This window comes from Rhinopithecus roxellana, chromosome 2, assembly GCF_007565055.1.
Source record: "Rhinopithecus roxellana isolate Shanxi Qingling chromosome 2, ASM756505v1, whole genome shotgun sequence".
Taxonomy (NCBI): domain Eukaryota; kingdom Metazoa; phylum Chordata; class Mammalia; order Primates; family Cercopithecidae; genus Rhinopithecus; species Rhinopithecus roxellana.
In genome coordinates this window covers 37,211,756-37,283,623 of record NC_044550.1, presented here as the reverse complement: position 1 = coordinate 37,283,623, position 71,868 = coordinate 37,211,756, and the positions used below count along the sequence as shown (strand labels likewise).

Here is a 71,868-nt window from a genome sequence, read left to right as displayed (position 1 = left end):
AGTTCAGTTTACTTTGCTTTTTAACTCTGCCTATTCATGCTGATCACATACAGGTTATCTCTATCTTGTTACTGGAACTGGATCATTTCTCATTGGCTTAATTAAATTTATTGCACAGGAGTCGTCTTCCTGAAACATTTAAGCTATACCTGATTTATTAACTACAGCTCTGTCATTTTCTTATAAATTAATTAAGAGTTTGATCTACCATTCCTCTTCTGAAAAGAAAACAGTGTTTCTCTACCTTTTCGGTAGAAGAGTTATTTAAAAAAACAGCTATTATTTGTCTCTTTTTTCAACCTGGCAAAGCACAGTATATAAGTACTGTTTGTTTTATCTCTAACCAAATTTAATTGCCTGGGAATGTTACTTTTTACATTTAGTTAAGAAGCGGGGTCATGGGACAGCAGCAATGAAAATCACAAGAATTCCTTTCTGGGATGAAACGGGAGTGAAAGGCGTCTCAAAGGTCTGACAGTGTAACTCCGAGACCCAAGCCTCCCTGGAAAACAGAAAATGCAAAAGAAGATTAGAGCAAAAGACTAAATGTGGAACAATTTGGGATGAATAAAATCTGACGGTCCTGGTGAGAAAGCAATTAAGAAAGCTAGAGAAGGTGTCTAGAGCCCCATTTAATTTACAGTTCATTGAATAACAGGAGAATGCTCATTGTGAGACTTGTTAAAACTTGTATTTTGTTGGTAAAGTTTATCCTCTATTTCCCCATCATGATTTGTAGTGGTAACCCTAGAAAATTACAGAACAGGCTGGGCGCAGTGGCTCATGCCTGTAATCCCAGCACTTTGGGAGGCCAAGGCAGGCGGATCACAAGGTCAGGAGTTCAAGACCAGCCTGGCCAATATGGTGGAACCCTGTCTCTACTAAAAATACAAAAATTAGCCTGGGCGTGGTGGCGGGCGCCTGTAGTCCCAGCTACTTGGGAGGCTGAGGCAGGAGAATTGCCTGAACCCGGGAGGCAGAGGTTGCAGTGAGCCAAGATCGTGCCACTACACTGCAGTCTGGGCGACAGAGTGAGACTGTGTCTCAAAAAAAAAAAGAAAAAAGAAAAAATTTCAGAACAGCCAATATTTATTCCAGGGACTGGATAAAAAGGGAGAAACCTGTGTTCTTTTCTGCATTTAGCTGTGATGAACAGAATCTCTGATCTGAGGCAGTAACTGATGTCAGTGCAATAGGTAGCCAGCAGGTCAACTCTTGTCCCTAAGGATTTATACTAGATGAAGGTCTTGTGACCTTCCAGAGGAAACAGGAAAGGACAGAGAAGGAGGCAGTGAAACTACTTTAAGACTTCGGTGACAGTGCTGCTCCCTCAAGTGCCATCCCTCTACCCCACTGCCTTTCTCCTTCTTTAGTTTTTGTTCTAAATAATTTCCTAGAGTCCCAGTAACCCTAAGTGTTATCTCTCTGCTCATTCTAGGTCCCTTTCCTTCCAGAACCCTTAAAGTTTGAGTTTACATTTTTGGAAGGATGCCAGGGATTAGCCCAGTTAGTAGGTCAAGCTTCTAAGTGTTAAACGAGTGGAGGGAGACTTTTTACCTCTATCTGTGGGGTCTTCCCAAAATCTGATGAATATGCAGAGCCCAAAGCTGAGTCTGGAAAGTCAAAGAGGCCTGTGAACATATTCTAAAACTAAAGACTCCAAAAATAGGTCTTAAAAGCCAGGAATCAAGGGTTAGGGGAAGAGAAAAAGAGTTGCAGATTTAGAATAAGGGGGCAGCAGACCTGGAAATTGCCAAGAAGCAGCATTATAGCTTAGTAGCATCAGAGTAATGGGAGGATGGGGTGGGGGTGGACGATGTGTGCGACGAGACCAGGAAAGGTGCAAAGTTCCTGTTGCCTATCAGGCTGAGGAGGAGAAATAAATGTATTCCTGACATCTCACGCTGAGATTTAGAATACTTTTCTCTCTAGAAAAAAAATACATACTAGATTAGATTTCTAGCCTAGCCTGCTAAAATAGTTTCCTCATAATGAACTTGAAATACAGATTCTAAGTATCATGAGAAAAATTTTGGTAGAAAACAGTGGGTTATCAAATGAACTTTTGAATTAGGTTGCACTAATAAGAGGGGAATCACCTGTCAATTAGAATTAAAGACGAGTTAGCCATACCTTAGTATTTTATCATGGCTTACACATATTTATTAAGATCATTTACTATTATTTAAACAGTTTAAAAAATAATAGTGACACTTTTGAGGAGTATTGATTAGTTATTTTATCAAATATCCCTCAATTTTTCTTATCTGATATTTTCTCATAATTGGAATAAGGTTTTGTATTTTTGGCATGAAAACTACAAAATTATGTTTTCTTTTCAGTATGTTGTATCAGGGTTCATAATATTGATATGTGTTATTATTAGTGATGTTTACCTTGATTATTTTATTACATTTGCCATCTACTAGGAAATACCTTACAGGTCGGAGGAGACTTAGGAGAAATAACTAAATGCAATGTGGGTTCTTATAGGAACCTAGAAAAAGGACATTAGTGGCAAAATTGGTGAAATTAAAATAAGGTCTGAAGTTTAGTTAACAATATTCCAATGTTCCAATTGGTTCCAAGTACCAACGTTTATTTCTTGTTCTAGATAATTGTACTGTGGTCATAAAAGATGTTAACACTAGGGGAAGAGGAGTGAAGGAAATAAGGGTACTATCTGTACTATTTTCTGTAAATCTAATATTAACTCAAAATAAAAAGTTAAAAACTAACGCTATGTAACACTTACATAGTGCTTCCTATTTACCACATGTACTCTGCATCTATTAACTCTGGTTCCTTTCAACAACCCTGTGAGGGGAACTGCTATTATCCCCATTTGTCATATGAGAAGACCTAGATACAGAGAGGTAAGAAGCATGTCCAATGTCACATGGCTGTGAATTGGTCACATAGCTAGAAAGTGGCTGAGTTGGGATTTGAACTGAAGCACTTTGGATCCAGAAATCAATTACAGCATACTGGCTTTCAATGTGCTATATATGCACATAGTTTAAAAAGATTCAATTATACTCTTCTCTGAAGCAATCTCTGTTACAAGTTTTTGGCTTTTCTTTTAATCCTTCAAGAAAGAACTTACTTTCGAATATTGATAGGAAAGCAACTCACTTTGGTTTTTATTTGCAATATTCAAAGCTATGCTATGGCCGTGTTTTAGTCTCTCTTCAGAATCTTCTCATGGCATGCTAACAATTGTAGATAGCAACTATGTTGGAAACTAGGGAATCCCATCTGAGTTAGTCAAAGTCTGCGAGTAAAGTGCTAATTGCTCATAACTACTATGTTATGATTAAGTACAGTATGATTAAGTAGACTCAAACTTCATTCGGAATTTAACCAAATTCTGCAGTTGCTCTCCTGAGTACTTTGATTAGTATGAATGCTTTTTTCATTTTACTATTGAAATTACATTTTTTAACTCAAAAACTGCCAGCTATTGTAACAATGGCTTTGTTTGTAGTCTTTAAAATTGAAGAAAGAGTACGACGTGAATTACTATACATTAGACCTTTGAGAGTCTGAATGAATTGCTTGAGTTTGATCTGATTAGTGTACCTAATGTAGAGACTGAGCTTCCTTAAATTGCCAGAGGTGTAAAGTTTCACAAGGTACTGGTTGCTGTAAAGGAAGACTGACTTTGAGTTAAATAGAAAGTTGATAAAAATGCATATATTGACAGTTACTGACTCAGTAAGCTTTATAATTCTAGCAATCAATCACTGCTGATTCATATGTTTAGATATACTCATTTCTATCTTTCTGTTTCCTAGGCCAAAAAGAAAAAAGAAAACCGATATTTAAGAGGTGAGAAAAGTAACAGGAATTTCCTATCTATTTATACACATACACACAAACACAAGCCTGTAGTCTTTGCTGCAGAAGCAGCTTGTCTTTCATTCCATAGTTAGGGCATTTTTTTTTCTGTGCATTGAATTAGAATTTGTAAACAGCAGGAATTGTGGCTTGTTAAAAGAAAAACCTTAGACAAATTAAATTTAGTATGGCTTAATTAGCAAAGAATGATTTGTGAATCGGGCAGCCCCTGAAACAGAATAGAGAGGCTCCAGAGCTGCTGTGTGGTGAAAGAAGAGTATGGATAGAAAAAGGAAAGTGATGAAGAGAAAATGGAAGTGAGGTATAGAAACAGCTGGATTGATTACAGCTTGAAGTTTGCCTTATCTGAGCATAGTCTGAACAGTTGGCTGCCCTTGATTGGCCGAAACTTAGTGATTGGCACAAGAGTAGATTACAGTCTGTTTACACATCCAGTTAGGTTACAGTTCACTGTGTATGAAGAAACCTTTAGGTTATCGTTCACAATGTATGGAGAAACCTTTAGACTGAACTTAAGCTGTGTAAAGAGACAGCTTTAGGCTAAACTTAATTTAACAGACTTTTCAGTTGCCTTTGGATTAGTGAGGCAGGGGAAGAATCTAATAGCAGATATTTGCTTTGGAGGGTCCAAAGATCAATTTTGTTTTCTTGCTGTCTTCTCGTTTTTTCTCTTTTTTTTTTTTTTTTGCCTAAGCTTTACTTGCCCCTCCAGTCCTTTTCTCTATCTTTACTTTTTGATTGACTATAATATGGAATTGAATTTTTAAAAAAATCTGTAAAATTTATTTTTAAAAGTTTATTTATTGGTCTTGCAGTTAAAAGGCTGTGAATTGAACCTTTCTTCTTTCTTTCTTTTTTGAGTCGGAGTCTCGCTCTGTTGCCCAGGCTGGAGTGCAGTGGCATGATCTCGGCTCACTGCAAGCTCCACCTCCTGGGTTCACGCTGTTCTCCTGCCTCAGCCTCCCGAGTAGCTGGGACTACAGGTGCCCGCCACCACACCCGGCTAATTTTTTTTGTATTTTAATAGAGACGGAGTTTCGCCGTGTTAGCCAGGATGGTCTCAATCTCCTGACCTCGTGATCCACCCATCTCAGCCTCCCAAAGTGCTGGGATTACAGGCGTGAGCCACCACACCTGGCTTCTTCTTTCTTTAACTAAAAAAAAACTGTAATTAAGTGGCTTTTTGCTTAAATATGTTCTCAACTGATTTTTCTCCTTGTAGGTACCTTAAAGGAAAAAGAAATGTACTTTCAGTACTCTCATTACATATTCAGGCAATCCCAATTTGTATGGACAACTCAATTGAAGTAACAAGTGACTCTGACAATTTAGAGAAATGAATTAGTAAAGTTTAGTAGCATTAAGCACAGGAGAATTTACTTAAGAGAAAAAGCAGGCAAACTTTATAAACACAAGTTGGAGAACTATCAAGTTCGTACATGTCTGACAGAGAAGAAGAATACAGAATAAACCACTGGCCAAATATAAGTTAGATATTTAACACTAACACATAAAATTATCAAAGAGGATGTTGTGGGTTTATATGGAAGAAATCTGTTTGTGAGTCACTGGTTAGGAAATCAGAACCTACTTTCCTATAGATGTTAAATGGTGGGAGTCATTGTTCAGCCTGAGAGGTCGCTCCGGGGCAAGGAACCTTGTCTAATTTATCTTCCATCTCACCCTGTTGCCTTGCATGGAGTCAGGTCTTAATAGACTCATTTCCGTAGTTCTTGGCTTATAAATTCTAATTAACATATAAGATACCCCAAATTCAAGCCTTTGTCCTGTTTTCTTCTTAACCTACTGATGTCAGATATTTTTCTATTTTGGAACATAATACTGTTGTGGAATATTGTGGAATCATAAGTTACTGATTAAGTTACTGATATCATAAGTACATTGGTAATATATAACCAAACCCAAAGGACCCTTTTTATTTCGTATCAGTTTGATTTCTTCTGGCCTGTGACAATCAACTGTTTTCTCTCTCATGAAAATCTCTTTTCTTTTTTTTTTTTGAGACGGAGTCTCGCTCTGTCACCCAGGCTGGAGTGCAGTGGCCGGATCTCAGCTCACTGCAAGCTCCGCCTCCCGGGTTCATGCCATTCTCCTGCCTCAGCCTCCCGGGTAGCTGGGACTACAGGCGCCGCCACCTCGCCCGGCTAGTTTTTTGTAGTTTTTAATAGAGACGGGGTTTCACCGTGTTAGCCAGGATGGTCTTGATCTCCTGACCTCGTGATCCGCCCGTCTCGGCCTCCCAAAGTGCTGGGATTACAGGCTTAAGCCACCGCGCCCGGCCTGGAAAATCTCTTTTCTTGAGGCTTCTTATTCTCTTTCTCAATCTCCTTCTTGGAATCTTACCTCTCTCTGCATCTAAACGCTAGTGTTCTTTAGGGTATTATGCTCTCTATCTGCAAGCTTACACACCTATTGGCTAACATGGTAGGCAGAATAATTATTCCCCAAAGATTTCCATGCCCTAATTCCTGGAATCTGTGACTATGTTATATTACATAGCAAAAGGAACACTGGACTTATACTTATGGACCTCAAAGTATATATATATATATTGGGTGGACCCAGTGTATAACATGGGCACTTAAAAGTGGAAGAGGAAGACAGAGCAGTCAGTCAGAGAGACGCAGGGGAAGAGGCAGGAGGTATTTGAGTATGAGAGAGATTCCGCTTGCTGTTATTGGCTTTGAAGATGGAGAAAGAGGACCACAAACCAGGGAATGTGGGTGGCCTCTGGAGTATGTGAATAACCCTCAGCTGACAGCCAACAAGGAAACACAAGTCTCAATCTTAAGTCTTCAAGGAACTGCATTCTGCTAACAACCTGAATGAGCAAAGAAATTGATTCTGTTTTAGACCCTCAGAAAGTAACTTAGGCCTGCCAACACCTTGATTTCAGCCTACAGAGATCTATGTTAGGCTTCTGATTTGGGAACTTTAAGATAAGAAATGTGTATTATTTTAAGCCACTAAGTCATGATAATTTGCCACAGCAACAATAACAAACTATTGCAGCTAATGACTCTCAAATTTAAATTACTATCTCAGATCTTTCTATGAACTATAGTCAGTTGCCTATTGGATAGCTTCTCTACAGTATCTGGCTGGGACCTCAAACCCATTACATTGAGATGAAACTCTTTTCCCTAAAACCTGCTCATATTTTTTTCTTGATGTTGCTCCTAACCATTCAGACTCCTTAGCCAGAAATCTGGGGGTCAGTGTAAACTCCTTTTCTCATACGCTGTTTCTCTGCACATCCCTACCTTATATAATTGATACCGAATAGTTTTGATTTGGGGTTTATCACTGATTTAGGTCAAGCTCCCACCACTTCTCACTTGGATTTATCAGGTAATCTCCCAACACATCTTCCTGCCTCTGGTTAAAATGTCTTGGTAATTCATTCTTGTGTTCTATGAGAGTGACCTTTTCAGTCAGATTATGTTTCTCCTCTACTTCATGGTTTCCCATTGCCATTTCAGTAAAGTTCCAATTTCTAAGCATTGCGCTCAAGGCTCTTTATGATCTGATTCCGCTTTCCTTCCCAACTCTGTGTTCCGTAAAACATACCATGCTGTCCAGCTGTATTAAATGGCTTGCATTTTCTTAACATGTGCTATGTATGCCATCAGTACCTTGTACATACTTTTTTATCTGACTGGAAGGCCCTCCTTTCTTTGTTTCCCTAACTCCTACTTCTGCAGTCTTCAACTGAATTGTCACTTTAGTTAGGGGCTCAGTAAGTGTTGGTTTAAAGAGTAAATGAGAAGAATGCCAAGGAATAAGGATTGTGAACCACTGAAGTGGATTTCTACACGAATTTCTGGAGTCTCTTTCCCTAAAGGACAATTTTAGATGGCAATGTTTCTGGAATAGTTTGAGGGTAGCCTTTTGTCGGTTTTATGTAAATGCTAAGAAGAGAGCATTTGAGTTTGGTATTTGGAGTAGGAGTAGACAGGAACTCACTAGAGAGTTACTTCAGAAGAGAAAGTCGTTATGGATGATGGTCTCATGTGAGAAAGCTACCAGACCTACTCATGAAATCATCCACTGTTCTTATCTGCAAGAGGGATTACCCCTTTTAGTTTTGCTTCCTATTTTTTAAAAGCTAAGATTTCCTGTTCCAGAAAGAGTGAGCTTACATTAAAAAGCATTAAGTATCTTTTGTTTTCTTCTAAATTTGACTTATGTTCTAATGATAGTTACTTCCTGGGGGTTTCCAACCTTGGGAAAAAAGTTAATAACTTTTTTTAGATTTATTATGAGAACTATACAGTTTAATCAATATAAAATGTACAGTGCCTTGTGTGTAATTAGTTAATAAAGGCTAGCTCTAAATTGTTATAAATTATCATTATTGCTAAGCATTTAAAAATGATCCACCATTTTGCAGAGACTTAAACATCACCTATATCCAGAGTCCCTGCTATGGCATGTTAGGTCACATGTTTGAAAATGAATGGAAATGGCAATTAAGGAGAAGCAAGGAACAAGTTTTTGTTTCCATTTAGTTGAAGGAAGCTTATCAAGGAAGAATCTTTGCAGCTCTTAAGGACAGAAGATAAATAAATTGGTAGCCTTAGTGGAGACAAAGTAGAAAGAGAGACAAATTCACAAAGATGAGGAGGTAGATAATGAAGGAAATGAAAGGTAAGAGGTTTACTTTTGAGGAAAATAAGGATGGATAGTGGAGACAGAAAAAAGTAAGATAGGCTGGCATGGTGGCTCATGCCTGTAATCCTAGCACTTTGAGAGGCTGAGGCAGGCGGGTCACTTGTCAGGAGCTCAAGATCAACTGGCCAATATGGCAAAACTCCGTCTCTACTAAAAGTACAAAAATTAGCTGGGCTACTTGGGAGGCTGAGGCACCAGAATTGCTTGAACCTAGGAGGCAGAGGTTGCAGTGAGCTGAGATCATGCCACTGCACTCCAGCCTGGATAACAGAGCAAGATTCTGTCGAAAAAAAAAAAAAAAAAAAGAAAAAAAGAGAAAGAAAAGAAAGAAAAATAAAAATAATAAGATACATAATTGTGAGCTATCACAAGAATGCCATTAAAACTGTGTTAGTTGGGGGAACCGCGAGCTCCTCGCGGCTGGGTGGGGACCGTCCTCGCAGTGGTGGCCTCCACCCTGGCCTCCCGCTTAGCCGAGGCTTCTGGAAGGGTCGCAGAGTGTCTGTTGATGCAAGAAGCCGGGCCCTGACTGGCAGGATGGATTCGCCCAGCCGCTCTGCAGAGCATCTGTAGGTCGGAAGTGGGGGTTGTATTGGACTATGATTTTTGTCTAATGATGTTAGACACATTTGGCCCAGGAATTGCTAACAAACATACAGTGCAGTGGTGGCTTAAGAAGTTTTGCAAAGAAGAAGAGAGCCTTGAAGATGAGGAACGTGATGGCGGGCTGTGGGAAGTTGACAATAACCAATTGAGAGTAATCATCGAACTACATGCAAAATTACAGACGAACTCGGCATTTACTGTTCTACAGTCATTAGGGTCATTCCGCATTTGAAGCAAATTGGAAAGGTAAAAAAGTTTGATAAGTGGGTGCCTCATGAGCTGAGTAAAAATTAAAACTATCGTTTTGAAGTGCAGTCTTGTATCCTATGCAACAACAGCAAACCATTTCTCAATCGGATTTTGACAAGCAATGAAAAGTGGATTTCATATGACAACCAGCTCGGTGGTTGGACCAAGAAGCAGCTCCAAAGCACTTCCCAAAGCCAGACTTGCATCAGAAAAGGTCATGTTCACTGTTTGGTGGTCTGCTGCCGGTCTGATCCACTACAGTTTTCTGAATCCTGGCGAAACCACTACATCTGAGAAGTATGCTCAGCAGGTTGATAAGATGCACCGAAAACTGCAAGGCCTGTGACTGGCATTGGTCAACAGAAAGGGCCCAATTCTCCATGACAACCCCCGACTGCATGTCGCACAACCAACGCTTCAAAAGTTAAAGGAATTGGGCTGTGAAGTTTTGCCTCATCCACCATATTCACCTGACCTCTTGGCAACTGACTACCACTTCTAGCATCTTGACAACTCTTTGCAGGGAAAACGCTTCAGCAGGATACAGAAAATGCTTTCCAAGAGTTCGTTGAATCCTGAAGCACGATTTTTATGCTACAGGAATACATAAACTTATTTCTCATTGACAAAAATGTGTTGATTGTAGTAGTTCCTGTTTTGATTAATAAAATATATTTGAGGCCGTGTGCGGTGGCTCACACCTGTAATCCCAGCACTTTGGGAGGCCGAGGCGGGTGGATGACGAGGTCAGGAGATCGAGACCATCCTGGCTAACATGGTGAAACCCCGTCTCTACTAAAAATACAAAAAATTAGCTGGGCGTGGTGGTGGGCGCCTGTAGACCCAGCTACTCGGGAGGCTGAGGCAGGAGAATGGTGTGAACCTGGGAAGCGGAGCTTGCAGTGAGCTGAGATTGTGCCACTGCACTCCAGCCTGGGCAACAGAGCCAGACTCCATCTAAAAAAAAAAAAAAAATTAAGTTTGAGCCTCATTACAATGATTTAAAATGCAGTCCGGAAATTGACTTTTGCACCAACCTAATATTTCTATGGTAAATCTTTGCAAATATGGAAACAATGCATTTGGCCCAGTGCTTTGTGGTTGTGTACTCTTTTTCTTTTTTTTTTAAATAGATGACATTGGCCAGGCATGCTGGCTCACGCCTGTGATCCCAGCACTTCGGGAGGATGAGGTGGGTGGATCACCTGAGGTCAGGAGTTCGAGACCAGCCTGGCCAACATGGCAAAACCTTGTCTCTACTGAAAATACAAAAAAATTAGCTAGGCATGGTGGCAGGGCATCTGTAATGCCAGCTACTTCAGGAGGCTGCGACACGATAATCATTTGAACCCGGGAGGCGGAGGTTGCAGTGAGTCAAGATCGTGCCATTGCATTCCAGTCTGTGCGACGAGTGAAACTCTGTCTCAAAAAAAAAAAAAAAAAAAAATCAGTTGAGGTCTCGCTGTGTTGACCAGGCTGGTCTCGAACTCCTGGCCTCTGGTGATCCTCCCATCTTGGCCTCCCAAAGTGTTAAGATTGCAGGCATTAACTACTCCACCCTGCCTGGTTGTGTACTTTTTCAAAAATTAAGTTTTTAATATTAAATGCTGCTTCTAGATATATTGTAAAAATTCACCTATCAATGAGTTTTTTTATTAAAAACATTGCAATTGTACTAGACTTTAAAACAAATACTAAGTAGTAATTTAGGCTTCGATGTTGGTTTATAGTTTTCTCATTTCTTTCATTTAATAGCTCTGTAAATGAAGCAGTTACTTCCATTTTCCTGAGGTGCAGGAACTGTGGCCCAGATAAGTTAAGCGACCTGCACAATGTTATAGGTCCAATAAGTGATCTGATCTAGTCCCTTTGACATTAAAGTTTGTGCAGTAAACCAGCTATGTCAATTTGCCACATTTGTAATAGCGTTCAATAAATTTTCACTTAAAGGTTTAATATTAAAATAGTAGCAAGAATTCATAAACTTAATTGGCTTTAACCGCTTTTCTTCCCCTGAAAACAGATGCATATGTACACATGCACACAGATTGCTTACAGATTGCTTACAATATCAGCACATAGTAGGCCTTTGCATGTCGAAGTCCACGCTGTGGTGCCTTTTTTTTTTTTTTTTTTTGGCTCGGTGTTTTGACTGCAAGTATTTTTGGATAGAACTTTATAGTTAGAAAGTAGCTTTCTAATAGTTGGATGGGTTTTATAGGCACAAAAAACAAGTCTTATACTCGCTGTAGTTTATTTTTTGAGTTCTTATTAATGAGGAGCATCCACTTTTGCATTGACAGTGGTTTCAAGATTGCCTTATCAGCCTTTAAAGGATTCTTGACTAGGTGTGCACATTAGAACTGCCAGGTCCCCAGTGGTTCTGAAGCAGTAAGCTTTGAATGGGCTCTGGCATCAGCACTTTTACTGAGCTTCACAGATAATTCTGATGCATACTCCAGGCCTGAACCAGTGATCGATTTGAAACATGCGTAACAAAGCAAAAAAAGTTTTGTTTCACCTTTTGAAATACAGTTAGCTCTTTTACCATGTTGGAGATTATTCATTCAGAGAGACAGGTCCTTGCTCTGGAGTGGCCCTCGTGTGTGTGCATTAGCTCAGCACCTGCCCGCACTGCAAGCCCCAGTAGGATGTGCCTTGTCCTTCCCTGTTTCAGCCCTTAACACAATTAACACAATACCTGGTACAGAGTATGTAGTGGGCATCTGTTGAATGAATGCTTTTCCCAGTAGCAGTGTATTCATACAATATTAATGTAATCGTCCCCTGGTTTACAGATAAAACTGAAAGCACTAAGGGCCCAGTGAGTGAGACCCAGGTGTTCTTCCTCCACCCCTAGTGGTCCCCTGGGCAGGTCTTTTTTTGTAACACCCACCAGTCTGTTCTGTAGTCAATCATTGATTGACTTGTCTGTGAACTTGAGAGGAGGAACTGTTTCACAGTTTCATTAGCACAGAGTAAACATGTTTGCCATGCAAGGTTATTTTACATCTGCAGTTTAAGTGATAAATGTTGAGTCAGTGAAAAGTTTTGATTAAACAATAGTTGTAGATGTGCTAGGTTTTTCAAATTACTAATATCAAGTGGAGATTATTTTTACTTGTAAGGGTATTGCTTTTGCGATAGCATAAATAATGGTTTTCCTTTTTTGTAATGTAAATTAATTCCTGGCAACTTTTGTATTCCTACAGACAGGGGAAGCTTAATTGCCTTTATAAGTACTTATGTACAACTTTGTATCAAATTTTCTGTAATAGTTTATGCTTTATTACTATATATGTACGAAAATTTTATCTGACTTCCATTTATATCGTTTGTACAATTACATGGTTGTAAAATAAACTTTTAAACCTCAAAAAAACTGTTAGTTATGACAGTGCTAGCTGCTATAACACAAAAATGCTGAAATATCAGTGGCTTAACACAAAAGTATTTTCTGCTCATGTTACAGCCTGGTAGAAAAGTTCCTGGTTAGGCAGCTCTCTTCCTTATGAATAACTGAACTCTTAATTACAACATTAGTCATACCCAGGGACAATTTTGCTTTATTCTTCATGTTATGTAAAATGCTCACCTACTTAATAGTGCCCCTTCCTGCATTTAAAAAGGAAATGTACAGGGCTAAAAGTAAAACATTTTATTTCTTTTTTTCCCCTCCTACTGAGGAAGGAATAACTTCCACAAGTCCTTTCCAATCAGTAAATTAGGTCCTGTGTACCTGTGTTTTGTGTCCTCAATTCAGAAGGTCCTGTTTTGGTCATCTGGACATCTTACAGCTGATAAATGGATAGCAGTGGATCATTTTTCATCCCATTTAAACTCTTCTTCTTAAATCTATGTTAATCAACATAGATTTTTATATGGAGAAAAATGCAGATTAAAATATTTGAGGAGAAGCAGTCTTGAATGGAAGGAGACAATGGGCGAGAAGGAATATGGAGAATAAATGAAAGAAGGAATACTGGGCTGGATCTGGCTTGACACTGCTAGAGTCTCTCTAGGCCTGGCATCATGGGAATTTGGTAGATTTACTCTTTGAAGACTGTTCAGTCCTGCTCACTGCCAGGACTTTAATGAGGCTTAACTATAATCCCTTTCTAACCACCATCCTACCTATGCCATGTTACAGTACGGATAGAGGCACAGTTAATAGAGCCAAATGGTTTCCTAGAAATTTCCCACAGCAAAGATAGTGGTTGCAGATGTCAATTCTGCCTTTAACCTTGTAATTTCAGTAATTTCTATTATCATAGATAATTTATGCTATCATAATAATTTATGCTATTACTATAGATAAAAAGTAAAGGTATATGAAGACATATATGGCATGGACCCTTTACCTCTCTGACCTTATTTTCTATACTTAACCCACTCAGCCCCAGTCACCTCTGAGCCATCCTGGTTTTCCTCAGGCATAATAGGCAGGCTCTGTATTCTAGCTCAGTGTTGTCCAAAATAAATAAAATGTGAGCCACATATGTAGTTTTAAGTTTTCTAGTAGCTCCATATCAAAAACAAAAAGAAGGAAGTGAAAATAATTTTAATAACTTATTTAACCAAATGTATATTAATGGCATGTTTCACCATTTTTTAAATACTATATGTTTGAAATCCTGTGAATATTTCACACAGGCGGTAGCATTTCTCATTTGGATATGAAATTTCCATTAGAAATACTTGATCTGTATATACACTTTATAAAATTTATAGTTGAAATATAGATTTACATGCCTGAGTTGCTTCAAATATACTTAAAATTTTTCCTATAAATCAATTATCAGTTTTTAAATTTAAATTAAATGCAATTAAAAATTCATTTTTATAAACCAAATCACATTTCAAATGCACAGTAACTACATGTGGTGGCTAGTGGCCATTGAACAATACACTTCCAGCTATTCTCTCTGTAAGGAATACTTTCCTACAGCTAATCACTTATTTAAGTCCCTTCTTCAGGTTTTTGCTAAAATTCACTGTCTCAGTGAGGCCTACCTTGATCACTCTATTTAATACTATAGTGTGCCCCAACTCCCCACACTTCACACTTCTTCATTCTTACTTTATCTCTTTCACTGCATAATTACTAATTTATTATTTTCATTGTTTATTGCTTTCCTCCTTTTTCTCTACTACTTGATGGACGTAAGCTTCCTGGAGGCAGGGATTTTTATTTTGTTCACTGATAACATCCCAACACCTAGAATAGTGCTTGGCCTATAGTAGGTGCTCAATAAACATTTGTAGATAAAACGTAATGAATGAATGAGTCATTGTAAAAACTTGTTGCAATTAGAAATAAGTATATACTAGATTCAAGATATAATTCAGAAAGAGTTAAAAGCATTGCTGAGCAAATCTCTCTTAACTAGATCTTGAATATATTCTCTGTACCTTATACCATTTTAAGCTGGAAGTAATGGGGAGAGAAATGAGGAGTTTAAAATGAGATTAAAAGAAGCTTAAATCTCTAGTAGGAAGACAAGATTCACAAAAAGAAAATATGAAAAAATCCTGAATTTTGTTGAAAAAATTAGAAAATGGACTTACAATAAGGTCTCTCTGGTTGTGCCATATATATTCCTTTGATGAGAATTTCCCAATAGATATTTAAGTAGTAATATATATATATGTGTGTGTGTGTATATATATATAAAGTAGTTATATATTTATATGTATTTGACAGAGACGGAGAACATAAAAACAAGAAAGTTAAAAGTATTATAAAGCCTGCACTTGAGAATTAGTTTAAAACAATGATAGTGAAAAATAGAATAATTTTGGCATTAAACATTGAATTTATACAAATCTTTTAGAGATTCATGTATTATACAAAGTTCTGAGGAAAAAATGTTTTGAACCTAGAATTATATACTATCCCAACTGTTCATCAGATTCACATTTCAAAAATGAAAGCACTCAAAATGTTTATCTTCCATGCATCCTTTTTAAGGAAATACTTTCAGAATATTTTCCTACAAAACAAAGATAAATCAAAAAGCTATAGATACAGTAGCATGAGACAAAAATTAAATTAAAACAAAAAAAGCTATAGAATACAAGAAATGGAAAAAGTACCCAGGGATTCAGTTGAAAGATTTTTTTAATCTCCTAGTTGTTGGCCTGGAGAGCAGTTTGTCCAGGTTAGAACTGGTCTTCAAGAATAAGAACAAAATGGATTCCAAGCAATAGAATTGGAAATAGAAGCACATTAGGTGTATGATGGAGACAAATATTACTTTTCCCAACAACCACCACAATCACTACTACCATCACCACCAAAAAAGGCATTCAGAAACTAAAGGAAAAATAAAAAAATTTAGTGATCTAAATATGAAAGAGACAAAAGTGGGGCATGATTTTAAGGGATTAGTGGAGTATGGGAAAGGAGTATTCATTTGATCTTGACATAAAAATGTTTTGTTTTGAGTGTGAATAGTGATCATGACATTGAAACAGCGGAGATGGAAATAAAATCCTAACTTATGTCTTGTCTTTATACTAAAGAGTATACACCTGATTGCAATAAACTTGCAGTAAACCATATTTTTTTATTTTTAATTTTAGAATAGACCTGTACTGAAAGCATGGCTACAGAACAAAAAGCAAATGTTATTACATTTTGACAACATAAAGATAAAAGAACTACTGATGGAAATTGGGAGGTGAAAGGCAGAAAGGAGATGAAGGGAAGGGTAACAGTGCTAACGTTCTCTTATTACAAAATGAGTACCAAAAAGAGAATATTGAAAGTGGATGCTATAAAATATACTAACAATATTGTTTCAATTATCAGTGTTGGTAGAAAGATGAGAGTTGGAATATTGAGTAAATTGTTTTCATTTGAGACAGGGTCTCGCTTTGTTGCCCAGGCTGGAGTGCAGTGGCGAGATCATGGCTCACGGCAACCTCCACCTCCCAGGTTCAAGCGATTCTCCTGCCTCAGCCTCCCGAGTAGCGGGGATTACAGGCACCTGCCACCATGCCTGGCTAACTTTTGTATTTTTAGTAGAAACGGGGTTTTACCATGTTGGCCAGGCTGGTCTCGAACTCCTGAGCTCAAGTGATCGCCCACCTCAGCCTCCCAAAGTGCTGGGATTACAGGCGTGAGTAATGGTAGCCATAGTGGTGGTGAGTGAGTTCAATCAAAGAGGGAGTGTTTGCAAAGCAAAAATTGTGAGGCGCACCTCTTACCACCACAAAGTTCAAAAACAAACAACTACAAATATGGCGGGCTCACTGAGTGCTTTTGTACTGAATCATTTAATCTTGTGCATTTGTATTATTATTGTATGCTTTAGGAATTTTTATTTTACAATAATTTGTATTCATCCATTCATTTCCAAACCTCTCTCCTAACATGCCCATCTGTGGGATGTGGGAGGAAACCAGAGTCCCTAGTGAAAACCCACACAGACATGGGGAGAATGTGCAAGCTCCACACAGACAGTGGCCCTGGCTGAGAATCAGGTTTTTTTCTCATTAATGTTATAATGAAATGGCCTTATTCAAGGACCTCCTGAACCTCCCACACTCTGATATAACCCTCCAACACACACACACACACACACACACACACACACACTCTTGTTGAAATCATTGTCATAGAGACTCCTGTACTTGATGAGAATGTGTCTCTCTCACTGCAATAGGGGGAAAGAAAGTTGAGAATTAAAGCTTAGAGACTTAAAATCTACCAGTAGGATGTGTCCACAAATATAATAGTATATTACATTATAATATATACATATACTAGTATGTTGTATTATATAACATCAATATATTAAATATAATAAAGCAATATAATCATTATATATTGAATGTTGTGGGGATAATATGCATTGTTTTGAAACTAATGTAGTATGTGTTTCATTCCCTTTATGAAGTAAGTCTATACTCCAGTAACCTTTAAGATTATCCTTAGTGGTCTAAAGGAAGGAAAAGGTTGATAATGCCAGAACAAGACAGGATTATCAATATAGGATAAAGGCAAAAGAAATAGCACATAGGAAGTGTGCCTAGCAGGAACTGGGAGTAGAAGACCTGATTCTAGAATGGAGAAAAGGAGAAAAGAGAATTCAGACTCCTGTGGCTCCTCTGGACTGAAACCCTAGAAGGGGTTGATGTAGGGGTTTAGAAACACAGTAGTAATTTTCAGGGAATCCTTTAGCAGCAGAGATTTTTTTCGTTTCATACTTCTTGTGTTACAGGATCTTTGGGGTGTTGATTTTCTTCCCCTGTAAACCTCTGTTGCCAGTGGGTCCTTTGCCTGAGTTCTTGTCCTGCGTCCAGGAAGAATGAGGTATGCAGACAAATGAAGGGTGAGGAAGAAGAAGAGGGTATTGATTTAGTGCTAGAACTGCTCAGAAGGACACCCACAATGGGTAGCTCCCCTCTGTGGGCAGGCAGGTTGTCCATCAAGTGTTCAGCTCTCAGCAGAGAGGAGGCCCTAGAGAGGGCAGCTCCTCTCTGCTCTCTGGTCATCCTGAGGTCTGCTCCTCTCTGCAGGCAGGTCGCTCAGCAGTCTCTGCAGATCTCTGAAGCTATCAGCAGAGAGGGTAGCTCCTCTCTGCTGCTGGTCATCCTGTTGTGTGCTCAGCTCTGGCTGAGCCTAGCCATTTATGGGCCTCAGAGGGGAGGAAGTGCATGCTGGTTGGTCCATATGTGGTCATGGGCAGGCCTGGAAAAGGCAGCAGTATCCACTCCAGTCAGTGGAGCTGGCAGCCTGGCCCCCAGCCTTCAGGCCCTCCCTGAGCTGACAGAGAGACCTCACCGGAGACCCACCCCCTTCCACCTGTGACTCTGCCTCCCACTGTTCATGATGCCTGGGCTCAGCCTGACTTCACTCCAAGATTGGAGTGGGAGCCAACAGCAGGGAGAAGCCAAGCAGTGGGAGCAGGCACTTCTGAGCTTGTGAGGACAGGGGGACCTTCCCAGGCCCCCAAGAGTGCAGGGATACCTGAGTCTGCTGCCATAGTTTGAGCAATTGCACCGCTGCCCAAAAGGGCAGGGCTCCTGCCTGCTCTGTGGAAGAGGCAGCCCTGGCCACACCTTCCTGCCACAGCTGGGATGATGGTAGGCCAACTGGAGTGGCTGCCACCATCACTTGGGCATACTGGAGAATTTTTAAGGTCTCTTAGAAAAAGCATTATATTTAACAAGTTGAACATAACAAAGTAGAATGAGTTGAGAAACGACAAAAGATTCTCTCCAGTTTTCTAAAATCAAAGTTGTCATGATAGAATTCCTAGATTTCCCTTGGGCTTAGGGAAGGTAACTGGGGTACAAACCAGTTTATGATCTTCTGTAAGAAGATGCCCACCAAGGGCAAGGGAGTGCATCTTGAGTTTGTGGGAGGGCCACCGAACAGGGTGAGAGGGCATGGAAATTTTTGTCTGTAGAATGCCCAGTGCCAGGAGGCTATGATGAGGGAATTTAGCAACCAGGTTCCCAAAATCTAAAAAAAATACTAAATTACTGAGCTAGCAATTAAACGTCACCATTGCTGGAGACCATACTAACAGCTAGAACTAACAGAACAAAGAACAAACTACAATTTTTCCCAATGTCAGAATGTCATAGTATGAAGAATCATGTGCAAAAAGGAATATGTATTTCTCTTTATTGGAAATCAACTTAGTTCACAAACCCCCATGTTAACAGTTAAAACTAATGGTAAAAACACCTAATCTTGTTAACTAAAATTTAGTCACTTCTAAGTTGAAACAGTTTTCTTTGAATAAATATTTAAATTCAGAGTTATTTTTCTTCCTAAGAGCAGTGGCCTGCCATTGGATAAATACCTTGTTCTGGTGCTGACCTCTAGCGGTCATTGGCCTTCCCTGAGGTATCTGATCCTGGTTGGTCTTTGGATGATAGAAATTTGCATTCACTACTGTAATGTCCTGCCTTGGCATCCAGTCCCTAAGATACAAGTACCTTATATTTATCTTACCACAACTCTAGGCTTCTTTGGCTCACCTAGTTCTCTTTCTTCATCTTTCATGGAAGATCTTTCCTTATCTTCATTTTGTGTATTTCATTTTCTCCCTGAAATACACAAAATTCAGGGAGTATGTAGGCAAGATAGTTTTTGTTGCTGTTTGTTAAAATTTGCTTTATTTAGGTATGATTAATATGAATAAAATTCACAAATTTGAAGTGTACAGTTTTGTGACTTTTGACGAATGTATATCATCATGTAACATCTACTACAATCATGATATAAAACATTTCATCACCCAAATAATGTTCCCTCATGCCCATATTGTGGCATGCATTAACAGATTATTCTTTTTCAAAGCATGTTTACTGAGATATAATTCACATAATTCACATACAATACAATTCATTTAGGAAGATTGGATAAAGAAAATGTGGTACATATACACCACGAAATACTATGCAGCCATAAAAAAGAATGAGATTATGTCCTATACAGGAACATGGATGAAGCTAGAGGCCATTATCCTTAGCAAACTGATGTAGGAACAGAAGACCAAATACCACATGCTCTCACTTGTAAGCAGAAGCCAGATCATGAGAACACCTGGACACAAAGGGGACCAACAGGCACTGGGGGCCTACTTGAGGGTGGGAAGGGGAAGAGGATAGAGGATCAGAAAAAAGTAACTGTTGTGTACTAGGCTTAGTACCTGGGTGATGAAATAATCGGTACAACAAACCCCTCTGGGACGAGTTTACCTATATAACAAACCTACGCATGTACCCTTGAGCCTCAAATGAAAGTTTAAAAGAAAAAAAATTCATTTAAAGTATTCGCTTGTATGAGTTTGTTTTTGTTTTTGTTTTTAAGAAATGAGGTCTCACTATGTTGCCCCAGTGGCCTTGAACTCCTGGGCTCAAGTGATCTTCCTTCAGCTACCCCAACCACTGTGTATGGCTTAAATAGTTTTTATTGTGTGTAAAGATTTGTGCAACCATCACTGCAGTCATTTTTAGAACTACTGATACATGCAACAACATGGATAGATTTCATAGTGTTATGCTAAGAAGTTAGTCATAAAAAATTACATACTGACTGTATGATAATAGTTACATGTCTTGCTAGGAAAAGCAAAACTGGTGACAGGAAGAAGATCAGTGACTTCCAGAGCCTTGGGTGAAGGGAGGAGATTGACTACAAAGGACATGTGGTGACTTTTTTGGGGAGAAGAAATGCTTTCAGTACTCTAAAAAGAAGCCTAGTACGCATTAACAGTCTTCCTTACTTCCCCATTATATGTCCAGCCCTAAAAAAAAAAAAACATTAATCTACTTTCTGTCTGCATAGATCTGTCTATTCTGGACATTTCGTGTAAATGTATCAGTACTTAATTCCTTTTTTTTTTTTTTTTTTTGAGACAGTCTGTCTCTGTCACCCAGGCTGGAGTGCGGTGGCGCCATCTCAGCTCACTGCAACCTCCACCTCCTGGGTGCAAGCGATTTTCCTGCCTCAGACTCCTGAATGACTGGAATTACAGGCCCACGCCACCATGTCCGGCTAATTTTTGTATTTTTAGTAGAGACAGGGTTTCACCATGTTAGCCAAGCCAGTCGCAAACTCCTGACCTCAAGTGATCCGCCTGCCTCGACCTCCCAAAGTCCTGGGATTACAGGCATGAGCCACTGCATTCGGCCTTAATTCCTTTTTATGGTGGAATCATATTCCACTGCATGGGTGTATCACAGTTTGTATATCCATTTACTAGTTGGTGGACATTTGGATTGAAATCTAGACCACTTTTTGGCTATCATATTTATAGATAAGACTGCTGTGAACATTTGTGCACAAGTTATTGTGTGAACATACCCAAGATGTAGGCCTCAGAGTGGAATTTCTGAATCTTGGGCATATACCCAAGATATATTCCTAGGAGTGGAATTTCTGGATCATGTAGTAACCCTATGTTTAACATTTTGAGGATGTTTGCTCTTTTTTATTGCTGAGTGCTATTTCATTTGTTTGTCCATTTACCAGTTGATGAACATTTGGGTTGTTTCTACCTTTTGACTACTATGAATCAACCTGCTATGAACATTTGACAGGTGTGAGCACACACTTTAATAATTTATTTTAAGTATAATAAATTCCTGTAAGTAGAATTACTGGGTCATATGGTAAATATATAAGTTTATGAAAATTGCCAAATTGTTTTTTAAAAAATAGCTGTATCATCTTGCATTCCCATCAGCAATGTATGAAAGTTTTGGTAGCTCCGTACTCTCATCAACATTTTATGTTGTTAGTCTTTAATTTTAGCCATTCTAGTGGATGTATAGTGGTTTTAATTTGCATTTACCTGATGCTGATAATGTTGAACATCGTTTTCTACTTGTCATTTATATATCTTCCTTTGTGAAGTGTCAATTCAGATCTTTTGCCCATAATCATTCAATAAAATTAAGTAATCATTTTATCCTTGCTTGGAAAAGCTACAGTTTTTATTCAATCCAGTGTAGCTTAGTCTGCATCTACCATGGAACTGAATGTAGATGGAGAAAAGCACAAGCATCTTAAATGGTTTCATTTTAAATTCAAGTAGGCCCTTAATGCAGCCCAGCAATCATAATGCATTCACTCTTCTCCTTTTCTAGATGACTGTTTCATTCTTTCTCCAATTTCTTCAAATCTCTGTCGCTTAAACCATCATCTTTTGTTACTACTTTTTTGAGAAAATTGAAGCAAGTAGAAAAGAATTTTTATTGCAACCACTTCTTTCTGGTATCTGCCAATATACTGTGCCTTTCCTCCTGTTCATGTTATATGAACTGCTCCTGCCCTTATCTAAGCCCACCTCATCTGCTTGTATGCTATGTCTCATCCCCTTTTGCCTACTCTAGAAGATTAACCCAATCATTCTACCCTCTCTCTCCTATATTATTAGTTTTTCCTCTATCTACTAGATCATATCCAACATGCTGGTTTTTTCTGTCTTTAAAAATCTTTCTGGCTGGGCACAGTGGCTCATGCCCATAATCCCAACACTTTGGGAGGCCAAGGTGGGCGGATCACTTGAGGCCAGCAGTTCAAGACCAGCCTGGCCAACATGGTGAAACCCCATCTCTACTAAAAATACAAAAATTAGCCAGGCTTGGTGGCAGGCAGCTACTCAGGAGTCTGAGGCAGAGAGAATCGCTTGAACTGGGGAGGCAGAAGCTGCAGTGAGCCGAGATAGGGAGGTGGGAGGCTACAGTGAGCTAAGACCATGCCACTGCACTCCAGCCTGGGTGACAGAGCGAGACTCCATCTCAAAAAAAAAAAAAAATTTCTTGGACTCTCTTCTTTACCTTTTCCCCAATCCCGCCATCAAGCTACTGCCTCATTCCTTTTATGTCCTTTATAGAAAAACTCCTTGAAAGAGTTGAAGATATCAACCATCTCCAATGTCTCCAATTCCTCTTTTCATTCTCTCTTAGGCCATTCTAATCAGGCTTTCATTCCCAGTGTTCTATCAGACCTGTTCTTCTCAAAACTTTCAATGTCCTCCACATTGCTAAATCCAATGGTCAGTTCTCAGTCCTCATCTTATTTGACCTATCAGAAGCTTTTAACACCTTTGATCTTTCCTTTCTTTTGAAAATATTTTCTTCACTTGAGTTCCAGGATGCTTTTTCCACACACAGTCTTCTCCATATCAGTCAGTGACAACTCCATCCTTCCAGTTAGTCAAGCTAAAAATCTTGGAACTATTCTTTACTCCCCTCTTTTCCTTGCAGCCCACATCTAGTTTGTCAGTGCATCCTGTTGCCTCAATCTTCAAATTGTATCCTGCATTTAAGTCTAAACATTTTTTTTTTGTTTTTGAGACAAGGTCTTGCTCTGTTGCAGGCTGGGGTGCAGTGGCACCATCATAGCTCACTGTAATCTGGAACTCCTGGGCTCAAGAGATCTTCCTGCCTCAGCCTCCCAAGTAGCTAGGACTACAGGCATGTGCCACCATGCCTGGCTAATTTTTAAAACTTTTTGTAGAGACAAAGTCTCCCTGTGTTGCCCTGGCCAGGACTCCTGGCTTCAAGCGATCCCCCTGCCCTGGCTTCCCAAATCTCTGAGATTACAAGCACTTTAACTGTATAATAAATTGGTATCTTTATAGATCATTTCCATTTATTTTTTGTGAGTTATTACATTTTTGAAAATATAGTAGACTTTTAGAACCCACAAATGCTTTTCCTTATCATATCAGGAAATGCTGTGTCTAATCTACAACAGTCAGATTTTTAACAGGCTCAAATAAAAATGGCCTGTTTCTAACAACCAAACAACAACACAGCAACAACATAAACATACACTCAGACATCCACTTCATACCATCATACACTCAGACATCCACTTCATACCACCTCAGCAACAGCAACAACACACATACATACACATCTACTTCTCATTACGTTTAATGCTGCCTTCCTGATTCAAGCCACCATAATCTCTGCTTGCATTATTATAATAACCTGTCAATTAGTCTTCTTACATTCACCCTGCAGACCATTCTCAGCATAACAGCCAGAGTGATCCTCTTAAAAAATAAATCAGATCATGTTATACCTCTTTTCAAAACCTGTGATTTGCTCCTTTTCTCTTACAGTGAAAGAAAGCCAGTGTTTTTACAGTGGCCTACAAAGATTGACATGGTCTTTCCACCACCCCCTTACCTTTTTGACCCTTATCTTGTACTACTCTGATATTCCAACCATATTGGCCTGCTTACTGTTCCTCAAACAAAAGTAGGCATTCTCTTGTCTCAGGTCTTTAGTGCGTGCTATTCACTGTGTTTGATTACCACAGTCTTCATGACTGATTTCTTTCAAGTCTTTGCTCAAATATCACCTTTCAGTGAGTCTTCCCTAACAATCCAATTTAAATTGCAAACACTCCATGCACTCCTAGTCTCGTTTGTGCTACTTATAAACAAAAGCCAAAACCATAGCACTCACTACATTCTAACATACTTGTATAATTTACATACTTATTTTAGTTATTTGACTACCTCCTCCCACAAGAATATAAACTTCACAAAGGCAAGATATTTATCCATTTTGTTCACTGGTATACCTCTAGTACCTAAAACAGTTCCTAGCACATTTTAAGAACTCAAATATTTGTTCAATGAATGAATGAAAGAAATTTAGTTAAAAACGGGAACAAAACAGGAATGGAACAAAATCACATTGGGGATAAACAAGGCCAAACTTGCCGTGAATGTCATCTCGCATTTGTTCTATTCTTTTTGATGAACGTTGTCTTTTGTGTGATATATAGATGAGTCTGGCAGGTTTTGGGAGGCCAGCAACAGGAGAACTTTTCTACCTAATTTCCTGTAGGCCTACATGCCTGGGACTTAAAAGCGGGTTATTGTGAGCCTAAGGCCTGAAAACATGCACACTCTCTTTTTTCTTTCTAACCAAACTCCTGCTTTTTAAAAAATGATATTTCTAGGAGTGAGGCTGTGCTGTGTGTTTAATCTTGGATTGCCAAGCCAGTGAGGTGGGGAAAGGTTGGAACTTGTCTCAATTCTAAAGAGTAGAGTTGGATTTTGTAAACATGGGTGTATTTCATAATTGAAAATGTTTTCTTGAAGTAATATATGTGTATACAAAAAAATACACATATCATAAGTATATAGCTTGCTGAATTTTCACAAACTGGATGTGTCAATGTAATTGGCACCCATAGCAAAAAGCAGAACCCAGCTAACATCTCAGATGCTCCTCTGTGCCCTTTCCAGTTACTAGCTACTACCCAGGGTGACCTCTATTCTGACTTCTCATGCCTTGGAAGTGTTTTGCCTAATTTTGTTCTCAATATAAATTAAATCATATAGTATAAACATGCTTGTATCTCTTTTTTTACTCAAAATTTTGTGAGATTTATCCACATTGTTATATATGGTCAGAGTTTGTTCATTTTCAATGCTATATAAAATTTCACTGTATGAATATACTACAGTTTAACCATTCTACTATTGATGGACATTTAGATGGTTTCCAGTTTGGGAGTTATTATGAATAGTGCGACTATAAACATTCTGTTAATGCATTGTGGTGTACGTATGCGTGAATTTCTTAGGACATTTTTGTGTTTTTTTAATCCACAGTCAGTGAACCCTAAGTGTTCCTCAGCATTGCAGTCAGTAGGTTTACCATGTATACGTTACACAGATGAGAGCTTTAGTTGCAGGCATTACCAAATCCTTCCCTCCTTAGTGTTATCACTGGACTTTGTCTATACTTGGGATTCTTAATATGTTGTATTTTGGTTAAGTATGACTATTCATGTTTTTTATTAGATTGTGAGTGCTTTTTAGTACTTTGTTTCACTTGCTTGTGTATCCCGACTCCTGACAAGGTACCTGAAATACAGTAAGCTAGTTGAGTGAATGGTGATAGCTGTCACCATTGCCAGTGATTAACAAAGCAAGTTCCCTTAGTTATGTGAATCACTTAGCCTAGAGTAAAATCCATGCTTTAGTTTGATATCTCAGTGTCAAACGATTAGGAATGGGAAGTCATTTCTCTCTGAGAGAAGCCTAGAACTGTGGGCTCAGAACTGAACATGCTGTGTGGCTAAAGGGAATGGCTATGGCTTTACAAGCCTCTTGGAGATTTAAAGTGTTAACAGCAGTGATTCCAAGGAATAGTGTGGGGGCCAGATATAAATAGCAGAACACAAGTAGCGTAATGTACCACTGCCAAGCTACTGCTGGGGGTGTTTATAAAAAGAAAAGCATTCCCGTCTCAGCTCTCACTGTCAACAACATCCCATCCTGAAGACTCGCTTACCACAACTGAGAGTGGGGAGTCAGTTTGAGGCCTAGCATCATTTAAACTTCCTCCAAAGGCACAAAAGCCAGGTAAACCTTTTGACTTATTTACACTCAGACTAAAGAAATGAACAATTTTTAGGAAAATCCTAATCCAAAGCTTGCTTAAAACATATTGCCTTGTGACAGATATCTATTATCTTATATTCAAATCTTTTTTGGAAAGAGAAGTTTAACACAAAGTAGCATGTTGGTACTATATTTTAGTATTTTTAGTAAAAACAAAACAAAACTGCTTCTGAAGAAATATGGGAAATTGAGGCCAAAATGATCTGTACAAGGGAAGACTATCTCCCTTCCCCTGTGCTGTTCATTCTCATTTTTAGAATCCAGAATATGGTGATTGGTAGGATAAAATAGAAGCTTCATTTGAGTTACAGTATCATAAATACTGGGATGAATATTAGGCATTCAGCCAATAGTTGTATAATCTTAGAATTGCTGCCTACCCAGTTCCTTCTTATTCTTGTTCCCGCCTTCAGAAAGTTATGCAACACCCTTATTTTACCCTCAGGCTTCTCTTGATTGTGAGTATTTGTGGGAAGGGGGCCATCTCTGGCAATCCACTGCTTTGTACCACTACTGGCCTCATCATCTCCTCCGTCCCACTCAAAAGGGCATGACTTAATGTGCAAAGAAGATAGAAGAATGGATAATGTGCATGGACATATTCCTGGGGAGTTCTTAGAAACTGGGAGCTAGGGGACCAATTTGAGACTGCTGTTTTTTAGTCTGATTGTGTTATTTCCTGTGCATGCTGAGGGGAGATTTAGTGATGGGAAGAAAATTTGACTCCCAGTGACTGTGGTGGGAGAGATGACATGTCTGGAGGAGTATGGAAATGGACAGATTTAATCTTGAGCAAATCACTGAAATTCTAAGAAGTTTTTGTTTCCTCGTCTGTAGAATGAGAGCGTTAGACCACTAGATAAAGCCTAATTGCTTTTGTAGCACGTTAGGAATTTATTGATAATCACTTCCTGACCATCATGTTATCCACTCGCATTCTAAACGAAAAAATACACAGTGTCTTCCTATTCTACTCTTCTATATCTCTTTTTTGAGTCTACTGAATTGAAATTTCTTTATTTTAATTTAGAAGAGAAAAATGAAGACAGGACATTTTGAAATAGTCACCATGCTGCTGGCAACCATGATTCTAGTGGACATTTTCCAGGTAATGTTGGGAATGGGAAGCATGTGGTCATTGGAATGGAAATTCTTGATATAAGATTACCTGAGGCATCTGTGGGGCTTGAGGGTGGAAATGAAAGTAGGTAGGATAGATAAATTAATTTATTATAAGTAACTCTTTTCATTTTAAATATGTGACACATTAACTGTAAAAAGTTGAAAAAATTAAAATTAAGCAAAAAGGGGAAAGTAAAGATTATTCATAATCCCTCCACTCAGAGGGAATGATTCCCAATCTGTTGGTGTATATAGGCTTCTTGGCCTTTTTCTATGTGAATACTGTTTTTAATTTAAAAAAATGGGTTCACACTGTACATAGTATTTTTTCTTTGCATTTTAAGTTCCTACTGTGCTGCATGTCTCACATGTCATCAGATATTATGAAAATATGTTTTTCTCCAAATAAGATAATGCTGCATTGTTTGATTACATGTTTTTTAATTAATGACCATTTTCTCACATTTTTTTCTGGCAGAACTTTTATGATTTTATTTACAATTGACTCTTTAAGCATGTGAACATATTTTTATGTAAAATATAGTATTTCACTTGTTTTTTTTCCCCACGTTGTTAGCTGCCACATTACTTCTGTATTTGTGCACCATTTTAGACGCCTTTAAAAAAATATCTTAAATTCTTAAACTGTTATCCTTTTTTGAATTTAATATTCTAATCCGTTTTCTATAGAATCATTGTGTATCCTGTTGCCTGTGTCACAGTATGTTTTTTATTGAAATATAATTTACATACCATAAAAATTCACCGTTCTTAGCTGTATACTTCAGTGGTTTTAGTGTGTTCATTATGTTCTGCAACCATCACCACTATCTGATTGCAAAACATTTCCATCAACCCAAAAGGAAACCCTGTACTTATTAGCAGTCAGCCCCAATTTTCTCCATCCCCCATTCCCTGGCAACCACTATCTACTTTCTGTGTCTGTGGTTTTGTCTGTTCTGGATATTTCACCTGAATGGAATCATACAATATGTGACCTTTTGTGTCTGGCTTCTTTCACTTAGCGTAATGTTCTCAGGAGTCCTATCAGTACTTCATTCTTTCTTATAGCTGAGTAATATTCTGTCTTATGGCTGTACCCCATCTTGTTTATCCATTTATCAGCTGATGGACATTTGGGTTGTTTCTACTTTATGGCTATTACGAATAGTATTGTTTTGAACATTTATGTACAAGTTTTTGTGTGAACATGTGTTTTATTTTTCTTTTTAAAACTTTTTCTAATCATGTAATCTTGACATAGTGAGATAAGACAAACACTATTTGGTTATTTGGTAGCATTACAGAGTAAAGTTTACTTATATATAGGAAATGTATGTGTAAAAATGAATTTGGGGGTTATGATTTATGATTCATGATAACAAAATTACCTATTGTTGTGAACATGTTTCACTTCTCTTGGGTATACACCTAGTAGTGGAATTGCTGGGTCGTATGGTAATTTTATGTTAACTTTTTTAGGAACTGCCAAACTTTTTCACACTAGCTACATGGTATTACAATCCCACCAGCAATATATTAGGGTTCTAATATGTCTGCATCCTTGTGTTACATGTTACTTGGTTTTCATCATTTATAGCCATCGTAGAGGATATGAAGTGGTATTTCATTGTGGTTTTGATTTGGTTTTCAATATACTCTTGCAGCATAATTTAAGTGTATTTGTTTTGTAATTGTTTCATGATTTGTTTAGCCAATTTATTTCCTTGACATTTAGGTCATTTCCATGTTTTTGTAAGAAATTTTTGGTAATTGAATTTCATCAGTATGACCTTTTTTCTCAATGGTTATATAAGAGAAATTTAATCAGCTTGTTCGCCTAGCCTTTTGTACCTGTTTTTTAGTATCTGTTGTCCCTGAATAGTGGTGGCATTTATGAACTTTGCCACTGCTAAAGGCATGCATCATACAAAATATACAATCAGCTGTGGTGTCTGGCCAGAAAGACTTGATGTCTAAAATTAGACATTTGGAGACTTGTTAGAGGCATAGGGAAAAGACAGGAACATAGATCAACTCCGACATAATGTAAGGAATGTGGGAGGTGTTTTCAGAGTCTGGTGTCTTATACGGTGTTGAAGTCTTGAAAATAAATCAGACATTGGCACCCAAGGTGCACTGTGGTACATTCTGTGCTGTGGAGGAAAGTGCATTTCTTGGCTATGAGATGGCAGTGATTTGATCTCTTGAAGCTCAAGTTCACATGTCAGGAAACTGACCTACAAACCCAGGACTACAGGGGTCTCAGTGACTTCCATGGCAGAATTCTCTGTGGCTAGTAATCAGGACAGTTTCTGAAGCTGGCACAGTTCCCTCTTTTGTAAAATGGTGTTAATGATTTTCTATTCAACCTTTTATAATGGTTGTTCTGAAGACAGAATTATACTCTTCAAGTGCTACATAAATGTCCGTGGTCTTCGTCATTGGAAACATTCTCATTCTTTAGAGGCAACAGAACAGTTTGGTTAAGAGGACAAGACTCTGGAATTAGACTGCCTGAGTTCAAATTCCAATTCCATGTAAGTCTCAATCTCTTAGTTTCCTCATCTTTGTTAAAAAAAAAAAAAAGGAGGGGGGCTAATAGTAGTACCTACCTCACAAGGTTGCCGAACACTTAGTGCCTGGCACATAAAAAGAACTCTGGTGATGTTTGTTAAGCTTAGTGATAGAGTGGCTACAGAGTGTGTCTGAGAAGGAAATATGTAGGAAAAGTTCACAAATGAATGGATGGTTTTAAATAAGAACCAGGTCGTTGTGGTTGCAGGATTGTAAGTTTTGTCTGAGACATGTTACGTTTGAAGGGTCTTTGAACATTCAAGTGGAGGTGTTAAGTAGGCAAATAAATTTGATATATAGGACTGGCACTTACAGGATAGATCTGATATATTTAGATCGTAATTGAAACTGTAAGCATGTATATAACTGCCTGGGGAGCGTAGAGTTGAGAGTTAGAAAATACGTAGCCTTGAGAAACTCCAGCATTTAGTGGCTAACTGGAATATGTTGGGTCTGCAAAAGAGTCTAAGAAGAAATGCCCCCTTAAGTGAGAGCTGTTTGGGTGGAGAAATGGGTGGGAAGCCATAATGGTGAGGGTTGAGCTATAAGTGGGAAATGAAGTGGAGATGGTAAGGATAGACATCTCTTTCAAGATGTTTGTTCGTGAGGGAGAGAAGAGAGACGGGAAAGGAGATACCTAGAGCAGGATATGGAAGCAAGTTTTGTTTTGCTTTTACAAGTTAATGTATCTGTCTCTCTCTGTCTCTTTCTCTCTCTGTCTCTCTCTCTCTCTCTGTCTTACAGAGACAGAGAGAGAGAGAGAGTTTTTAAGAATCATTCACATAGAATCTGTAACTTTTTTTTTGAATCTGTAACTTTAACAGCTTCTGGCTAAATGTGTCTATAAAGTCTCCAACTGAGGTCCCTGAGGAGACTTATGCAACTATGCACCATACAAGTATAGAATAATGGAAGAGACATTATCCTTTTATTTGCAGAAACCCATAAATGGTATTCCTCGGGAGATTTGATCATCTTATTTTTTGATCCATAAGCCAGAGTACAGGGTTCTAATTTAGTTCACTTGAATATTTTGCCAGGTTCTGTGCTAGGTGCATAGGATTCAAAGATAAAAACGATACAGATCCCACCCTTAAGGAACTAACAGTATAATACACATGTTCTTAACATGAAATAATACAAAATAACCACATCACACTGGAGAAAGACCTTATGAAAAAAATAATAACCACAGTATGTTAAAGACTTGACATGTGCCAGGCATGGGACAAAGGGCTTTGCATATATTCATTGTGTAATTTAATTCTCACAGCCATCCCGCAGTTCAAATATTATTTCCTCCACTTTATCTTCATTTTTTAATTTATTTTTTATTTTTTGAGACGGAGTTTTGCTTTTCACCCAGGCTGGAGTGCAGTGGTACAATCTCCGCTCACTGCAGCCTCCTCCTTCCGGTTTCAAGCGATTCTCCTGCCTCAGCTTCCTGAGTAGCTGGGATTACAGGTGCCTGCCACTAAGCTCAGCTAATTTTTGTATTTTTAGTAGAGATGAGGTTTCATCATGTTGGCCAGGCTGGTCTTGAACTCCTGACCTCATGATCTGCCCACTTGGCCTCCCAGAGTGCTGGGATTACAGACATGAGCCACCGCGTCTGATGTTTTATCTTCATTTTTTAAAATGGAAAACCTGAGGATTAGAGATGTCAAGTAACTTTCCCATACCTAATTAGTAACAAATGGGATTTGAACTCAGATCTGCCTGGTTTCCAAGTAGTGTTGATTACATGACACCACCCTGCTTCCTATGGTATGTGAACATATGTATATGTATAATTTAGTTGTATGTGGCATTATGCTTCTTCAGTTGTATGTGACTGAAATACAATTCAAACTAGCTGAAGCAAACAGGGAATTTATTGATTCTTAGAATTGGAGAACACAGTCTTCAGGTACAGTTAGACTCAGCGTCTAAAGTATGTTTTCAGGGCCTTAGCTCTACTTCTCAGCTCAGCAAGCCTTATTTGTTGCTTTATTTTCAGACAGAATTCTCCATGGAACTAAAAGAATAACTGTTGGAAGCCCTAGGTCAATATCATCCTTAGAGCTTATAGCTTTAAAGGAAGAAAGATTCATTTTTTTCCTCTGGGAGCTCTGATTGCTAGACTTAGATCACCTGCTTATCCAGGAAGTGCCAGATCATTTCTACCCAAGCCATATGGACAAGGGAAGGGGCAACCCCAAAGGAAAAGGAGTAATGTTTGTCATTGTGTGTTATGGATCATGAATAATATTTGCATATGATACTTCAAATTCCCAACAGCCTTGACGGGTCGAAGAAATCTAGCTAAAAATATTGTTCAAAACTGGGACTGCTACCCATTTCTTTAGCTTCACATTCATTGTTCTTTGCTCTGTACCATAATATCCAGATAAATGAGCTACAGGCACAATCTCACCCATACCTGTCACCCTGTCACCCACTGACATTTACTCTTTCACACAAATACGTCACAGCTGAGAAAAGTTATCAGTAGCAGTGGAATATACTTCCTGCATAAAAATCCTACCCAAAGTTGGTTATAAGTAAGGAGAGAATTTTGGCAAGGGATGAGAAGATGGGGGTAATAATGTGAGAGAAAACGATACTCACTAAATTTCTTATTTCAAGAGTATTACTTTCTTTTTCCTTTGAAGGTGAAGGCTGAAGTGTTAGACATGGCAGATAATGCATTTGATGATGAATACCTGAAATGTACTGACAGGATGGAAATTAAATACGTTCCCCAACTGCTAAAGGAGGAAAAAGCAAGCCACCAGCAATTAGATACTGTGTGGGAAAATGCAAAAGCCAAATGGGCAGCCCGAAAGACTCAAATCTTTCTCCCTGTGAATTTTAAGGATAACCATGGAATAGCCCTGATGGCATATATTTCCGAAGCTCAAGAGCAAACTCCCTTTTACCATCTGTTCAGTGAAGCTGTGAAGATGGCTGGGCAATCTCGAGAAGATTATATCTATGGCTTCCAGTTCAAAGCTTTCCACTTTTACCTGACAAGAGCCCTGCAGTTGCTGAGAAGACCTTGTGAGGCCAGTTCCAAAAATGTGGTATATAGAACAAGCCAGGGCACTTCATTTACATTTGGAGGGCTAAACCAAGCCAGGTTTGGCCATTTTACCTTGGCATATTCAGTCAAACCTCAGGCTGCTGATGACCAGCTCACTGTGTTATCCATCTACACATGCCTTGGAGTTGACATTGAAAAATTTCTTGATAAAGAAAGTGAAAGAATTACTTTAATACCTCTGAATGAGGTTTTTCAAGTGTCTCAGGAAGGGGCTGGCAATAACCTTATCCTTCAAAGCACAAACAAGACCTGCAGCCATTATGAATGTGCATTTCTAGGTGGTAAGTGTCTGCTCTGTCTGTGCTTGTCTGGGAGGAAAGGAGTGGGATTCTTAGGCTTAGGGGAAAGGTCAGTGAAGGAGAGTGAGAGGTGTTTGAAAGGTGAAATGACGTTTGGCAGTTTTCTGTCTAGCTTATTTCATACTGTCTCTTTAACCATAATTTTATGAAAATTATACATTTACAGTATTATTTAAAAATTTTTAAAATAGCACTATAAGGCAGTGGTTCTTAACCAAAGGCAGTTTTGCCCTGCAGGGTCATTTGGCAATGGTCAGAAACATTTTTGGTTGTCACAATTGGGGAAAAGGGGGATTGCTACTGACATCTAATGGGTAGAGGCCAGAAACACTGATAAACAATGCATAGGACAGCCCCACACAACAAAAAATTATATGGCCCAAAATGTTGGTAGTGCTAATGTTGAGAGACCCTACTATAAGGCTTACAATAAATAAATAGCGCAGCCTTGGGGCAGACCCCCATCTCTACAAAAAAAAAATTAGTTAATTAAAAATTAGCCAGGCATGGTAGCACATGCCTGTGGTCCCAGCTACATGGGAGGCTGAAGTGGGAGGATTGCTTGAGCCCAAGAGGTCGAGGCTGTAGTGAGCTGTGATCACACCACTGCACTCCAGCCTTGCAACAGAGCGAGACGGTGTCTCAAAAAAGAAGAAAAAGAAAAATAGCAGTCGCCAGCCCCACCTTTCTCAATTTCCACTCCTCAGTGGCATCCAGTTTTCATTCTTTTAGTTATTTCTTCAGGTGCTTACTGTCATGTTTCCAAGTAAATAACATGCTTCAACATGTTATTTCTTAGTTTTTAAATCTTTAGATATCATGTATTGACTTCCTGCTATAGAGAATGAATATTTAACCCTCATCTACCATGTATTAGCTAAGAATTTTTTATGCGTTCGGCTGTAAGTAACAGAAAACCTGACTGAGCTTTCATTTAATAAGTCTTAGAGGCAGACTGTTCAGAGTCAGCGCAGTGGCTCATCTATGTCATCAGTCACTCACGCCCTTTCTTTCTGTTCCACTATCCTTACCACGTTTTGTTTGTTGATTCATGTTTGCACTTGTGACTGTTGCACCTCTAGGCATCAATCCATGTCCAAGACAAAAAGAAAGGAAAGGAAATGACTGCCAAATCTACTTGTTCAATAAGGAAAGTAAAAGCTTTCCCGGAAACCCTTACTAAACACCTGATTACAGATGATTGACTTGAACAGTTTCTTGGTCACCCATAGCTACCAGAGAAGCTTGGGAAGGCCTTTCTCCAGCCAAGGGAATATAGTGTATGGAGGAGACGAAGGAAAAGGGAATTAGAAATGGCTGTTAGATCAGTAAACCAAAAGTTTTGAAAGCCAACACCCTCCTTCCCAGTGTACCTCTTTTCCCCCTTCCCATTCTCCCAGCATAGTAAAGACAGGAAATAGCTGAGTTAGAGTGGTTTTTCTGTGCTTAAATCCCGCTTTCACCCCAGGGTTATTGGATGATTTTTGTTTGTTTGTTTCCTTAGTTTTTTTATATTCAATCGGTAATTCACCCCCAAATCCTTTGACAGAAATATGAATTTCTTCTTTCCCCTGGATAATTCCCTCATCATACTGCTCTATGATATGCTCTTTAGGCCTGCTGACTGTCCTGAAATCTCTACTCATTACCATTCTGAGACATTGCTTCTTCCCTATGAGAGATCTCCTATTTCTTGGATTTGCAACTCTTTCTTGGATTACTCCTTTGTTTGGTGTGGTGGGGATGGGGGTTCTGCAAAAGTTTCTGAGAAATGGTCCATTAAGGAAAATTTTCTAAGTCTCTGCATCTCTGAGAGATCGACCTTTAAGCTTGATTAATAGTTTATATAGATTTGCATTTCTATTTTAGAAACTGTTTTTCCTTGAAATTTTGAAGATTTTCCTGCAGTGACTTGTAGGTTCTGTAGCTGTTGTTGAAAGGTATGAAGCCATTCTAATTACTAAAACTTTGATTGAGACTTTTTAAAAACAAAAATCTGGAAGGTTTTTAGGTTGTTTTCTTTAGTCCCAACATTCTGAAATTTTATGGTGTTGTGCCTTAGTATGTGTGAGCAAAGGGTTAATAAACCCTTTCTCCTGTCTTCTGTGAAAATGGCCTCCTGGTAATCTTCCAGCACTCTTTCTCTGTAATCTACGAAAGGTGGAATGACAGCTGTGTGACCTTACAACGTTGCCTGTGGTAAACATAACCCTTGATTGGTAAAGTGCATCTGAGCTGGGAGGTTTGTGAATGAACTATAAATACTTGAGGAGAAGCCATAGCTTTGGGCTTTCCTGAATGTAGTGTGACATACCCAGGTGTTCTTGTTGAGTCCTGGAAGGAGAGCAGTACTCTCGTAGCAATCCTGCATAGGTTCAAAATACATTGTATTTTATGTGTGGCATGAGGGTGCTAAGCTAGAGAGGCTCCTACACACCCACCTGTGTAATCTTGTTTCCTTGAACCTGAGCTGTAATTTGGAGGCAAAAGAACAGCCCTGGACTCCTGTGAAGACTTGCATTAAAGGAACATGTCTGATGCTGCTCTGCTGCTAGACAGTATGCTTTATTCACTGCCGTGTATTCTTCTGCAAAACTGAGTAAACTGGTGAGGGGCTGGCCTTTTTGGGTCTTGAAGGTGTGATTGCCTAACTGAACCAAAAACCATCGCTGCTAGGTCCAGTGGAGTAATGCGTGCAGTAGGCCTCAAAGTGGGATAGACTTTTAGACCTTGACTAAATGTAACCAAGGTACTATGAGATAAAAAAGGCTGAGTGGTAGGGAAGTGCTAATGAGACATTGATTTCTAGGTAGGGACAGATCCATTTATGATTGGATGGCAGAAGCTGTGTGGCTATTGGGGTGCCTAGGGTGAAGGTTTTAAGGAAGTCCTCACTTAGGGCTGTACCTGCACTTGTATATTACTGAGAGTGCCTCCTTAAATTTTCTCTAGGCACCTTATTTGCCTCACCCTAGTCCTGCAACTGAGTTGCACCTGAGAAGGACAATTCTAGAAGAAGCAGATGAAAGCTGAAATGAGTAAATTTGTGTTGAAAGGAAAAGTGCTTATCAAAAAGATAGGAAAAAAAGACAAAAGACAAGATGAGAAATGCTGGCTAGGGTTTGGAGAAAAGGGAACCCTAGAACACCATTGGTAGGAAGGCAGATTGGTGCAGCCATTATGGAAAACAGTATGGGGGTTTCTATCTTTAAATAGAAATTAAAAATAGAACTGCTGGTCAGGCACAGTGGCTCACGCCTGTGATCCCAGCACTTTGGGAGGCCGAGGCGGGCAGATCACCTGAGGTCAGCAGTTCGAAACCAGATTGGCCAACATGGTGAAACACCATCTCTACTAAAAATACAAAAATTAGCCAGGCGTGGTGCCACATGCCTGTAATCCCAGCTACTCAGGAGGCTGAGACAGGAGAATTGTTTGAAACCAGTAAGAGGAGGTTGCAGTGAGCCGAGACCGCACAACTGTACTCCAGCCTGGGCAACAAGAACCCTCCCACCCCCCCCCAAAAAAAATAGAACTACCATATGACCCAGTAATCCCTCTCTTGGGTATACACCCCAAAGAGTTGAAATCACCACCTCATAAAGATATCTTCACTCCCTTGTTCACTGCAGCATTATTCACAGTAACCAAGATATAGAAACAACCTAAATGTCCACCAACAGACAAAGGGATAAGGGAAATGTGGTATATATACAATAGGATATTATCCAGCCTTAAAAAAAGAGAGAGATTCTGCCATTTGCTACAACATGGATGGACCTGGAGGACATTATGCTAAGTGAAATAAGCCAGACACAGAAAGCTATTGCATCATCTCAGTTATATGTGGAATATATATGAGATCAAAAACAAGAGAGAGAATGAAACAGTAGTTACCACAGGTGTAGGGAGAGGAACTGAAGAGATGTAGATCAAAGGATAGAAAATAGCAGATAGGTAGGATGAATAGATCTAGAGATCTAATGTGTAACATGAGGACTAAAGTCAATAAAATTGTATTTTACTTAAATAAGTGGATTTTAGCTCTCTTGTTACACATACAAAAATATGTGAGATGATAGCTATGTTAATTTGCTTCACTATAGTAACAATTTTACTATCCATATGTATTTTGTGATATCATGTAAACCTTAAATATATACAATAAAATTCATCTTTTAAAAAAGGAAAAGTGCTCATTCTCACCAACCATACATTGGACCTGACCCGAAACCAAGCCAGCTGGGGCCAGTTTAGATGAGCTCATGGGAACGGATTGTTGGTATGCATGTCTTCTTTCCTGCTCCCCCTACATGACAGTAGCTTGAAATTGGCCATAGTTTCGAGTTATACTATAGACCCTCCCTCCCTACACCAATCTTGTGAAACTTTACCAGCATAGCACAGCCAAAATCCCGGCTGCAGCAGCTGGGCTGACAGAAATGATACAGCTTTTGGTGCTTTTGATGCCTTTGGCCAGATGCCATTTGTGGAACCATTAGTTATATCAAAGCCCTGGCTGCAGTGGCTACAAGCTAAATTTAGCACAGGGGTCTGGTTGATGGGCTGCGGTGGGCCATGGAGCTCACAGACTCCATGTTTGTGAGTGGGATTGTGAAAGAACCAAAGAGGTTCTATTGGATTCTGAAAGCGCCAGAGTTCAGACCCGCATGGAGAAATGCAGGTCATTGTGGAGGTGCACAGGTACCATGTATTTGAGGGAGCTCTGACAGTCAGCCATTGTACTTGAGTGTGTTGATTTAACCCTGGGTTGGAGTCCTCTGCCACCATCTAGAGATGGAAAGGCAGGATCAAAAACTCCCTGGAGTAACCTTTACAAGCAGGCAGTTTGAAATAGTGTGAAGAACAATGGCCAAGTGTTTTTTTTTGTTTTTTGTTTTTTGTTTTTTTTTTGAGACGGAGTCTCGCTCTGTCGCCCAGGCTGGAGTGCAGTGGCCGACAATGGCCAAGTGTTTTAAGAGCCCTAGCTAAGGAGGATATAGTCAGAATCTTGTTCCATTGTGACTGGATATAACTGAGACTTTGGATTAAAAAAAGACAATATTTCTAAAAGGGGTAAAAAAAAATTTTACTGCATTAAGTTTAGTGTGCTAAACACAGTCTGACAATAATGATTTAAACTTGCCTGTGATTTCCAAGATAAAAATATATTGTGAGTTTTTCAAAAACTAGTTAGCTGAAAACTTTGTTCATCAGGAAGTGGAGAGAATATCAACGTCTCTTTAGATAACATAGTTCCTGGTGGTCATAGGCATTAATCTTGGTATTAATCCAAGCCAATGTGAGTGAACTCTGAGAAAAGGAGTAACAGAAATCCTTCTTCTTCCTCAATAGAAAATTAGCCCAGGTTAACTGTCTTTTATGCTATTTTTCTAGAAAATGTGATAAAGTTGAAATGTTAGCTGTATAATCAAGCTACATCCATTATCATTAAAAATTACTCCACTGGGACTGGGTGCAGTGGTGTATGCCTGTAGACCCAACTACTGGGGAGGCTGAGGCAAGAGGATCCCTTGACCCCAGAATTCAAGTGCAGCCTTGGCAACATAGTGAGACACCCATCTCTTTAAAAATATTACTCCATTGGAAAATTATACCTCGATTGGGAGGACGGTGAATGAATTATAAATACCTCGTGAGAAGCCATGACTTTGGGACTCCCTCCACCCTGCAGTGCAAATATATCAGGTTTATAGGAAGAAAATTTATATACAGAGAAATAGTAGAGCACATATCATCCCCTGAACTCTCATTTTTTTTTTTTTTTTTTTTTTTACTGAACAGAGTAAGCAGAGATTATCTGGCATTTTGGTCCATGTTTCCATAGAGAGAGGCCAGTCTGTATAATGCTCTACATAATTTATAGAGTAAGAGGGCCAGGGAATATTGTTCCCTAGCTGGAAAGTAGCATTGATAGAAAGGAGGAGCCTCTAGACTCCAGTGGCTTGTAGTAGTATTTTGTAGAGTTTACTGAGACCTGTTGAGCCAGCTCTCTGCTAAGCCATCAAAAAGGGGGAAAGAAGGTGAGCCTACAGGACTATCCAGATTTATTTGTTATAAATTTACCCCCAGCCCTTGTGTGTTCTTTAAATGTTAAGTGTCTCCATTGGTTCTGATTGGCACCTTTCTGTAGCATTTCCTGGGAGTAGCAGAGTTTCTGTACTGTTGTCTGGGATTGTCTAGGATTGAGACATCAATAAGATCCATGTCCCTAGGCCTAATAGGAAGTGACATATCCAACACTATAAGAAATTCGTACTTCTAAACAGTGGCTGAAGTGTCCCTGAATGCTATAGCAATTCACCAGGCTGCCAAGGAATATTTTTAAATTTCACAACAGACACTGCCATACTTGATATTTGTCAGACACTGGGTGAACTACTAGCTTGAGGTGGAACTCAGTTTCAAAGTTACATGTTATATCATAGTACATTCTGTTTGATGACATCATAAATTTGCAAAGCTGGATCTTTAGCAATTGTTGTAATGAAACCAAGTATATGTGAAAATCAATGTGGTATTTATGAATACCACAAATCAATAAGTATTTATATCTTAACACCTTAGTAAACTTTTGAAAAATAGCACATACTTTTTAAAAGTACTATTATTTTAACAATAGTTACTTGCTAATGGGATGTGTTTGCTTTTTGGACGTTCACAGCTTCTCAGACCCTGGAATCAGATTATGTACTATCTCATTTCCTGTTCCACACTGATTTTCACATACACTAGCTTTTTGTGACAACAATTACTAAAAAGACCTAGCTTTGCAAATGATATGGTTTGGATCTGTGTCCCTACCCAAATCTCATGCTCAATTGTAATCTCCAGTGTTGGAGGTGGGGCCTGGAAGGAGGTGATTGGATCATGGGGGCAGTTTCTAATTATTTAGCACCATCCCCCTTGTGCTGTTCTCACGATAGAGTTCTCACAACATCTGGTTGTTTAAAATTGTGTAGCACCTTCCCCCTCTCCCTCTTCTTCTTGCTCTGGCTATGTAAGAGGAGCCTGCTTCCCCTTCACCTTCTGCCATGAGTCTAAGTTTCCTGAGGCCTCCCCTGCCATGCTTCCTGTACAGCCTGCTGAATCATAAGCCAGTCAAACCTCTTTTCTTTATAAATTACCCAGTCTCAGGTCTTTCTTTATAGCAGTGGGACAACAGACTAATACAGCAAACATATGTCATCGAACAGTGTGTAACATGATCGAATGTGTAACTTTAAAATTGAGTTCTACCTCAAGCTAGTAGTTCACACGGTGTCTGACAGATATCAAGCCTGGCTGTGTTTTTCTTGAAATTTAAAAATATTCTTTGGAGGCCGGGCGTGGTGGCTCACATCTGTAATCCCAGCACTTTGGGAGGCTGAGGCGGGAGGATCACGGGGTCAGGAGTTCTATACCAGCCTGGTCAATATGGTGGAACCCCATCTCTACTAAAAATACAAAAATTAGCCAGGCATGGTGGTGGGCACCTGTAGTCCCAACTACTTGGGAGGCTGAGGCAGGAGAATCGCTTGAACCTGGGAGGCAGAGGTTGCAGTGAGCTGAGATTGCACCATTGCACTCTAGCCTGGGAGACAAGAGCAAAACTCCATCTCAAATAAATAAATAAATAAATAAATAAATAAATAAATAAATAAATAAAAATATTCTTTGGTAGCCCTGTGAACACCTCAGCCACTGTTTAGAAAAACCACAGATCTAATTGCAGGTCAGCCACATGCTTGTGAAAGTGGATTCGGTTTTAGGAGCCAGGTTTGACCCTTTATTGGAGGTAAGATTTCCATATGACAGTGGAGCTTTTGAGAGTTTGTCCAACCTTATGGGAATTTAGTTCAGAGAGAACGTATTGCATTGTAAGATAACCGGTTTAGTGAATCATGACTTTTCTTTCGATAAGACAGTCTGTCTCAATTAGGACCAGTTAACAGGCTAGCAGTAGCAGCCCTGCGGAAAGAGGAAGTCCTTGTGACCTACAAATTCTGATATAGTCTTGTTGCCAGAGATTCTAATCAGCTGTGAGTATAGTCATTGACATTTGTAATTTCTTTGGATCTGAAAAAGATGGGAACTTGTGGGAGGGCTTTATTTACTCTTGTCCAGACTGCGTATAATGCTTCTAACTGTAGACTTCTCTGCTAACATGACAGCCATGTAATTCTCCAGTATTCAACAAGTCAGGGATGTGAAGGGCTTCTTTTGGTAGGGAACTAGAGACCAGATCCAAAACCTAGTCCTGTCCTGTTCATCTCATCCTCATAATTAAGAAAAAAAATTTAATAGCTTTACTGAGTTATAATTGGTATAACAAACTGCACATAAAGTAAAATTTAGTAACTTTTGATATATGTATATGCCAATGAAATCATCACTACAATCAAGACTATGAGCATTTTATATTTGTTGCTTGCAAAAGTTTCATGCTTCTTTGCAATTCCTTTCTCTTCCTTTTCCCTGTTTCCCAGTCCCCCCAGGCATCTACTAATGTACTTTCTGTCACTACAGATTAGTTGGCACTGTCTAGAGTTTCATCCAAATCTTGTCATACAGTATGTTCTCTTTTTTGCCTGGCTTCTTTCACTCGGCATAATTGTTTTGAGATTCATCTGTGTTGTTGCATGTATCAATAGTTTATTCATGCTGTTGTAGAATAGTGGACATAACACAGTTTACATGTCTATTCACCTGTTGATGAGTACGTGGGTTGTTCCCAGTCTTTGGCTATTACAAATAAAACTTCTATGAACATTTATGTACAAGTCTTTGTATGGACATATGCTTTCATTACACTTGAGTAAATGCCTAGGAATGCATTGGCTGGATTATATGATAGGTATATGTGTAACTTTGAAAGAAGCTGCCAAATGGTTTTCCAGAGTACCTGTACCTTTTTACATTCTCACCAGGAGTGCATAAGAGTTCTAGCTATACCACATTCTTGCCGACACTTCATAGATGTCTTTTTAACAGTTCTAAGCAGATATGTGGTAGCATTTTATTGTGGTTTTAATTTGCATGTTCTAATGAGTAATAATGTTGAGCATCCTTTCACATACTTATTTGCCATTTGTATATATTTACTGAAACATCTGTTCAAAGATTTTTGTCCATTTTTAACGAGATTGTTTTCTTATCTTTTGAAAATTGTTTATGTATTGTAGATATGAGGTTTTTGTTTGGTATGTGATTTGCAAATATTTTTTCCCAATTTGTAGCTTATCTTTTTTTTTTTTTTTTTTTTGAGACAGAGTCTCATTCTGTCACCCAGGCTGGAGTGCAGTGGTGTGATCTCAGCTCACTGCAACCTCTGCTTCCCGGGTTCTAGCAATTCTCCTGCCTCAGTCTCCCAAGTAGCTGGGACTACAGGCATGTGCCACCATGCCTGGCTAATTTTTTGTATTTTTAGTAGAGACAGGGTTTCACCACGTTGGCCAGGCTGGCCTTGAACTCCTGACCTGAAGTGATCCACCTGCGACAGCCTCCCAAAGTGCTGGGATAATAGGTGTGAGCCACTGCGCCTGGTGATTTATCTTTATGCCAGTATCATATATTGATCACTATAGCTATATAATAAACCTCAAAACCAGGTAGTGTTCATCGTATTCTTTTCTTGCAAAGTTGTTTTGGTGATTATATGTTCTTTATGCTTCCATATGAATTTTAGAATCACCTTGTCAATTTCTACAATTTCTTGATTAAGCTTGCCTTGCATTTGTAGATCAATATGAGAAGAGTTTAAAAATATATACTTTTCCAACTCATGAACACAACATAAAATCTCCATTTATTTAGGTCTTATTTTCTGTCAGCTGTATCCGAATAGTGTTCAGGTTGTAAGTCTTTTCCATCTTTTGTCAGATTTACCTTTAAGTGTTGTATGTATGAAAAGTCTTTATTTCACCTTCAGTTTTGAAAGCTGTTCTCACTGGGTATAGAATTCTAGATTGATCTTATTTTCTTTTCTTTGAGTAGTTTACAAATTTACTGCTTCCCTGTTGTTTTACTTAAATTGCTTCTGACAAAAAAATCTGCTGTGTTTCTCATTTCTGTTCCTCTTTATTTAGCCCCCCTTCTCCCCGCTGGCTGGTTTTAAGACTTTGTGTTTATCATACTTATTTGTTTTTTTGTTTTGTTTCTTTTGAGATGGAGTCTGGCTCTGTCGCCCGGGCTGGAGTGCAGTGGCCGGATCTCAGCTCACTGCAAGCTCCGCCTCCCAGGTTTACGCCATTCTCCTGCCTCAGCCTCCCAAGTAGCTGGGACTACAGCCGCCCGCCACCATGCCCGGCTAGTTTTTTGTATTTTTTAGTAGAGACGGGGTTTCACCCTGTTAGCCAGGATGGTCTTGATCTCCTGACCTCGTGATCCGCCCGTCTCGACCTCCCAAAGTGCTGGGATTACAGGCTTGAGCCACCGCGCCCAGCCTATCATACTTATTTGGACCAATTTGATTATGATGTTACTTAGTGTCGTTTTTTTCATGTATCTTGTGCTTGGAGTTCATTGAACTTTATGGATTTGTAGGTTCATAGTTTTCATCATATTTGGAAAGTTGTGAGTACTGTTTGTGCAAATGTTTTTTCACCCCTCTCTTCTTCCTTTAGGGGGTCTGTTTATGTGTATATTAAACTGCATGAGGTTGTCTCCAGCTCAGTGAAACTCTAATGGTTTTTGTTATTAGTATTTTTCTCTCTGTTTCATTTTTAGATGTTTTCTATTATTTTGTATATTTCAGTACTTCATTGCTGCTATAACAAATTACCACAAATTTAATGGTTTAAAACAGCACATCTAAATTTATTATCTTACAATTCTATATTTCAGAAGCCTGACATAAGTCTTGCTGAGCTGAAATTAAGGTGTTGGTAGGGCTGCATTCCTTCCTGGGGGCTTAGGCAAGAATCTGTTTTCTTTCTTTTTCCAGCTTCCAGAGGTTACCTGCATTCCTTGGTTTATGGCCTCCTTCATCCATTTTCAGTCAGAAACAGCATGTTGATGGCCAGGTGTGGCGGCTCATGCCTGTAATCTCAGCACTTTGGGAGGCTGAGGCAGGAGGATCACCTGAGGTCAGGAGTTCAAGACCAGCCTCGCCAACATGGTGAAACTCTGCCTCTACAAAAATAAAAAATAAAAAAATTATCCAGGCATAGTGGCATGCATCTGTGGTTCCAGCTGCCTGTGGTGGGCTGAGACGGGAGGATTGCATGAGCCCAAGAGTTTGATGTTGCAGTGAGTCATGACCGCACCACTGTGCACTCCACGCTAAGTGACAGAGGGAGACCCTGAGACCCCATCTCAAAAAAGAAAGAAACAGCATGTTGAGTCCTCTGCACCTTGCATCTCTGATCCTCTCTTTTACTTCTTGTTTTTTCCACTTTTAAGGATTTATGTTATTAGATTGAGCTCACCTGGGTAATCCAAGCTAAATACCCCACCTGAGGGCCAGCTAATTAGCAACATTATTTACATCTGCAACCATAGTTCTCTTTTTGCCATGTAAAATAACATATTCACAGGTTCTGGGGTTAGGATGTAGGCCTCTTTAGGAAGGGTATTATTCTGCATACCACAATATGTCAAGTTTGCTAATCTTTTTTCTGCAGTGTCTAGTTTGTCAGTAATTCTCTCTAGCGTGTTTTTCGTCTCAGAATTTTTATCTCTAGAAATTCATTTTGGGTCTTTTTGTATCTTCCACATCTCTACTTAACACCTGTTAGTAGTACTGACATTCACTATTGAATGTTCTCCCCACAGAATTCATATGTTGAAGCCCTAATCCTCACTGCGATGGTATTTGGAGGTAGGGCCTTTGAGAAGTAATTAGGTTTAGATTAGGTCATGAGGGTGGGAGTACCCATGATGGGTCTAGTGTCCTTTTAAGAAGAGGAAAGGAGACCATGGCTTTGCTCTTTCTCTGACATATGAGGATATAGTGAGAAGGTGGCTATCTGCAAGGCAAGAAGAAAGCCTTTACCAGAAATTGAATCTGCCAGTACCTTGATCTTGGATTTCCCAGCTCTGGAATTATGAGAAACAAAAATCTGTTGTTTAAGCCATCCAGTCTCCGGTATTTTGTGTGGCAACTGGTAAGACAACACCTTTAATCTATTTTTTGGACACATGGAATACAGTTGTAATGACTACTTTAATTTACTTTTCTAATAATACTAACGTTTGTGTCAGCTCTGGGGTAGTTTCATTAGATTGAGTTCTCTTGTCATGATGAATTGTATTTTCCTGCTTCTTTGCTGGTATTTTTGATTGGGTGCAAGATGTTGTGAATTTTACCTTGTTGTGTGCATGGCAATTTTATATTTCTAAAAATATTCTTGAGCTTTGTTCTGGTACATAGTTAATTTACTTTAAAACAGTTTGATTGTTTTAGGGCTGATTCTTCAGATTTTCTAGGCAGAACCAGAGTCACTTTAATCTAGGGCTCATTATTTCTCACTGCTGAGGCTGTACCCTTCTCAATACTCTACTTAGTGCCTGTGGATTATAAGGTTTTCCAGCCTGGTTGATGGGAATAGACACTATTTTTGACTTTGCAGGTTCTTTCTCTGGCCTTGGGTAGTTATCTCACACATATAATCTGATCAGCACTCCACTGAATACTTGAGGGAAACCCTTTGCAGATCTTTGGAGTTCTGTTTGGGCCACTCCCTTCTCTCTGGTACTCTGTCTATAAAAATTGAATTATCTTGGTGTGTTCTTTCTGGAAAAATTTTAAACTACTTAATGGTTAGTAAGTTAAATTTTTCTAGGAATTTGTCCATTTGCCTTTGTATTTCAAATTAGTAGGCATAAAGCTGTCCATAATATTCTCATGTCTTTTTACATCTGCTGAATCTGTTGTCAGGTTTCCTTTTTCATTCCTTATATATTTGTGCCTCTCCTTTTATTTCTGAACCAATTCTCTTATCCATTTTTAACCCTGCTACTTCTTCAGAAACTTAAAATAGTTTGATTACTGCTATTGAAAATGCTAAATAGAAAATTAAATCCAGAGTTTAAATAGGGAAGAGAAATGCAATATTAACAAAATGACTCTGTGTTAAACATTAAAGAGGCCAGTATAGTGGCTCACGCCTGTAATCCCAGCACTTTAGGAGGATGAGGCAGGTGGATCACCTGAGGTCAAGAGTTCAAGACCAGCCTCGCCAACATGGTGAAACCTTGCCTCTATTAAAAGTACAAAAATTAGCTGGGCGCGGTGGTGGGTGCCTGTAATTTCAGCTACTTAGGAGGCTGAGGCAGGAGAATTGCTTGAACCCGGGAGGCAGAGGTTGCAGTGAGCCGAGATCTCGCCACTGCACTCCAGCCTGGGTGACAGTGCGAGACTCCATCTCAAAAAGAAAAAAATATATAATAAATAAAGATACCCTTTCTTTTCTATTCAGGAGGCCTTCAAAAATTTTGTGCATAAAAATCACTTGGAGTGCTTATTTAAAATGCAGATTACAAGGCATCCCCCTCTAGAAAGTAGGCAGCAATAATAGTCCTGGCTATGGTCCTGGAATTTGCCTTTTTAATAAGCACCCAGGTGATTCTGAAGTATGTGGCTGGAAAACTACACTTTGAGAAACATGCTCTAACTTGTGCTACAGACAAAAGACAAAGCCTTTCAAAATCCCCCTGGTAGCTGGTCTCCAGGTTGCATCTTTCAACTTACATCTGTAGCCCTTCTCATCCACAGTTCCCCTCACCTTCACCTTATCCTCAAATAAGCTCTCTGGATGAGGCTCATACTCACTCATCTCCTGCTGAGACAACTTTTTTTTTTTTTTTTTTTTTGAGGCAGAGTTTCACTCTTGTCGCCCAGGCTGGAGTGCAATGGCGCGATCTTGGCTCACTGCAACCTCTGCCTCTGGGGTTCAGGTGATTCTCTGGCCTTAGCCTCCCAAGTAGCTGGGATTATAGGCATACACCACCACACTGGACTAATTTTTGTATTTTTGGTGGAGATGGGGTTTCACCATGTTGGCCAGGATGGTCTCGATCTCCTGACCTCAGGTGATCCACCCACCTTGGTCTCCCAAAGTGCTGAGATTACAGGCGTGAGCCACTGTGCCCTGAGACAATATTTTGCAATAATCTCTAGAACCAATTTTTAAATTTCTAGTCTAGTCAAATGCCTGAGTTTAACCTCAGGGCACTGTTCAGATTATAACAGATCTGTTATTTCCTGGACCAGTAGAAAACGGACCAAATCACCTGGATTTTTGGTTCAGACACTCACTCCAAATGGAGCAGGACTTGAGAGTAGATTATAGAAGTATATATCTTTTTAGGAGCCAGGCCTCTCTAGGGATTCTCCTATTGTAGGTAAAGAGGCTCCTCCTCAGGTAGCTGAACTTCCAGATTAGATTAGTGTGTTCGTCAGGTATGGAATAGAGACCGCGAGGCATCTGGACCTTCGTTGTGCATTCTGGTAGGCCTTCCATATGGCTCATACTGCACCAGATCTGTATGCTGTCTCACTAACCTTCTTACCTTACTGCTGTTGGCTGGTAGATTCCCTTTCTGTCAAGTCTCAGGGGAATCACTGTAGCACTGACAACTTTTTCTAGGGCATCATCACCAGTGAGAACATCTAGGGCCTTACAAAAAGTACTGTCAGATGCCACGTTCTGTTCTCCAAATATTGTGGATTTCCTCATACACAAATGAATATTCTGGTGCATACCAACTCATTTTCTTTATATGAATGCAAAGGATCTTTATTCAAATATTAAAGGATGTTGAAGGTCTCATTGAGATTCTTTTTCTTCAAAGGATAGGAATTGTTGTAGTAGAGGGATAGGTTTGTTGAGGACATTTAGTATCTGAAGAGAGGATTAGTTGGACAGGTAAATTTTCTCCTAAATTTTGCAGACTAATTATAGTATAGAATGATAAAGTATTAGCCCAGGATGGGCCCTTGAAAGTCATTTGAAGCAGTCTCCTAGTAAAAGATACAGACAAGAAAACTGAATTCCAGGAGGCTTAGGTGTTTTGTCAGAGGTCATATAGCTGTTTGGTGGCTGTACTGTAAATACTAAAATATAATTGTTCTGCAATTTTTTTAAATAATTGAGACAGGGTCTCACTCTGTCGCCCAGGCTGGAGTGTAGTAGCGTGATCACAGCTCACTGCAGCTTCAACCTCCTGGGCTCAAGTGATCCTCCCACCTGACCTTCCTGAGTAGCTGGGACTACAGGTGTGTGCCACCATGCCTGGCTAATTTTAAAAAAAAAAATTTTGTAGAAATGGGGTCTTCCTATATTGCCCAGGCTGGTCTCGAACTCCTGGGCTGAAGCGATCCTCCCGCATCAGCCTTAGGGTTACAGGTATGAGCCACCATGCCCAGCCTGCAATTTGCATCTTACTAATTATGAGTCTGATAGACCAGGAGCTGACAGATTCGGTTACCAATAGCCATAGATGAATTGAAATATTTACTAGGGTTGATTATGTCTAACTAATAAAGCTTTATCTTTGTGTTTCAGGACTTAAAGCTGAAAACTGTGTTGAGAACCTAGGTAAGGTACACTTTAAGGTCTTATCCCTACAGTAGGAATTTTATCAGTGACTTCTCATAGGTATGGGTCAGAGCCACCCCACCACTGTGCTGTCATACTGTCAGACATCATTTTCTCAAAGCTAAATTGTGCTACTGCTGGTACCTTTTCCGGTGGAGAGCCTAGGAGCCTTTGCTGCCAGCTCCCCACTGCCACCCTCATTCTCACCCACAGACTTGCCTGTGGCTCTTCTCTCAAACACTGCACTGGCCTGGGCATAAAGGGAACATGCCACTGTCATCCGAGCCTGACCTTATAGGAGTTTAAGGACTCCTTAATTCCCCTGCATCTTCAGCGATTTCCCACTTGACTCCTGTGCAAAGAGCTAGCTCCTGTTCCTGTATTTTCTTATCTTAGGAAATAACATTTGGGAGACCAATGAAGGAATGGCATGAATATAGGTCAAGGAGGGAGGAGAATGGGATGACACAAGGGTAATATGGTCGATTTTAACTTCTTCAGGGAAAAAATAAGAGGATGTGACCAAAAAAAAAAAAAAAAAAAAAAAAACTTTCTTAGAGGACTGTGGGAAAGATTTGGGAAGGTAGAAAATTCTAAGAGTATTAAGGAACAGCATTATCAAATAGGCCTAATAAATTTGAATTGAAGATACCAAAAATGCCTTTGGATGAAGACGTGCTCTGGGTGGATCCTTTTGAAGATTTCCTCATTAGAAAGTTTAAAAACATACCAAAGGTATCAGAAGAGAGACAAAAAAAGTTCAAAAACAAGGGTCTGTGTCTAGCTGTTTTCCTGGCTAGCTTTCCTGTGAATTTTTTTTTTTTTTCATGTAACTTAAATGAATCCACATCCAGAGGCTGAGGCGGGTGGATTGCTTGAGGTCAGGAGTTTGAGGCCAGCCTGGGCAACATGTGAAACTGGCTCTACTAAAAATATAAAAATTAGCCAGGTGTGGTGGCAGGTGCCTGTGATCCCAGCTACTTGTGAGGCTGAGGCAGGAGAATCGCTTGAACCTGGGAGGTAGAGGTTGCAGTGAGCCGGGATCGCGCCACTATACTCCAACTTGGGCGACAAAGCAAGACTCCGTCCCAGAAAAAAAAAAAAAAAAAGTGAATCCACATCCATTTGTGTTTGAATTGAAATTTTATATCTCTCATAATAAACATATTTTTATGTTTCTTAAATATAAGCCAACTAAATCTTTATTATTAATGAACATTTAAAAATAGACTGAACCTGACATTCACATCTAAGCATAGTACCATGTAATGAAAACATGTCTGTATTTCAGAATATTTTCAACCCATCTATGTCTACAACCCTGGTGAGTATGCTCTAATTTTTAAAAATAATCTTGGTTGGGCATGGTGGCTCATCCCTGTAATCCCAGCACTTTGGAAGGCCAAGGTGAGTGGATCACTTAAGCCCAGGAGTTTGAGGTCAGCCTGGGCAACATGGTGGAACCCCATCTCTACAAAAAGTACAAAACTTAGCCAGGCATGGTGGTGTGCACCTGTAAATACAAAACTTAGCCAGGCATGGTGGTGTGCACCTGTAGTCCCAGCTACTTGGGAGACTGAGGTGGAAGGATCACTGGAGTCTGGGAGGCAGAGGTTGCAGTGAGCCAAGATCAAGCCCACTGCACTCCAGCCTCGGTGACAGGGCGAAACCCTGTCTCCAAAGTTAATAATAATCCTCACCTGGATGTTTAATAGCTCTTTCTTGTTTAGCAAATGTATTTCTTAGCTGAAGAATATTTGCAGATAGAAAGCAGTGACTTGGCCTATACGAGAAGAAAAAAATAAAGAAACTATTCTAGGGAAATGTACCTTTCTCAAATGGGAGAATTGGCTTTGTGGAGATCTGAACAACATGGAAACTTTCTGGGGAATACGGGTGGTGAGAATGAAGAGCTAGTCATTCTTGACCAGTTCTGGGGGCTTCTTAGGTACAGCTCTGTATTCAGTCATTGAAATGAACCTATATGACTCCAAATACTCAGACGAAAACACAGAACTCTGCATATCTGCATCTCTCAAATATGCTGATGCTTGATGTTTAATGTTATTTAACTAAAATATGTAGGTGATTAGATGCTCTTAAAGTTTCCACTTGAGGATATATGGCCCAAATCATTTCTTTGCATGTAAGTTCCTTATCATGTGTTTGGTTTATGTGGCTACAGTAAATTTTTCTTTGTTGAAAAGAGAAGAGGTTCTAGCCTTTTTAAAACATGCAATTTGTTTCATGTTTGGGAAGATACTTCCTGTCCCGATAGAAGTGAAGCACTTTACACCTTGAGGACTTCTTAGCAGCCCTTCTTTTTATTGTTCCATTGCAGTCACAGGTTCTACTGATCACTTCACAGGTACTTTAGCTGACTCTTCAACATAGACATTTTCTTGGCTCCTTGAGATCCCTGGTAGACAAGCTATTTGTAATACTTTTCTTAATAGTGGGGGCAGAGAATGTTCCAGCTCATTAGCTAAGGTACATTTAGACTCTGATCGACAACTTAAGTTTAGTAGGTAGTTTCCTGGACATATCAAATGGTTCTTTATAGTCATTCAGTCTTTCCTGAAAGCAATTTTGCTGTAGCAATAGTAACTGCTAGTTCTTTTGTGTCATCGTTAAAACTGATGAACTTCTTTTTTGTGACTCAGGTGAGAAAACCCAGAAGCTTGAAGACCATGGTAAGACATTTTTATACATTTTGGGGGTTTGACTGGGTGCGGTGGCTCATGCCTGTAATCCCAGCACTTCAGGAGGCCGAGGCGGGCGGATCACGAGGTCAGGAGATTGAGACCATCCTGACCAATATAGTGAAATCCCATCTTTACTAAAAATAAAAAATCAGCCGGGCGTGGTGGCATGTGGCTGTAATCCCAGCTACTTGGGAGGCTGAGGCAGGAGAATCCCTTGAACCAGGGAGTTGGAGGTTGCAGTGAGCTGAGATCGTGCCACAGCACTGTAGCCTGGCAAGAGAGCGAGGTTCCGTGTCAAAAAAAAAAAAAAAAAAAAAAAGATGGCCGAATAAGAACAGCTCCAGTCTCCAACTCCCAGCGTGAGCGACACAGAAGACCGGTGATTTCTGCATTTTCAACTGAGGTACTGGGGTCATCTCACTAGGGAGTGCCGGACAATCGGTGCTGGTCAGCTGCTGCAGCCCGACCAGCGAGAGCTGAAGCAGGGCGAGGCATCGCCTCACCTGGGAAGCGCAAGGGGGAAGGGAATCCCTTTTCCTAGCCAGGGGAACTGAGACATACAACACCTGGAAAATCGGGTAACTCCCACCCCAATACTGCACTTTAAGCAAATGGGCACACCAGGAGAATATATCCCACACCTAGCCGGGAGGGTCCCACACCCACGGAGCCTCCCTCATTGCTAACACAGCAGTCTGCGATCTAACCGAAACGACAGCAGCGAGGCTGGGGGAGGGGCAACCGCCATTGCTGAGGCTTAAGTAGGTAAACAAAGCTGCTGGGAAGCTCGAACTGGATGGAGCTCACAGCAGCTCAAGGAAACCTGCCTGTCTCTGTAGATTCCGCCTCTGGGGACAGGGCACAGATAAAAAACAACAACAAAAAAGCAGCAGAACCTCTACAGACGCAAACGACTCTGTCTGACAGCTTTGAAGAGAGCAGTGGATCTCCCAACATGGAGGTTGAGATCTGAGAAGGGACAGACTGCCTGCTCAAGCGGGTCCCTGACCCCTGAGTAGCCTAACTGGGAGACATCCCCCACCAGGGGCAGTCTGACACCCCACACCTCACAGGGTGGAGTACACCCCTGAGAGGAAGCTTCCAAAGTAAGAATCAGACAGGTACACTCGCTGTTCAGCAATATTCTATCTTCCGCAACCTCTGCTGCTGATACCCAGGCAAACAGGGTCTGGAGTGGACCTCAAGCAATCTCCAACAGACCTACAGCTGAGGGTCCTGACTATCAGAAGGAAAACTATCAAACAGGAAGGACACCTATACCAAAACCCCATCAGTACGTCACCATCATCAAAGACCAGAGACAGATAAAACCACAAAGATGGGGAAAAAGCAGGGCAGAAAAGCTGGAAATTCAAAAAATAAGAGCGCATCTCCCCCTGCAAAGGAGCGCAGCCCATCGCCAGCAACGGATCAAAGCTGGTCAGAGAATGACTTTGACGAGATGAGAGAAGAAGGCTTCAGTCCATCAAACTTCTCAGAGCTAAAGGAGGAATTACGTACCCAGCGCAAAGAAACTAAAAATCTTGAAAAAAGAGTGGAAGAATTGACAGCTAGACTAATTAATGCAGAGAAGGTCATAAACGAAATGACAGAGATGAAAACCATGACACGAGAAATATGTGACAAATGCACAAGCTTCAGTAACCGACTCGATCAACTGGAAGAAAGAGTATCAGCGATTGAGGATCAAATGAATGAAATGAAGCGAGAAGAGAAAGCAAAAGAAAAAAGAAGAAAAAGAAATGAACAAATCCTGCAAGAAGTATGGGATTATGTAAAAAGACCAAATCTACGTCTGATTGGGGTGCCTGAAAGTGAGGGGGAAAATGGAACCAAGTTGGAAAACACTCTTCAGGATATCATCCAGGAGAACTTCCCCAACCTAGTAGGGCAGGCCAACATTCAAATTCAGGAAATACAGAGAACGCCACAAAGATACTTCTCCAGAAGAGCAACTCCAAGACACATAATTGCCAGATTCACCAAAGTTGAAATGAAGGAAAAAATCTTAAGGGCAGCCAGAGAGAAAGGTCGGGTTACCCACAAAGGGAAGCCCATCAGACTAACAGCAGATCTCTCGGCAGAAACTCTACAAGCCAGAAGAGAGTGGGGGCCAATATTCAACGTTCTTAAAGAAAAGAATTTTAAACCCAGAATTTCATATCCAGCCAAACTAAGTTTCATCAGTGAAGGAGAAATAAAATCCTTTACAGATAAGCAAATGCTTAGAGATTTTGTCACCACCAGGCCTGCCTTACAAGAGACCCTGAAGGAAGCCCTAAACATGGAAAGGACCAACCGGTACCAGCCATTGCAAAAACATGCCAAAATGTAAAGACCATCGAGGACTAGGAAGAAACTGCATCAACTAACGAGCAAAATAACCAGTTGATATTATAATGGCAGGATCAAGTTCACACACAACAATATTAACCTTAAATGTAAATGGACTAAATGCTCCAGTTAAAAGACACAGACTGGCAAACTGGATAAAGAGTCAAGACCCATCAGTCTGCTGTATTCAGGAGACCCATCTCACATGCAGAGACATACATAGGCTCGAAATAAAGGGACGGAGGAAGATTTACTAAGCAAATGGAGAACAAAAAAAAGCAGGGGTTGCAATCCTAGTCTCTGATAAAACAGACTTTAAACCATCAAAGATCAAAAGAGACAAAGAAGGCCATTACATAATGGTAAAGGGATCAATTGAAGAGGAAGAGCTAACTATCCTAAATATATATGCACCCAATACAGGAGCACCCAGATTCATAAAGCAAGTCCTTAGAGACTTACAAAGAGACTTAGACTCCCATACAATAATAATGGGAGACTTCAACACTCCACTGTCAACATTAGACAGATCAATGAGACAGAAAGTTAACAAGGATATCCAGGAATTGAACTCATCTCTGCACCAAGCAGACCTAATAGACATCTATAGAACTCTCCACCCCAAATCAACAGAATATACATTCTTCTCAGCACCACATCGCACTTATTCCAAAATTGACCACATAATTGGAAGTAAAGCACTCCTCAGCAAATGTAAAAGAACAGAAATTATAACAAACTGTCTCTCAGACCACAGTGCAATCAAACTAGAACTCAGGACTAAGAAACTCAATCAAAACCGCTCAACTACATGGAAACTGAACAACCTGCTCCTAAATGACTACTGGGTACATAACGAAATGAAAGCAGAAATAAAGATGTTCTTTGAAACCAATGAGAACAAAGATACAACATACCAGAATCTCTGGGACACATTTAAAGCAGTGTGTAGAGGGAAATTTATAGCACTAAATGCCCACAAGAGAAAGCAGGAGAGATCTAAAATTGACACTCTAACATCACAATTAAAAGAACTAGAGAGGTGGGCCGGGCGCGGTGGCTCAAGCCTGTAATCCCAGCACTTTGGGAGGCCGAGACGGGTGGATCGCGAGGTCAGGAGATCGAGACCATCCTGGCTAACACAACGAAACCCCGTCTCTACTAAAAAATACAAAAAACTAGCCGGGCGAGTTGGCGGGCGCCTGTAGTCCCAGCTACTCGGGAGGCTGAGGCAGGAGAATGGCTGTAAACCCGGAAGGCGGAGCTTGCAGTGAGCTGAGATCCGGCTACTGCACTACAGCCTGGGCGACAGAGCAAGACTCTGTCTCAAAAAAAAAAAAAAAAAAAAAAAAAAAAAAAAAAAAAAAGAACTAGAGAGGCAAGAGCAAACACATTCAAAAGCTAGCAGAAGGCAAGAAATAACTAAGATCAGAGCAGAACTGAAGGAGATAGAGACACAAAAAGCCCTTCAAAAAATCAATGAATCCAGGAGTTGGTTTTTTGAAAAGATCAACAAAATTGACAGACCACTAACAAGACTAATAAAGAAGAAAAGACAGAGGAATCAAATAGACGCAATAAAAAATGATAAAGGGGATATCACCACTGACCCCACAGAAATACAAACGACGATCAGAGAATACTATAAACACCTCTATGCAAATCAACTAGAAAATCTAGAAGAAATGGATAATTTTCTGGACACTTACACTCTCCCAAGACTAAACCAGGAAGAAGTTGAATCCCTGAATAGACCAATAGCAGGCTCTGAAATTGAGGCAATAATTAATAGCCTACCAACCAAAAAAAGTCCAGGACCAGATGGATTCACAGCTGAATTCTGCCGGAGGTACAAGGAGGAGCTGGTACCATTCCTTCTGAAACTATTCCAATCAATAGAAAAAGAGGGAATCCTCCCTAACTCTTTTTATGAGGCCAACATCATCCTGATACCAAAGCCCGGCAGAGACACAACAAAAAAAGAGAATTTTAGACCAATATCCCTGATGAACATCGATGCAAAAATCCACAATAAAATTCTGGCAAACCGGATTCAGCAGCACATCAAAAAGCTTATCCACCATGATCAAGTGGACTTCATCCCTGGGATGCGAGGCTGGTTCAACATTCGCAAATCAATAAACGTAATCCAGCATATAAACAGAACCAAAGACAAGAACCACATGATTATCTCAATAGATGCAGAAAAGGCCTTTGACAAAATTCAACAGCCCTTCGTGCTAAAAACTCTCAATAAATTCGGTATTGATGGAACGTACCTCAAAATAATAAGAGCTATTTATGACAAACCCACAGCTAATATCATACTGAATGGGCAAAAACTGGAAAAATTCCCTTTGAAAACTGGCACAAGACAGGGATGCCCTCTCTCACCACTCCTATTCAACATAGTGTTGGAAGTTCTGGCTAGGGCAATCAGGCAAGAGAAAGAAATCAAGGGTATTCAGTTAGGAAAAGAAGAAGTCAAATTGTCCCTGTTTGCAGATGACATGATTGTATATTTAGAAAACCCCATTGTCTCAGCCCAAAATCTCCTTAAGCTGATAAGCAACTTCAGCAAAGTCTCAGGATACAAAATTAATGTGCAAAAATCACAAGCATTCTTATACACCAGTAACAGACAAACAGAGAGCCAAATCATGAATGAACTTCCATTCACAATTGCTTCAAAGAGAATAGAATACCTAGGAATCCAACTTACAAGGGATGTAAAGGACCTCTTCAAGGAGAACTACAAACCACTGCTCAGTGAAATCAAAGAGGACACAAACAAATGGAAGAACATACCATGCTCATGGATAGGAAGAATCAATATCATGAAAATGGCCATACTGCCCAAGGTTATTTATAGATTCAATAGCATCCCCATCAAGCTACCAATGAGTTTCTTCACAGAATTGGAAAAAACGGCTTTAAAGTTCATATGGAACCAAAAAAGAGCCTGCATTGCCAAGACAATCCTAAGTCAAAAGGACAAAGCTGGAGGCGTCACGCTACCTGACTTCAAACTATACTACAAGGCTACAGTAACCAAAACAGCATGGTACTGGTACCAAAACAGAGATATAGACCAATGGAACAGAACAGAGTCCTCAGAAATAATACCACACATCTACAGCCATCTGATCTTTGACAAACCTGAGAGAAACAAGAAATGGGGAAAGGATTCCCTATTCCATAAATGGTGCTGGGAAAATTGGCTAGCCATAAGTAGAAAGCTGAAACTGGATCCTTTCCTTACTCCTTATATGAAGATTAATTCAAGATGGATTAGAGACTTAAATGTTAGACCTAATACCATAAAAACCCTAGAAGAAAATCTAGGTAGTACCATTCAGGACATAGGCATGGGCAAGGACTTCATGTCTAAAACACCAAAAGCAATGGCAGCAAAAGCAAAAATTGACAAATGGGATCTAATTAAACTAAAGAGCTTCTGCACAGCAAAAGAAACTACCATCAGAGTGAACAGGCAACCTACAGAATGGGAGAAATTTTTGCAATCTACTCATCTGACAAAGGGCTAATATCCAGAATCTACAAAGAACTCAAACAAATATACAAGAAAAAAACAAACAACCCCATCAGAAAGTGGGCAAAGGATATGAACAAACATTTCTCAAAAGAAGACATTCATACAGCCAACAGACACATGAAAAAATGCTCATCATCACTGGCCATCAGAGAAATGCAAATCAAAACCACAACAAGATACCATCTCACACCAGTTAGAACGGCAATCATTAAAAAGTCAGGAAACAACAGGTGTTGGAGAGGATGTGGAGAAATAGGAACACTTTTACATTGTTGGTGGGATTGTAAACTAGTTCAACCATTATGGAAAACAGTATGGCAATTCCTCAAGGATCTAGAACTAGATGTACCATATGACCCAGCCATCCCACTACTGGGTATATACCCAAAGGATTATAAATTATTCTACTACAAAGACACATGCACATGTATGTTTATTGCGGCACTATTCACAATAGCAAAGACTTGGAATCAACCCAAATGTCCATCTGTGACAGACTGGATTAAGAAAATGTGGCACATATACACCATGCAATACTATGCAGCCATAAAAAAGGATGAGTTTGCATCCTTTGTAGGGACATGGATGCAGCTGGAAACCGTCATTCTTAGCAAACTGTCACAAGAACTGAAAACCAAACACCGCATGTTCTCACTCATAGGTGGGAATTGAACAATGAGATCACTTGGACTCGGGAAGGGGAACATCACACACTGGGGCCTATCATGGGGAGGGGGGAGGGGGGAGGGATTGCATTGGGAATTATACATGATATAAATGATGAATTGATGGGTGCTGACGAGTTGATGGGTGCAGCACACCAACATGGCACAAGTATACATATGTAACAAACCTACATGTTATGCACATGTACCCTAGAATTTAAAGTATAATAAAAAAAAAATAAAATAAAAAAATAAAATAAAATAAAAACACGGCAGAAGGACTAACAAGTTTTAAACTACTTTTGATGGCTTATATTAAGAATCCTTGTCAGAATAAAGGGAAGTCAAATTCTGATTGAAAAAAAAAAAATTCTGGGGGCTTACATTTTGCAAGATACCTCCCTTTACAGGTGGGAATATTTTCATATTTCTTGAAAATAATTTTGCTGTAGATGTAGTAACTGCCAATTCTTTTGTTCCAACATTAAAAACTGATGAGCTTATTTTTGTGACTTAGGTGAGAAAAACCGGAAGCTTGAAGACCATGGTAAGACATTTTTTATAAATTCTGGGGGCTTACATTTTACAAGATACCTCCCTTTACTGGTGGGAATATTTTCATATTTACTGAAAATAATTTTGCTGTAGCTATAGTAACTGCCAATTCTTTTGTTCCATTGTTAAAACTGATAAGCTGCTTTTTGTAACTCAGGTGAGAAAAACCAGAAGCTTGAAGACCGTGGTAAGCCATTTATATAAATTCTGGGGGCTTACATTTTGTAATATATCTCCCTTTACATGTGGGAACAGGGAAGAATGTCATGGTAAGAAAAGTGGGAGGAAGGCAGAGCTCACCTTAGCTTACTGGTTTGGTATATTAGAGACCCTCCTGGATTTCAGGTAGAATTCTTTAGAAAAATGACATAGCAACTCTGTTTCTCCCATCTAACAATCTTTAGGTCATCCCACCAAATAGAGAAAGGTGTGACTAATTTTTCCCCACATTCTTGTGACCCCTAGGGTATTGGGCAGGGCATAACAAATAGTGTTGTTTTTTCTAAATTAAAATGACTATTCTTTGTATTTATTTCTATCTCCAGCAATCTGATTAATATATGCCATTAGCTATATCCATTTGATTATTTAGTACTTCCAAAGTATAACTCATCCTCAAGTATTTGTTTCTGTTTTATTTTTAATATTACTCAAATGGCCGGGCCAGGTGGCTCACGCCTGTAATCCCAGCACTTTGGGAGGCCAAAGCGGGTGGATCACGAGGTCAGGAGTTCAAGACCAGCCTGTGAAACCCAACCAACATAGTGAAACCCCGTCTCTACTAAACATACAAACATTAGCCGGGCATGGTGGCGCACGCCTGTAATCCCAGCTACTCAGGAGGCTGAGGCAAGAGAATCACTTGAACCTGGGAGGTGGAGGTTGCAGTGAGCCGAGATCACGCCACTGCATTCCAGCCTGGGTGACACGACGAGACTCTGTCTTGAAAAAAAAAAAATTACTCAGATGTCCTCACGGGTACCGGGACAGGAACAGTCTCATAAATTACTGGTGAGATTATAAATTGGAACTTTTTTGGAGAGCAATTTAGTAGTATGTATTACTCGTCTTAAAAATGTTTATACCTTTTGACTCAGTTATGACACTTTTGGATATTTATCTCAAGGAAATTAGAGATGAACACAAAGATTTGTGTACAAAAATGCTTATCACAGTGTTATGATAGTGTCAAAAGGCAAAAGTACAACAAATTTAAAGAGATCAATTGGCTTTATTTGAGATTCTAGAACTGGACAACACTTTATTCCATAGAATAAATGTTCCATTGAGCTGAGCACAGAAGTTTGGCTTTAAAGACAAAGAAAAGCCAAAGAAAGTGGAAGCAAAGAACAGAGTATATTAGTTACTTTTAGACAGAACAGTAGAAAAATAACTGATTAGTTAACATCAGTTTATTTCAGGCTACCTTTTTTGTGTGTAAGGATTGAAGCAGCAGGAACTTCCATTTATTAAGCTGATTGAAGATTTTAAACTGGCCTGTTTGGGAAATTCTGTTATTTTTTTTTGAGATGGAGTCTCGCTCTGTCGCCCAGGCTGGAGTGCAGTGGCTGGATCTCAGCTCACTGCAAGCTCCGCCTCCCAGGTTTACGCCATTCTCCTGCCTCAGCCTCCCAAGTAGCTGGGACTACAGGCGCCCGCCACCTCACCCGGCTAGCTTTTTGTATTTTTTAGTAGAGACGGGGTTTCACCGTGTTAGCCAGGATGGTCTCGATCTCCTGACCTCGTGATCCGCCCGTCTCGGCCTCCCAAAGTGCTGGGATTACAGGCTTGAGCCACCGCGCCCGGCCTCCTGATTTCTTAGAAGGTGAGACAACTTAGTTTAGGTGGTGTGGAACTTTAGCATGGGTGACTCCATGTCAATTTTTAGTCTGGTCTTTTGGGGCCTACTGCAGAAACTTAGTCTAAAGCAATGGTCTCCTATAATTTTTATTCGACAGTAGCAAAAATTTAGAAACAGCCTCAGTGTCCAACCGTTGGGTATGGTTAAATAAAATACTATCTATATTATGAAACACTAAACAACTTATAAATCATGTTTTTGAAACCATCTAAAGATAGAAGAAAGTATTCTTAATACAATGGTAAATAATTGGATAGAAAACAGCATATACAGTATAATACCAACTTTTAAAAATGTATATGCGTACATATGTATGCATAGCAAAATGATTGAAATACACCAAAAATGTTAAGAATGAGTAGAGTATTTCTGAGATCTGCAGTTTTAAGAGAACTTTAATTTTTAATAATTTTCTGTATTTTTCCAAATTATAACGTATTATATAATTGGGAAGCATATTTTATATATTACATGTAATGACAATTTTGGGTCAAGGTCTTTGGGTTGAATTTTTAAAAAATGAACAAGAGATGCTTAACTTAGGAGAGATTCTGGGTCACTAGCCTTAGTTTTTATCATCAGTTAGGCTCCAGTGGGTTAAATATCTTCTTTTTGTTACCTTGTCCCCTGCCATTTCTCAAAACGTTCTGAGTTTTCTACTACAGAAGTCAGTATAAGTATAAGGTCAAATTAATTTTCAAGCTGATTGCATTTTTTTACTAAATAGTTCTTATTCTCATCCTTAGGAATAAAAAGTCAGGGGCTCACTGTTTCACCTGGTAAATAATCTATTTACTGAGACTAGCTACATGGTTAGGAGACAATAAGGATTCCTAGTATTAAGAACATTGTGAAAGGCCAGCACAGTGGCTCACACCTATAATCCCAGCTCTTTGGGAGGCGTAGGCAGGAGAATCATAGTGAGTTATGATCGTGTCATTGTACCCCACCACAGCCTGGGTGACACAGTGAGACCCTGTCTCTCAAAAAAGAAAAAAAATATTACTGAGCCTGGAGAGTTTGAGGAATGAGTTAGACTAGAAGAAAGGGACTTCATATATTGAGTTCCTTTTTTTGCTCCATGCAGTGTACCAAGCACTTTTATGTGGTCTTTCCTTTAATCCTCACTAACTACAGATGTAAGAAGTGAATATTTCTTTTGCAAAATGAGAAACTGAAGTTAGGAGGTATTAAATAGTCTGCCCAAAGTCACGGAGCTAATAACTATAATTACAATAGAGCTAAACCAAGCAGAAATGTAAAACCAGTACTGTTTCATCCAAAAACTGATGTATTAGGACTGCCTTCTGAAGATAAAGTTGGAGAGACAGGGGTTAGATTGTGAAAGTTCTTAAAGTCCAGGCTAAGGAGTTTGGACTCTGTCACATGGAGAATGAAGAGCCACTGAAAGATGTTGGTGTTTTTGTTGTCGCTGTTTCTTTTTTCTTTCTCTCTGCCTTCTTTTTTTTTTTTTGAGTTGGAAATGGAGGAAGCATAGACAAAAGAGAGTATTAACAATATAAGATAACTGTTTAATACAAACCAATATTCATTTCTGCCTTTAGGTGTGAAAATCCTTGAACCCACCGAAATACCAGGTAAGACAGCTTTCTATTTATTCCCTGAGCCCAAGAATGAGGTGAGCAGGATTCCCCATGCATTTAAGAGAATACTGTCATGAGACTATTATTCATGAATATTTCCCTTATAGCTGCCTGCCAGTCATCTACAAATATTTAGCTGGGGAAGCGTAGAAAAAGTCCCTTTCCCCCTGTGCATTCATGTACTCCTGGAACATTGTCTCTGGGGCAGGAAAGTTAGTTCTGCTCTGGATATGGCTGAGGGAAAGGCTCCTGGGATCTGGATGCATCAATCCAGCACCTTCCAGGTTCTACAGCTAAAATTATTCAATAGAAACCTAACTTTATGCACAAGTTGACTGTTAGTCTTGGCTAACATCTCATTGCCTGTATCTCCAGGTAACAAAACACGGTATTCTCCTGGCATAAACATGCTCAGTGAAGTGCTGTGGCAGAAGACTCTTCTAATCTTGGTGTGGATTTGTATAATGAGGGTTTATGTAAGCAGAACTTTTAAATAAAAAGCCAGAAACTATAGTGCATTGGGGCCTTGGGTGCTTGCATCTCTTAAGCTCAGCAGACAAGAGTTTGAAAATTATACTCAGTGGAGCAAACTGTAAGTCATTGAAAACTTCCTTCTCATTTAGGAATGAAAATTCCAGAACCTTTTCCACTACCTGGTAAGCAACTGATAGACATGTCAGAGGGGAAGATGCCAGTTTGGGGAGTATAGTCACCATTAGACATGCACGGGACTGTCTATGCCTCATAATTATCATCTATCAAATGTAGCCATCAGTAGTCACATGTACATGACAGGAATATTTGTAAGGACTATAAAACCATAGAATCTCAGGGTGCAAGCCACTGTCCAGTTCTTAAAACCTTTTCTCCTGAGTTCATGCAGTACTTTGAAAATATTTTTTGCAGGTTTTGTTATTATGGAAATGATGATCTGTTAAAGAAGTTAGATATTTGGCATCTTAAAAACTATATCCAGCCACACAGTGCTGAACTTCACGTAACACTGCTGTCAATGGAAGCTGCATGCTGTATACAGAAACAGCGTTTTCTATTAGTTAAATAAAGGCTCAGAGAACATAGGCTCAGAGAAAAGGGTCCAGGACCTCTTTTATATTGACCCCAGTTTGTACGGTCGGATTTATTTGGCCACAACTTTGAAGTGAACCTCTAGTGACACTGATGACACACCTTGTGCATCTACATCTCTTCAGCTCGCTGGTCGTGGGTTTGCACAGTGCCATCACGGGGGTCTTGCTCATCAAACTGTGCTTATCTGAAAGCAGCCAGTGAGCATGGCGGGAGATGAACATGAGCTGTGTAGACAGACAGACCTGGCTTCAGGAAGTCTCTGCCTCTTTCCTCTCAGTAACTTTATATAAGTTACTTCACTTTTCTATGCCTCTGCTTTCACATCTGTAAAATGAGGAAAGCTTCTGTCTTGCAGGACTGGTTAAAGACCTAATGAGATAAAGTACCCAGCAAAATGAATGGTAGTAGCATAGTAGTAAATAGTAGCTGCCTTTGTTATTATCTGAAAACCTCTTTCTTGTTTAGGAATAAAAATGATACAACTGAATGAAAAACCTGGTAATACGTTCTTTACTGGGGGTGGAGGCACCATGGATTCTAAGTCCTTTACCATAATCATTCAGTTAGTTCAGTCTTACGGGGTCTGGGGAGGACATCTGGGCTGTACACTTGCCAATACCCCAGTCTGCAAGCCAGACAACGAAAACGTTGAGAACTTTCAGTGTGAGCAGCAGGCTGCTATTATGGTTCTCTGGGCCAAACATCAGAAAAGGCACTTGATCTTAAACTGGAACAGTTGGCTTCCAGCTGGGCCTGTCTGTTCCAGAATGAGGCAGGCTTCCCAGGGTGAGGGAATCTGTAGACATAGAAATAGTATCATCCAAGAACTGTGAATGAGGACTGTGCAGCGTGCCAATACTGGGACCAGCCATTCTGTGCTCCTCACCGCACTCTGTATCGTCCAATAGGCCACTAGATTTTGCTGGGACTACAGTGTATTGTGCCCTCTCCTGGAAAGCTGTGTGTAGCTTTTAAAAAGGTGATGTGAAAACGGTACACAGGAGCTCATTTAATCCAATGAGATGAATGTTATTGACACTTCAGAGATGAGAACATGGAACATAAGATGATTAAGGAATTTATAATAAGCTAGAAAGAGACACCCAGGACTCAAACTTTTCAAGCTTTGTTCACTTTGTGCTACACTTGTCTTCCAAACAGATTTAGTTATCCACCACTATCCTGGGCACCTGGAATTGCTATTTGGCTTCAAAGCTGTTAAAATATGGTAATATCATAATATTTCAATGCTAGGCACACACTTGGTAGTACAGATGGTCTCCAAGTTACAATGGTTCTGTAAGAATTAAAGAGGAAAGAAACACGGAAAGGTGGCTTGCCAGTTAGGACAGATCTATTTTAGAGAAAACCTGAGAGGCGCCTTCTGGCCGAGTGAGGTTAGAGGCCCACTTTTTTTTTTTTACAGACTAAGAGTTTTTAAGGATTCAGGGTGGGAGAGTTTATGAGAGGCTTGGACTGCTTCTGTGTCTCTTTGTTGTGCTTATCTGGGAGGCAGAGTTGTGTGTGTCTGTTCCCATACATCATTCTGCAGCTGCAGGCATATTCCCCAAGTCTGCTTTTAGCTTCCCTAACTTAGTGCACCTGAAGGGAAAGGAATGTGCTTATTAAGGCCCACCGTTTTACTGGGGCCCATTGTATGAGGGTGAAGTTTGGGAGTTACCCAAGAGACTTTCCCCCCACCTCCCTTTGTGCCCCAGCTGTTTTATCTGTGTTTTACTGTTTGCTCCTTCTGTCTGCTTGTAGTTAGAAGAGGTGATTTCCTTGAAATGCATGAGGCTAGAAAGGAAGCTGGAATTTAAAGTGGCAGTGTTTGTCCGAGATGACGGTGCTCCTGCTCTCTCAGGTTCAACTTAGGATTTTTTGACTTTGCAATGGTCTGAAAGCCATACATATTCAGTAAAAACCATACTTCAAGTACCCATACCATTCTCTTTTTCACTTTCTGTACAATATTCGATAGATTACATGAGACATTCTATATTTTATTATAAAATAAGTTTATGTTAGCTGATTTTGCCCAACTGCAGGCTCATGTAACTGTTCTGAGCACGTTTAAGGTAGGCTGGGTTAAGCCATGATGTTCTGTAGGTTGGGTGAGTTAAATGCATTTTTGACTTTTGGTATTTTCAACTTACATTGGATTTATTGAGACACAACCCCACCATAAGTCAAGAAACATCTGTATAGCATAGTAATTCAGAGCAAATTTGAAATTTGATATTTCTAGCACCAATTACCTCCGTGATTTTATGCATGGCATTCCTCAAAACATTGCATGAATGTTTTAAGGAATATCTGTGAAATATGGATAATTATACCTGGCTAATAAGACTAAGAAGTAAAGGTGACAGTGTACATAAAGCATTTGCACAATGCATGGCACACAGTAAACACTCAATGAATACTAGATATTAATGTACTTGGGAATCTAAGTTCAATATGTAGAAAATACTTTTTTGTAAACCAAATTTTAACTTTTATTTTAATGTAAACACATATTGATGGTAAAAAAAAATTCAAAGAGCACAGATGAGAACAAATTAAACCCTTCCCCTAACCCCACACATAGCCGTAAACCTATTACCCTGCCCCTCAGACCCCCTCCCAGAGATAACCGAGTTTGCTTAATTTTTAATCAGATCTTTCTTTTCTGGATAAACAGATGTACAATATAACTAACTCTAAATCTCTTTATATTTTAGAAGATAAAAGTCAAGGAAATATCAACAATCCTAGTAAGAAATATATCATTTCCTCAGTTGATAAATGCCTGCTTCTGTAATATAGAAAAAGTGAGAAATTTATTTTTCTTCAATAAAGGGAACAACGTTGCAAGGGTCTCAGGCATCTTTTTTTTTTTTTTTTTTTTTTTTTTTTTTTTTTTTTTTTTTTGAGACGGAGTCTGGCTCGGTCGCCCAGGCTGGAGTGCAGTGGCCGGATCTCAGCTCACTGCAAGCTCCGCCTCCCAGGTTCACGCCATTCTCCTGCCTCCGCCTCCCAAGTAGCTGGGACCACAGGCGCCCGCCTCGTCGCCCGGCTAATTTTCTGCATTCTCCAGTAGAGACGGAGTTTCACCGTATCAGCCAGGATGGTCTCGATCTCCCGACCCCGTGATCCGCCCGTCTCGGCCTCCCAAAGTGCTGGGACTACAGGCTCGAGCCACCGCGCCCGGGTCTCAGGCATCTTAACAACAGAGTAGAATGTCACATCCAAAAGCTTGTGTGTGCATGTGTGTGTTGGGGACAGTACAGCTTTGTTTCTTCAATAATCACTTTCCATTGTACCTAGAGTCTCTACTCTTTAGAACAGTGGTTCTCACCAGTCTGGAGACTGGGAGCAAAATATAAAATAAAAAAGAAAATATATATTAAAAAAGAAACAACAGTGGTTCTCAACCCAATTCTCCCTTTTTATAACAAGTATTTTATAAAGTCCTTATATTATCCTGAAAGAAGATCCATAGATAAGATGCACTTGTACCCATAAAAATCAACAACATGTCTAAAGTAGACAGATGTTTACATTTATTTATGCAAATAAATTTGGGAGCGGAAGCTGTTCTATACAGAAAGCATAAGAAAATGAAGAAATACAGTAGATACTAAATAAAAACTGATGTTTAATGTTTATCAAAACTATAAAAAATATTTATACATAAAACTGCTTTAGGTTCTGAGTTTATTTTAAATAGGTTTTAACTTACATGTATGTCTAGCAGTACATTTGAAAGTAGTGCAGGAAATTGGTCAAATTTCATGGTCCAGGAATAGAGCACTGCAGGATATCTAGCCCTCTACCTCCACTCCACTGTTAGCAGTGATTAAAAAAAAAAAAAAATACTCTTGACAATTGTCCAAACTGCCTCTTGGGGCAGTGCTGCCCCCGAGAACCACTGGTCTGTGGTAACATACAGTCATGCATTGCTTAACGATGGGGATATGTTCTGATTAATGTGTTAAGTGATTTCATCGTTGTGCAGACATCCTAGTGTGTACTTACCCAACCCTAGATGGTAGAGCCTGCTACACATGTAGGCTACATGGTATAGCCTACTGCTCCTAGGCTATAAACCTTTACAGCATGTTACTGTACTGAGTACTGTAGGCAGCGGTAACACAATGGTAAGTATCTGTGTATCTAAACATAGAAAAGTTACGGTAAAAATATAAAAGATAAAAAATGGTACAGGTGTATAGGGCACTTAACATGAATGGAGCTTGCAGGCGGAGAAGTTGCTCTGGGTGGTAAGTGTTGAGCGAATGTGAAGGCCTGGGACACTACTGTTACACGCCTGTAAACTTTATACATACTGTACAGAGGCTACACTAAATTCACAACAAATTTTCCTTCAGTAAATTAACCATAGCTTAATGTAACTGTTTTACTTTATAAACTTAATTTTAACCTCTTGACTCTTTCGTGATAACACTTAGCTTAAAACACACGTTGTACAGTAGTACAAAAATATTTTTTCTTTATATCCTATTCTATAAAGCTTTTTTTATCACCTTTCTTTTTTTAACTTTTTAAACTTTTGTTAACAACTAAGGCACAAACATTTACATTAGCCCAGGCCTATACAGGGTCAGGATCATCAATATCACTGTCTTGCACCTCCACATCTTGTTCCACTGGAAGGTCTTCAGGGGCAGTAACATGCATGGAACTGTCATCTCCTATAATAGTGCCTTCTGGGGTATCTCCTGAAGGACCTGCCTCAGGCTGTTTTATAGTTAACGTTTTTTAATAAGTAGAAGGAGTACAGTCTAAAATAATGATTAAAAGTATAGTAACTACATAAAACAGTAACATAGTTGTTTATTATCAAATGTTATGTATTGTACATAATTGTATGTGCTATACAGTTATACAACTGGCCATGCAGGTTTATTTACACCAGCATCACCCCAAACACGTATGTTACGATGGCTACGATGTTGCTAGGCAGTAGGAAATTTTCAGCTCTAATCTTATGGGATCTCTGTCATACATGTGGTCTGTCATTGACAGAAACATTATGTATTGCATGACTGTACTAATGCATGTGTGCATCTGCCTATCCATTTCTCCATGTGTATACATCTAACTGCATGTTTATAACTATGGCAAGTACATTGATAATATGAAGGCTTTTACAAATCTTACTGGCTATTTTTCTTGGTTTTATTTATTTATCTGAGTGGTGATCCCATTTGGATACTTCCAGTCAATGCTTCCCTGTAGTTTAAACAAAAACAGTTTAGGGCAGCATGAAACAGTTTATCCTATGAATGGACTCCACTGCTCCTCTCCACTAGTTCAACTGAAAGGGAAGGCGTTTCTCCAGTAGTGTATGTATGGAGGGAAAAACATTTTTTTAAATCATCTTGCAGAGATTAGTGTTTAAAAAACAATGCAGCTATAGTTAGCCGTCTGTATCCTCTGGGATTCAACCAACTGTGGATCGAAAATATTTGTGGGAAAAAAATAATACAAATTAAAAATCCCCTACAGTATAACAAATACTTGCATATCATTTACATTGTATTAGGTATTATAAGAAATCTAGAGATGGTATAAGGTATACAGGAGGATGTGTGTAGGTATATGCAAATACTGTGTATGCTATTTTATTTATTTATGCTATTTTATATAAGGGACCTGAGCATCTGTGGATTTTGATATCCTCAGGGGTTCTAGAACAAGTCCCCAAAGGATACTGAGGGATGACTGTATATCCAGTTGTATGTTGGTGGTTATCTTGTTTGAAATAGAAGAGACACATAAAAAATGGAAATAGAAAAATTGCTAAAAAAAAACTAGAGAACTTGAACAACAGAAAATCATTATATTGGCTATATAGAAATGTAAAAGCATGTGAAATCCTAGATAAAACCTAGCGTAGCAAACTTTGATGATATATAGTTGACCCTTGAACAACACAGGTTTGAACTGCATGGGTCCACTCATACATGGATTTTCAATAAATACATTGGAAATTTTTTTGGAGATTTGCATCAATTTGAAGAAACTTGCAGACAAACTGCATGGCCTAGAAATATATATATGTCATGAATGCATAAAATATATGTAGATACTAGTCTTTTTATCATTTACTACCATAAAACATACACAAATCTATTGTAAAATGTTAGTATTTATCCAAATTTGTGCACACAGACCATAGGTGGCACCATTCAAAGTCAAAAGAAATGTAAATATAAAGATGTGATATTAAAACTTAACTGCATAAAATTAACTATATTCATTTCATGGCCACCTCCTGTTGCTATTGCAGTGAGTTCAAGTGTTTCGAGTATCCTCTTAAAACACCATGTGTTGCTAAACATCTCCAAGGAGTTCATCTCCAGTAAATTGCACATCACAGTAAAAAGTGATCTCTCACAGTTCTTGTGTATTTTTTGTCATGTTTGGTGCAATACTGAAAACCTTGAATAACACCATGGGACTCAAAGGAAGTGCCACTAGTGATGCCGTAAGTCTCATAAGCAGAGAGAAGTCATGACATTACAAGAAGTTGAATTGCTTGATATGTAGAGTCAGGTCTGCAGCCACAGTTGCCAGCCATTTCAGACAGATAAGTCATCTTATAAACAGATGATGTAAACTTAGGGTATTAGTAAATACAGTACAGTACTGCAAATGTTTTCTCTTCCTTATGATTTTAATATTTTCTTTTATTTTATTGTAAAAATACAGCATATTTTATTTATTTATTTATTTACTTATTTAGAGACAGAGTCTTACTCTGTCACCCAGGCTGGAGTGCAGTGGTGTGATCTCGGCTCACTGCAAGCTCTGCCTCCCGGGTTCACGCCATTCTCCTGCCTCAGCGTCCTGAGTAGCTGGGACTACAGGCGCCCACCACCTCACCCGGCTAATTTTTTTGTGTATTTAGTACAGATGGGGTTTCACCGTGTTAGCCAGGATGGTCTCGATCTCCTGACCTCGTGATCCGCCCTCCTCGGCCTCCCAAAGTGCTGGGATTACAGGCGTGAGCCACCGCGCCTGGCCAAAATACAGTATAATACATATACAAAATATGTGCTAAACAACTATTTTTATCTTTTTAAAAATAGAGATGGGCTCTCGCTATGTTGCCCAGGCTCAAACTTCTGGTCTCAAGCAATCCTCCTGCCTTGGCCTCCTAAAATGCTGGGATTACAGGTGTTAGCCACCATGCCCCAACCAGAATACAGTATATAATACATATAAAATATGTTAATCAACTATTTCTATTACCAGTAAGGCTTCCAGTCAATGGTAGGCTATTAGTAGTTAAGTTTTTGGGAATCAGGTTACATGTAGGTTTTCATTGTGTGGAGGCTGGCACCCCAACACCCATATTAAGGGTCAACTATATATGGAAATACAGCCTGAAATCTGTAGTGAATTACACTTATTTGAAAATTGCTTTTGGCTGGAAGTATTTCAGGTAAGTTTCTAATTGAACTTTAGTGTCACTGTTTACATACTGAGGTTATATTGTATAGGTGGGTGATACTTGATGTAAAAAATGATGTCAGTGACTGTGTATTCTCGTTAACAGCTCCAGGTCCAGTTCCTGTTCCAGGTCCCAAAAGCCATCCTTCTGCATCCTTGGGCAAAATGCTGCTTCCACAGTTTGGGATGGTCATTTTAATCAGTGTTTCTGCTATAAATCTCTTTGTTGCTCTGTAGTTCCCTGCATTGTTTATCTTTCTTGTTCTTTACTTGAAATAACTATAGGGATCCCACAGGAGATCAGAAGGAATGACGTATTTTTCACTTGTTGGCCAAAGTCACTGATAAAATGAGAATTGTATATTTGTTATTCATTTTGCAAATTCAGAAAGTTGGTCCAGATATATGTTACAGAACTTTTCACTTCTATACTAACTGAAAAAAATCCCGAAAACTGTATACTTCCGATTGAATTCAATAAAAGATTTTTAGATATTTCAGAATTGCCAGTATGCTCAATACTGTTAGTGTTTAACATGAATTTAATATCTGTATTAGAACTTTAAGGGTAGTCTACTCATCTCTCTCAGTCTGTTTGGGTTGCTGTAACAGACCACTGTAGACTAGGTAACTTATAAGCAACAGATATTTATTTCTCACAGTTCTGGAGGTTGGGAAGTCCAAGATTAAGATGCCAGCAGACTTCGTTCCTGGTGAGGGCCCTCTTCCTTGTCCCTTCCTCACCATCTCACATGGCAGAAGGGACAAGAGAGAGAAAGCACTAATTCCATTCATGAAAGCCCCACCTTCATCATGACGTCCCCAAATCACCATATTGTTAGGATTTCAACAGGAATTTTTTGAGGACACAACTACTCAGTCTGTAACATTTGCTTCGATAACTGAGTCTAGTTATCTAACCAGCTATACGATCAAGGACCACAGGCCTGCCTTCTATACGCAGTCACCAGTGGGACAGGAACCTAACAGGATGACTGGGACTGTCTTTAAAAGGCTGACCTTAGGCCCTGTCTGGTATATTTATCTGGTTGAACTAGCAACCAGCAATAT

General features: G+C 39.5%; 1 protein-coding gene across 3 annotated transcripts; it reads left to right on the top strand.

The window, feature by feature from the left end:
* Window positions 1–26,154: 26,154 nt before the first annotated feature.
* Window positions 26,155–71,306, top strand: ART3 (ADP-ribosyltransferase 3). 3 transcript variants are annotated; one of them, XM_030915816.1, is made up of 12 exons: window positions 26,155–26,279; window positions 27,349–27,426; window positions 32,672–33,383; window positions 48,911–48,943; window positions 50,235–50,267; window positions 51,607–51,636; window positions 58,742–58,771; window positions 58,937–58,966; window positions 62,206–62,238; window positions 62,868–62,900; window positions 66,057–66,089; window positions 70,904–71,306. In XM_030915816.1, the coding sequence occupies exons 2-12, from the start codon at window positions 27,358–27,360 to the stop codon at window positions 71,032–71,034; spliced, it is 1,167 nt and encodes a 388-aa protein (XP_030771676.1). In that variant the 5' UTR covers window positions 26,155–26,279; window positions 27,349–27,357; the 3' UTR covers window positions 71,035–71,306. The 3 variants fall into 3 exon arrangements, with proteins under 3 accessions (XP_030771676.1, XP_030771677.1, XP_030771681.1); XM_030915817.1 differs by lacking the exon at window positions 66,057–66,089 and having other exon boundaries at window positions 70,904–71,297; XM_030915821.1 differs by lacking the exons at window positions 62,868–62,900; window positions 66,057–66,089.
* Window positions 71,307–71,868: the final 562 nt, after the last annotated feature.

What these genes read in the sequence shown, in the direction of transcription:
- ART3 (XM_030915816.1), top strand. Translation starts at nt 27,358, where the DNA reads ATGAAGACAGGACATTTTGAAATAGTCACCATGCTGCTGGCAACCATG. An exon ending in CCAGAAGCTTGAAGACCGTG is followed by an intron (nt 58,967 to 62,205) that starts GTAAGCCATTTA and finishes TTCTGCCTTTAG; the next exon opens with GTGTGAAAATCCTTGAACCC. An exon ending in AGGAAATATCAACAATCCTA is followed by an intron (nt 66,090 to 70,903) that starts GTAAGAAATATA and finishes TCTCGTTAACAG; the next exon opens with CTCCAGGTCCAGTTCCTGTT.